The sequence below is a fragment of the Pectinophora gossypiella genome, chromosome 7, assembly GCF_024362695.1.
Source record: "Pectinophora gossypiella chromosome 7, ilPecGoss1.1, whole genome shotgun sequence".
NCBI classification, from domain to species: Eukaryota; Metazoa; Arthropoda; class Insecta; order Lepidoptera; family Gelechiidae; genus Pectinophora; species Pectinophora gossypiella.
Genome location: NC_065410.1, coordinates 1,669,780 through 1,741,868, shown reverse-complemented (window position 1 = coordinate 1,741,868; position 72,089 = coordinate 1,669,780). Strand labels below are relative to the sequence as shown.

Here is a 72,089-nt window from a genome sequence, read left to right as displayed (position 1 = left end):
ATCATTTATGATCCGTACTTGAATTCGAAAACAAATTCGACAATCATTGGTTTAGGCCATCCTCTCAGATGACGCCCTGTGCCGAGGTTCGAGTTCAACTGGGCATCCTCAGGCCTGTTACCTAAAATTTTGTATCGGGTGAGAGCTTTCAGCGCTCCCCATTTATTTAGCCAAGTAGTTAATGTCATTTGCGGTAAACCTACAATGAGTCGCGTCAAAAAAAAATGTTTAGGCCTGTGCTGGATTGGAACCTGCGACCTCAAAGTGAGAGGCAAGTGTTCTACCAATTAAGCTACCACGGCTCTTGTTGCTTGCCAAATGAAGTGCAATATCCGTTGTAAAGTGTTATTACACGTCGTCGCTAGTGACAAGATGCGCCGCGGAGACTTTTTTATAGATCGGTTGTCTATTCGTTATACGAGGTCTATGCGCCAGCCAGATATATTCTCGCGCGATACCATTGCTCGGTATTACCATTTCATTAGCTCCAAGTTGACTTATTGCTGAATTATGCAAACGGATATTGCGGATTAGTTAAAATTTTGCCATTTGCAAAATGAGTGTTCTATATTCGTGGGATTCGTAGCGCAGCCCAGAGGGATTGTTGATTTGAAACGATAAACGAAGTTAGGTAACTTTCGGGGCGGACCGTAGTTGGATGGGTGACCGAATGTATTATTTTTATGTTGAGTGCAGGTGATGTAGTTGAGTTTTTATCAGTCTTCTATCGCGTGGGTTGTGAAGTCAATAATCGACGCCATCAACCCTGGTTTCAGGGTTGCTATTGAGCCGCCAAAGGCCCCTTTAACGACTACATATTTATTAAGTAAATAGTAGCCGAGACTGACCGCTTTACGTGCCTTTTGAAGCGACCTGTTGTGTCCTAACCGAATTTGTTATCACCAAAGTGATGATTGTGATTATGTCCCCACCGGGATTCGAACCCGTGGCGGATCGTGAGTGCTACGCTCAAATACTGTATCAATTAGAATGGCTACCAGCTCAAATGTTTGCATACATATAATTATATATTCTTCTTCCTTTCCCCTCTGGATGTTGATTAAAGATTTGTTCAATACCGTTGTTTACATTTACGCAACATGGCGGAATTCCATTTTTAAAATAATAATTATTTGAAATTGAGAATAAGGTACTGCATTTTTTTATTTGTTCATTTGCGAAACGAGTGTACTTGTAATTTCGTCTATTTTCAAGGCTCCGTTGTTAAGGATCTGGGACTAACGTGGATGTGGTGTTTAGATGGGACTTTTGTTGTTGGTTTTAGTTTGTTTTTAGCTTCACTCGAGTTTGGATTTTCTAACGACTCTCGGTTTAGAATATCTTTCGTGTTCAAAACATTTGCATGGATTAAAATAGTAAACAACATAATTAAAACAAATATTGCAAATGCTTTTCTGAATAAGCGCGCTTACATACTAACGACGACGTCGACGAAACCATTGTCGCCGGTATAATATAGTACATATTTATGAATTTGAAATATTTTTTTTATTATACACAATTACATCTTCCATCATTATTATTCTGATCTTAGTAAAGAGAAGCAATATAGGTATCAACATAATTCTATACATAATGTGATCCAAATATCAAGCAGCAATTATTTTTATATAATATGCTTCTGCCATTACATTTTATTTTGGAATAACTATGTACCCTTCCCTCATTCAACGCTTATCGCTATCGACCCACTAGGGTCGATTAATTCTTTCAAATATTTTTCCTCTCAGACGACGCCCTGAGCCGAGGTTTGCGCCCAACTGGGCACCCTCAGGCCAGTTGTCTTAAACGTTGTATCGGGTGAGAGCCTTCAGCGCTCCCCATTTGTCCGGCCAAATAGTTAATACCATCTGCGGCAAATAAAAAAAAAACTATGTTCCATAGTAATGAGAAAATAGGTATCTGTACAACGCCATCTATATTGTTTCTGGTGAACCCTGGAAACTTAACGCACCCTTTGACCAAACTTCGTAATGCCACTTCTCGCCAATCTCAAAGGTCAAACTCGACTGAGTCCTAAAACCCGACACTTTCCACACTTGAACGTGTTAATCTGAGACCCTGAACATCTGCTTGCAAACATTTGGACCCGATAGCCTAACGGTTTGGACTTTAGACCCTTTCCCCGGATAAGACGGATTTCGCGTATTTTGCCCAAGGCCCATCCCGAAAAGGAGTGAGAGTCAAAAGTTCGGATTCACCCAGTGTACATTTCAAACACATAGCCTTGTTATTAATAACTTAGTTACCTACACAATGAAGTAATGTTCTACGGGATCAAAGTTGGTTATATTCCTATTGTTATCTTTTTTTACAGGGTCTGCTTACCTAACCTAACCTGAAGTTTTGACAGGTCCGTTTTTTTCCGTAGCGACCGCCTGTCTAACTTTCCAACACGCAAAGGGAAATCAGAACAATACAGATTAGGTTACATATCTTCAAAACGTATTTCTGGGGAATAAGGATTTCCTCACGATGTTTTCGTTCACCGCTGAGCAGGTGGTAATCATTTATGATGCAAACATGAATTCGAAATTCATTAATTTATTTAATATCGCACACCGAAACAATCAACATAGTAATTATTACCATATTGACTACATACTTTTAGAATGGTTGTTACGGACAGAGTCGTTGAGTCTCGACGATAGAGTTCATAATTATCCATACTATACTGAAAATTTATGACGGTACAAAGAATGAAGTACGTAACTTGTTTTTTTTTTTTTTGGCAGAATCAATTACATTCCCGTCTCCCCAATGGGTACATTAAACCACTCACTCGTCGATTGCTCTTCAGATATTAAAAATAGAAGTATCAGCGTTTTATAATCGTTCGTATCTCGAGTCAGTGGAATTTTTAATGACACTCTAGATGCAAATGGAGGGATGCTTGAGTAACCGCCAGGAACCTTTTAGAAGGAGGTTTAAGAGCTTAAATAGGTCAGCATGTAATTTAAAAGCTGTGATTGAGAATTAGACTCTTTTTTGTTAAAAGAAAATCGTTTTTGAGAGGGAAAATAGTGCTGTTTATTTGGTGTTTTCACAACGGAATTCTACTAATTATTTTTCAGAAAAAAAAAACCTATATTTAAAACACATAATAACGGGTTCTTACCACGTTTAAATCAGTGATATGAGACTCCCGATATTTTGACACTGTTGCAAGTGCCATGATCACAGGATGACTGATGAGATTGAAGTGGAGTAGGTAGATCCATAATTTAAAAGTCTCATATCCCTGTTTTAAACGCGGTAAGAATCCGTTATTATGTGTTTTAATTATGATAATAACCACGTAAACTTAAAACAATGTCAAAAAATAACCCAATGTCATTTCTTGCGTAATTCTTAAGAATCAAAGACAACTTACGTTGACAAAAAAAAAAAACTTATTTCATTATAATTCCATTTGAAATTGAAAATTCTGAAGGAAGAATTTTAGTTGTCCTCTAAGTAGACCAGACATACAGGATACAAATACCTTATCATCATAATTAAGAGCCTTGCTCTTATAGATGTATCATTTTCCATTCTTGTCTCGCTATCGTCAAAATCATCATTGTTGTCTTTGTAGGAAAGTGAGAATACTATGGAAGGATAATGAATGGGGATTTGATTGTTTATGGTATGAATGGAGGATGGTTAATGAATGGGACGTAAGGCAGTATTAAAAAACAAAGACATTAAGCGTGCCAAATACTATTAAAAACCTCAAAAGTGTCAAAATCACCAACACAAACTTTCGCCAAAAAGCCATGGATAGTTCCTGGAGTAAAAACAAACAAGTTCAATAATTTAGAGTAAGCATAGAGAATATCACCAGTATTATAGCCCAGACGCGTTTCCCCCGGGCACAATTTGTAGTCGGCGGTCCCAGATGTGTGCAAAGTGCAACCCTCAACTTTGGACTCACTTTTTGCACCAACTCGTCCGTCGTAAAGCGACCTTCAGTTTTATTGCACTTTCATAGATGAAAAACTAGTCGGTGCTTCTCGGAAATATTCAATAAGATTTTCTGTCTGACTGGGGTTTTCTTACGTTGAGGTCAGGCGTGTGATTTTGTCTTTTTCTTATTTGAAATTGCTATTATAGACCAGGGGGGTTAAAAAGGCACGTCGCAGCAATTCATTTAAAAAAGCAATATTGCTATTTGACATTTGTTTGCATTACGCACTTACTTTTAAGTATCTATGAGGAGCTGGGTGGCGCAGCAGTAAACGCGCTCGGTCTGCGATTGTTAAAGTTAAGTAACTTTCGCAAAGGCCGGTCATAGGATGGGTGACTACAAAAAAAAAGTTTTCATCTCGAGCTCCTCCGCGCTTCGGAAGGCACGTTAAGCCGTTGGTCCCGGCTGCATTAGCAGTCGTTAATAACCATCAATCCGCACTGGGCCCGCGTGATGGTTTAAGGCCCGATCTCCCTATCCATCCATAGGGAAGGCCCGTGTTCCAGCAGTGGGGACGTTAATGGGTTGATGATGAAAGTCAAATTGCAATATTGCTTTTTTATGATGAATTACTTCGATGTGGCCTTTTTAACCCCCAAACTAGTTTTACTTGTAGTTTTTTTTATTATCATTTTATTGATATTTTTATATTTAATTGATTTTGCGTCAAGAGTACTCTAAAACGTGCGTGAAATCCTGTCAGGATCGTAGTAAGTGGAATTCTGTTTTCTTTCCCTACCCTAACGGGAAATACGCTTATGGTATGTATTGTGGACTGGACGTATTTATGGACTGGACTGACCTGTTGAAGAGCCTACTGACAGCATTCATAATTATGATTACAGGAATGAAGATAACCGTAAATTATAAGCGATGCCAAACGACTACAAAAAAGAATACCTAACGAAATAATGAACCAGACTGATGCAAAAAGTGTTTGTCCAGGAGACCAGCCAATAAAGCAATAAGGATAAGCAGAAACAAGTCGATCGGGGAGAGGTGACCAGTCCCAGGGTCCAATTTAGCCGTGCGGTCCCCAGTGGCGTGTTCCGTCGTTTTCCCGGAAAGTGCATTCTGAATCGGACCAAGTGTAGGGTTGCTAATCTAGTTTTATTCTCATCTTTACCCGACTGCCAAAAGAGGAGGGTAATATTTTTCGAGTGTATGTATGTATGTCTGCATTTTTCTTTTGTTTTAAGTTTTTTTTAATCAATTGTTTATGTTGGTTTGTAACATAGCCTAACCTGAAGATTTGACAGGTCCGCTTTTTTACAGAAGCGACTGCCTGTCTGACCTACCAACCCGCAAAGGGAAAACCAGCTCAATACAGGTTAGGTCATACACCTCCGAAAATAATTTCTTCGGGAATGTGGGTTTCCTCACCATGTTTTCCTTCACCGCTGAGCACGTGATAATCATTTGTGATCCAAACATGTATTCAAAAACGAATTCGACAATCATTGATTTGGGCCTGTGCTGGATTGGAACCAGCGACCTCAAAGTGAGAGGCAAGCAAAGCAAGTGAGAGGTAATATAGGTATTTATAAATATAATTAAATAAAAAGATAAAGCGAACAGATATTTGTATAGTAATTAATTACATTGTTCCTTTTCTCCCAGACAACAAAGGAATTATTAATTACAGGGTTGAGTAAAACCAAATTGTGTTTCAAAGTTACCTAATAAGCCACTAAATAGTAAATCACTTCGCAGAAAACTACTATTCAATAATATCAAAAAATACAGTCCGTTGCAGAAACGCTCTTCAAATTCTAAAAGCGTTTTTAAATATTAATGAACCATTTTATTGTTGTTCAACAATATTGTCGACAATTTTAATGTTTATTTAAATTTATTTAATGAGATGTCAAAATAAGACAGAACCCACTTACTGCGTTGCATAAAACCTCATTTTTCTTTAGTTTTATTCTTCCATAGTTTTATTATGTTTTAGTAAGTTTTATTCCGAATCGGGTTAGCGATTTGTTAATTTATTTGTAACATTTTTTTTAAATAAAATAGTGTTTACGCTTGTTTACTTTTCTGTTTTTAGTGTAGTATTGTATAAATAATGCTGTCAGACCGGCTTATACTACGTCTATTTGTGGAAACCTATAATTGGCTCTTCTGTATATTTGCTTCTATGCTGTTCTGGGAGCAAATAAAAAACATAGAACACGTTCAGCTGCTTGTCTTCCCGGGCATGTCGTAAAAACCGACAGAGGGATTGCGTCCTCTAACATGATGGACTAATGTTATGGGCGATAGGCTGATCCCTTATCACCATAAGGTTCATCATATCCATCTTTGGACTTCGTATCAACAGTGGCTGCAAGTTGTCTTTGATTACTTGTGGCTCTGCCCACCCCATTAGGGATTACGGGCGTGAGTTTATGTATGTATGTATGCTGTATATTTGTTATTTGTACTATAATGTTTAAAGTAGCTGTTCGTTTTCCAAAAAGTAAATAAAAAAATTAGCGCCGCATTCGAATGTTACTAGTTTTAAAGCTCTTTTATTTTTTTAATTTATTGCTTACATTGTCAACCCTGACCACACCTCGTTTTTTGCTGTCCATTTAACCCTAAAACGGATAGGCGCGGTGTCGCCTCGACCGACGGATTTGAATCACGAATTACAGATTAACGATAAAGTAAAATGGTTTGGATTTTGCCCTCGTTTGTTTTGGTTGCGGATAGAATAGGTTTGTTGTTTATTTTCATTCGTTTTTACATTCAATCGCGTAGAAAAACAATTATGGTACTGGTCAATCTGTATAGTTAGATCACGATGATCGGACATTTTTTTTTACATAAACTCACGACTATATCCGAATAGGACTAGTCAGAGCTATAAATATCGCAAGGTGAACTGAGTACTCAGGGACTCTTGTCTAACTTCTTCTTCTTATATCGTGTGAGTTGTGAGGTGGATTACCAACCCCATCAACCCTGGTGTCAGGGTTATTATTGAGCCGCCAAAGGCACTCACGTAACGACTACATACTTACATCATCAGTAAGTAGTAACCGGGACCAATGGCTTAACGTGCCTTCCAAAGTACTGTTTGTCTTACTTTCGGACAATCAGGTAATCAGCCTGTAATGTCCTAACCAAACTAGGGATCACAAAGTGTTTTTTGTGTTTTTTCTCCATTAGGATTCGAACCCGAGACCTCCGGATCGTGAGCCCAACGCTCAACCACAGGACCACGGAGGCCGTTCCTTGTCTAACTAAAACTGACGTTAGTAGTTTCAGCTCACGCCGCTACGAGCGCTGGTGTCTATTTCAAATAACAGTTCCGTGATGAACGAATAAAGATGAAAATGCTTTCAGAGAATCGTTCGTTGGCTGCGATATATTATTCTGTTCTCTTATATATTCTGTTGATAATAACTCGAAATCCTTAAGCCTGGTTACCAGTTCGAGTACTAAAAACGTAATACGAATTCATTTCAAAAAGTAATGAACTGTGACATTTAGTGCTACTATAACTCTACAACGTTGCCTGAGATCTAGAACGGTGTAGATACGACGAAAAGGAGGTCTATGAGGCAGTACCTCGGAACACAAAATAAGGACGTTTCATTATCCCATTTATCACAGAATCCGCTTACCTAACCTAAAGATTTGACAGGTCCGGGCTTTTTTACAGAAGCGACCGCCTAACTGACTTCCAACCCGCGAAGAAAAAAACCAGCCCAATACATACCTCCGAAAATACATTTCTTGGCAATGTGAGCTTACAAAAGATATTTATTTCGAAAATCAAATAATGATTCTTCTTTAGTCTATTGTAATAAACACCAAAATTATATTTTATTTTACAATTGTAATGTTTATTATACGTACAGTCTCCTGGTTCATTGTAAATATTACTTACTCAAAGATGAGCAATAAGTAGGTAGGAAACTTTAAATACTTTATTCTCTAAGCACTATGCATCCCGTCAATTGATATTTTTTTTACTGAAGGCACCATAGTCTATACCGTTACTAAAATATGGAGAATTAGTAGTATGCAATTAATTCGCAAAATTCTGAAGAACTGAATCTATACGATTCTCGATCTGATGACTCACCAGAGTTATATACTGCCTCAGCAACTTCTGTTGAAAATCTAAAAATGTTCTTTAAAATTTAAAACGACCGAAAGAATTTTTGGTGCTATCAATTCTACTTGGCGAGTTCTAAGTCGAAAGTATAAATTTCAGTTATAAAATGTGTTCCGTTTATTTATTTGTTGGTTAGCGGCTCGCTCCGCGCGATTTTTCATGGGAGCCGAGTTAAAAGCCACTTCCTATTTATCTTAATACTGCGAGGCTCTAAATGCTGCTCTATATAGAGTTATTGGGTGTGAATTTTCTCTAGAATTATGAGAGTGTTAAAATACTGCAGTGTTTTACAGAAACAAGCCGGAGAGGGAATTGAAAATGGATTACTTTGCAACGTGTAACATAAACGGTCTACACATCTTTCTGCCGAGTTCCTATGGCACAGCTCAGACACTTCATACATTTTTTTTTATTTACCGTGTGCGGATTATCGCGTAAGCCCGCGCGCGCTCCCTTATTCTTTAACGGATTATGGCTATTTAAATTAAAGTGAGACCCAGAAGGGGTGAGGTAAATCTAGCTCTACAAATTGGTGCGGGGCGGTAAGTGTCCGATCTATAATAATATGTAGTAATATTCTTTATTCCATGCCTGTAACTCACCTTTCATCACATGCCAAACATTTTTTTTAGATACACGTCACAAGACAGAACCACAAGTCACTAAAAACAGCTTCGAACAGATTTTATAAAATGAAATAGATAATCTGACCTGATCTGCCGGCTTTATTGGCTAGATCGTTGCCATCGTTGGCTAGGTGGTCGTATCGTTGATCTTGCCAGATATTTTGTGTTGAATTGTATATTCAATTATTCATGTTTCAAATTCTTCACTTACTTACCTTGTCTGCTCTACCTAGTTAATATTTTTTTTATTGTTTTTACCTACAAAATATAACCACATACATAGGCCTGAAGGTGCCCAGTTGGGCGAGAAACTCGGCTCAGGGTGCCCAACTGACCACATATTATCATGTGGGTGTAACAAAAATCTCGGTGAAGTGTGGCTTCCTAATTCATCTTCAAACGTACCTTTGACTACCTCAACTGGGAATATATTCGTGTTTTTTTGTTATGTTAATTGCAGTCATGATTTTAATTCTGCCCAACACAGGGATTATGGGGTGAGTCGTGTATACAAAATAAAATCAACACAAATTAATCGATAACCTAAAATAAACCTTCAGATAAAGGTTCTAAGCCACTTCCAGATAAAGGTTCTAATAGATAGCCTCGATGGTAACTATTTCGGTTTTTAGTATTAATGGATTATCTAGAAAACCGTTAAAAAAACATTCGGCTGATTGATACGGGCTGGTTTATTACGGTAATGCTTCGGTTTCGGTTTACGACCTCAAGGCCTTTTTGCGAAAAGCGATCTCTTTAATGACCCTGTAAAAGTTCAGCAGCGGTTTTCACATGTATTCACGATGCAAGATGTTTATGTTATGTGTTTTAGAGGTTGGGTATTTGGGAAATGAAGTTTATTTGATTTTATTTTTATAGCACTTACCCGAGCTAAGGGAAAATTTAAATCGAAAAAAAAAAACTGACTCGAACGGGACTTGAACCCGCAGCTCTTGACAAGTCGGGACTACTGTGAACAACGATCATAATAACGATCGGTGTTAATGATATTATCATAGATCGAAAGAATTTCACATGGACAGGAGGAAGAGTCGGTGGTGTAATGGTTAACACGCTCGTCACGGCTTGATACGGTTCAGAGTCAGAGATTTCGACGATATAAATTTTCTTTTTTAAATTTGTTTAAAGAAAACACTTTTATTAATTAATGATGATGTTATTTTGTTAATTACCTATTGTAGAAATTTAGAACGTGTAAGAGCCCTCATCTTTTGTTTTTGGCGATATAATAGCGAACCTATTGCTATTAACCGGAAAGAAATCCTGAAAACCACGTGATATCAATTTTTTGCTGATGTCAGTCACGTGCTCTCTAAACAGGAGCATAGAATAAGAAATAATACTACGTATAGAATGGCAACTCTCCGCTCCCCACCAGCATCTGAGCGAGGTTTACCTCACCCCCTCGAACAAAGTTTAGACTTAATTCGTATGGCGTCAGATGTCACACACACAGATGCGTGTGTACGATAACGTCAATGTGTGGTGTCTATGTAAAACGAGGTTGATTGTATGAAATGTCCGGGGTGTGACAGGAGCTTTAGGTCAGTTATATTTTTATCACTGTCAATGTCGTTTCGTAATCAGACAGCAACACGACAATCTATTACAATCGACAGTGACAGTGATAAAAATGTATTGGACTATCGTTGACAATTTGTTGTTTGGAACTAGGTAATTGAAATTGTATGCAACGTGGCTGACTGCCCTCATCTATCACGGAATACACACACATATACACACACACGCATACACATACTTTCACATAGATTCGTATTAAAAACAAAGCAAACACGTGGTCGACGATTTTCCTCATTCCAGACCCACTAAGATCAATGAACTCATTCAAATATTATCCCTCAGACGACGCCCTGAGCCGAGGTTCGCAACTGGACACCTTCAGGCCTGTTGTCTTTTTTACCGGGTGTGAGCCCTTAGCTTCATAAGTCACGTCAAAAAAGAAGCAAGCGGTAACACCGATTCAAAACCATAATAGTACCGTTAAGCTGCATAGTGACATACCACACTTATGTAAATGCGCTGCCCGTGCCAAGATGCGGTCGTACAATCAATTTGCAAATTATCTATTGAGGTGGGTCGCATACTGTTCATGGATTAACTCTTGACAGGCTCATTGTATAGGTTTAGATACTGTGCGATGCAAACGCTTTATGGAGTAAGAGAATCAATAGTATCTAAATTGCTTACTCTTTTCCTTTTTTAAAATTGTTAATGGTTCTTTTTTGTAATGTAGTGTGTTGTAGTGTTATTCATATTCTGTGGCTCTTGAGTTGCTTTTTATAAGGTACTTATATAATTATATAGGTTAGGTATATTTATTTGCATGTATTTATTGGTGAGTTGTACTTATAGTTTGTTCCTGCAATCTTTAAATTTTTTTTAAATTTTCCTCTCCTTATAGTTGTCTGGAAGAAATCGCTTTAAGCGATAAGGCCACCATTTGCAATGTACTTAGTGAAGAGTCTTTTTGTAATTATTTCTTTTAATTTTGGTGCATTAAGTGTATTTATATTGTAAACTGCGTTTCGGGCGATTCCGATTATTTTTTTCAAATAGAATTATCTCAGACGGCGCACTGAGCCGAGTTTCGTGCCCAGCTGGGCACTTTCAGGCCTGATGTTTTAATTTTATACCGAGTGAGATTCCGCAGCGCTCCCCATTTGTCCGGCCAAGTAGTTAATGCCATTAACACCTTTGTCAATCACTTTGTGGATACTACAGTAGTTTTAGGCGGATGAGACGTTCGTTATGTAAAAAATGCCAAACGTCTCACAATGTACACAATGTACGAGATGTATTTTAAGGTACGCAAATTGCGAGGCGTGCAATGTTCGTATCCACATTTACATTGAACACTTTTAACAAGCTTCTTAAACATAACACTAAAATAGAACCTACTAGCGCTAATTATAGCACTTCACCTATGAAATCCTACTAAAATGTCTCGAAGAAAATCACCTTTAAATTTCAAGCCGAGCAAGCGGCCAAATCACAGTATCCACCAAAATGTTTATCTTTGAAATCTGTATGGCATAAATAAATGGTGTAATAGTTTCATTGAAACTCGCCTCGGGTGCCGTACGTTTCTTGGCAACTGTTAGGATCTGGCTTACAACATGATACAAGACTATTAATAGTATTAGCTTAGCACATGGCCGTTGAGAACAATGTTCAGCAATTTAGTTCCCATTGTATTTATTTATTTGAAGAGCATTTAAAAAGCGCCCGACTCGATTATTCGCCCGATGTAAGCAAGTTACAATATTCACATTAAGCTTATATACTAGTTGCCATCGAAAACATCGGAAAATTCTTGCTGATTGTCCCTTACATGACCTCATCTTTCAAAAGCTCATGATGGATAACCCAATGGTTTAGTCAAAGGTACATCCATCGCAAGATGAACTAACTACCTACCCACACCTCACCGAGATTTCTGTTTTTTTGACGTGACCTTTTTTTTTGACGTGACTTATTTTAGATTTGCCGCAGATGGCATTAACTACTTGACCGGACAAATGGACAGCGCTGAAGGCTCTCACCCGGTACAACGTTTAAGACAACAGGCCTGAGGGTGCCCAGTTGGGCGTGAACCTCGGCTCAGGGCGTCGTCTGAGAGGACAAATATTTGACAGAATTAATCAACCCTAGTAGGTCGATAGCGATAAGCCCTGATTGAGGGAAATCGTCGACCACGCCGGGGGTGGCTAGTGGTACCTCTATGGCTAGAGTAATCGGGTCGTCGGGATCGTATATTACTTCTGTTCGACCAAATTTATCAAAAACATATACTTTTAGTCCATACGTCTAGCTTACTGCCAAATACTATTATTTATTGCAAAATATAGGTAATATTAACAGTGAGACAGTCTGGGCGCGTGTTAGTATAGCCATCGATAAGTGTTGGCTATAAAGATAGCACGAATATTTTATGTGGATTTTATGTTATGCGGTTATGGCATTTACTTTACGTTTTATTGACGTCTTCCAGACGAGCACGTGGATTCTTGTGGGCAAGATGTTTTTACATACTTATGTATATAAAAACGTCCCCTCTGGGAAGATAAGCAGTTGAATACGTTCTGTGTTTTCTTTTTATTGTTGTGTTTTGTTTGTGTGTATGTTCGCTCTCAGTCCAGCATAAAGCAACAACACTAGCTAACGTTTTGTTTACAATATTTTAATTAATTTCAATTAGCTAGTTTCAATGCAATTTGGTATCCCACAGCGGTTTTATAATTTAATTATTTTGCGAAATATTAACCGTTATTGTAATTCAATGTAAAATTAATTAGTTCCATAAAAAGCATTTTGTTTGTCCATAGTAACGTTTGCTTTCCAATCAATTTGTACTGTGGTCATTTGTAGCGCTATTAGAAACATTTGTGGGTTAATATGGAATGTTGACACGAAAATATCTATGGTTTCTGTTCAATTGGGTAATTTGTGATATTTTGTAACGGTGTGCAAAAAAAGTCGTTTGATATAAACTTAGTGAAAATCTTGTCAAAGCGACAAAATAAATTACAAAATATAGAAAATTTTTGACGTTACTTTTGAATTACAGAAAAAAAGCTATGTATCAAAAGGCAACCCAAACTCACAAAGCAAAACAGATAAAATAACAAAACCTTCAACAGCCATAAATTTTCATTCTACCCCCTCATAAATACGCATCAACCAAACTTCCATTTCGCCACAAAAACTCCACTAAAGTTTCCATAAAAAAAAGCATTAAGTAGGAGCCACACATAAATCAATTCTGGCTAAGTTTGGAGCTCATTCCTTGAGAACCAATACCGTTGCAATATCAATAATCAATTGGTGCATTTCTGGCTCGGATTCAAGTCTATTACGCCGGCAGTCTTAGCATTGCACATTCAAATGTATTGAACATCCTTTTGTGGGGGACTCCATCTGGTTGCTTTTCTCTTGATTCCTTCCCCTCTTATCGTCGGTACTTGTGCGTTGTGCTTCAAACTTGTACAAAACTATCGGAACTTCGCCTGTAAATACTTTGTTGCCACTGTCTACTTTGATATTGAAATGAGTACCAAAAGTTGCCAACAAATGCTAGTATGGAAATATTGTAAAGCTTTCAATGTATACCGTGTATTTTATATTGTGAGATGAAATTCTTCTTTCCTTCCAGTTTTACTTAGGCTTTTAAATATACACTTCTCATCAAAAAAATCGAAACATCTTGCAAGTTTACGTTTTGTCAGGATTATCAGAAAAATGTGTACATTTAGGAATAAATGTTAAATGTCGTTTAATAGTGAGTAATATGAGCTTATCAAATCTTAATGTTAATGTTCTAAATTTAAATGAATTTTTCATAGGTTTCGTATTTTGTTAAATGAGTCATTTTTATTCCGTATGGAGTATAAAGGAAATGGATAAAACAACACACGTAAATGAAAAAAAAGCTAAAAAACGTTTATTTAATAACTTGTATTCCCTCCCCGAGCTCTAATTACTGCTTCCATACGGTTCTTCATCGATCGGATGAGAGTCACGATCACATGCTGTGGTATATTGTCCCATTCCTCTTGGATTGCATCTTGCAGCTGGCTAAGTGTTTCTGGGGCAGGATCTCTTGCTCGAATTCGTCTCTTTAATTCATCCCACAGATGTTCAATGGGATTCATGTCCGGGCTTCTTGCTGGCCATTCCATAATAGAGATATCGACTTCGTTAAGATAATCTCGTACGACGCCCGCGGTGTGAGCCCTAGCATTGTCGTGCATGAATATGAAGCCGTTGCCAATAAAATGTGCATAGGGCATCACATGAGGCTCGAGACACTCTTCGACGTACCGATGACAGTTTAGTGCAGGCAGACGTGGCCTAGACACGAAAGCAAGTTCTGTCTTACCGTCGGCGCTGATTCCTCCCCAAACCGTCCACGAACCGCCACCATAGCTGACCTTTTCTTCAATGCAGCATTGTGCATAGCGTTCTCCGTCTCTTCTGTAGACCTTATTCCTTCCGTCGTTACCATACAGCATAATTTTACACTCATCAGAACAGAGAACTTTGCTCCACTGTAGGTATGACCAATTTAGGTGCTCACGTGCAAAGTTAAGGCGCGCTCTTCGATGGTCTGCAGTTAATTTCGGCCCATTTGCTGGCTTATGCGGTACCAGTCCACGATCCTTCAACCTTCTTCTAATTGTAGAGTCACTTACAGCCACCCTTCGTACAACACGAAGCCGCTGCTGCAGTTGAAAAGCGTTAAGTCGTCGATTTCTTAAAGAAGTTGTTACAATAAATCGATCATCTCGCTCAGAAGTGACCCGATTCCTGCCAGATCCTGAACGGCGCGTGAACAAACCAGTCTCCCGATAACGTTTATAGACTCTATGAACAGATGACAGGCTTAGATGCAGTCTTGCAGCCACAACACGCTGACTAAGGCCAGAATCCAGCAATGCCACAACTTGGGCGGCTTCTGTGGGCGAAGTATCCATACGTTTTAGAAAAAAAACCTTTTTTCAGACGTCCCAAAGTCACAGTATTGAAATAAAAAACAAAAAGTTTAAGGATAGGCGCCAATTTTTAGTTTTTAAACGCCAAATGTACTCCAACCCTAAACACACATTTGTCTCAAAACAGTGATTCATTTCGTTTATAAGATAAACAAATGAAATTCTAATTTTGAATTTAGAATTTTCGCTTATTACTGTAATGGCCAAACTGCCAGCTATACATTTATGTATTTTTTTTCATCGTATGAATTCTTTTTTGTGTTAAATTCGGACAGAAACAATGAAAACGGAAGTGTTTCGATTTTTTTGATGAGAAGTGTAGTTTATTATTTATTCTTTTAAGTCTCAATAGAGGAAAAAGTACTTACAGAAATGTTCTTGAAACGTTCGATTTTGAAAATATTTATTTTTTAATCTTGTCCTTCGTACGTTCATGACTGAAAGCCCCGTCTATAGAATTGCAATAAATGGATATCGTAGAAAATGGTGTCATGACTTCAACGCTTATAGCTAAAGAGTGGAAGGATCAAGAAGACTAGATATGACAAGTTTTGCCCAACGCATAAGTTGGGGTCCCAATTTATAGGCATATTTTATTGTCATATCTTATCAAACTCTGCCGACTTTGTTACTGATGAAACCTAACCCACTAAAAAATTATGGTCATCATCGCTAATCTAAAGCCACGTTCTTGTCGGTGCAGCATTCTCCATTCCTGTCTATCAAAGGCCAATTGGTTCACTTCCTTATAAGACACGACGTTCACCTTCTTTGTAATCTGTTCCATGTAAGCTCTTTTTGATCGTCCCCGTCCTCTTTTTCCTTGTAGCTTCCCTTCTATGTTGTTTTAACAAATTCTTCGTGTTTTATTAAGTGTCCAATCATCTTGCCTCTTCTGTCCTCAATAACTCTCAATACATGCCTCTTTCCTGTTACTCTTACTGGCATTTCCTCATTAGTAACCCTTCCTGTCCAAGTTATTCTTTCCTCCTCCAACACCACATTTCAAAGGCCCCGAGGCTCATCATAAGATGCTCTAATACCTACTTAATGTTTACTTGCATGTTTACTTTCTGTTGACTTTCTCCTCGACTTGTCCATACCTGTCTCTATCAAAACCTTATATACATGTATGTATTTATTATCTTCATCAAAATCGTCTTTATTTTCCGACCCCCGTTCTTTATTGGTTCAATTTCTACTAAGCCTTCCAATATTTCCATGTTTATTAACAGACAGTTGATTACAATGAAACTAATCTGCCAAGTCACGATGACGGATACTATGTATTGTGGTATCATCGCCTTCGCAAATTGACGGGCTTTCCTCGGTTGAATAAATAACATCAACAATTTTGTGAACAAAAGTGTTCACTGATTGTGTTAGTTCACTTGAGGGGTAAGTATAAGTGAACTTGAAGATAATTTTATTTTGGTGTGTCAGGATCGTATTTAGCAGAATTCCGTGGCCTCTGCCTACCCCAACGGGAAAGAGGCGTGATCTCTTATTGTTGGTAGAGTACCAATGTTGCAAGTAGGAAAAAAATATACTAAATTGCAACAAAAGTGGCATTTAAAGTCCAAAAACTTTTTCTCGAGTAATGTTACTTAAAGTCCTTAAAAAAGCCTTAAGTAAGTCTTTAAAAACCCAACACCACATTAGCACCACATAACAAGAACAACACGTTCCTTGGAAATAAAAGGCCTTAAGTGATAATAGACTCATTTGTCGACCCCGCCCGAAACATAATCGGCGATTTAATAAGTCACGCGGCTTAATTCGGTTTAATTCTTAACGACACATTTCGGCATACTCGCACATGCGAGAAAGTTGTTATGTGGGGATATAAAATATTGAAAACACAGGTGGGAAACATGACGGCTTATTTGGGGCTGGTGATGAAAAAACTGGTTTGGGTATCAGGAATGTTGTGTTGTGGTGGGGTGTTAAAAATGCATCACGTCACTTAAGGTTGGCACATAATTTGATTGTGTTGGGCTTGCTTACATCACACACCTTACAACATCTTACTTATTCAACTTACTTACAATATCATAGAAGGAAAGAGAGGAAGGGGAAGACCAAGAACAGCTTACATGGAACAGATTAAAGAAAAGGTTAATGTCGTGTCTTATAGGAAAGTCAAGGAATTGGCCTTTGATAGACTGGAATGGAAAATGCTACACCGACAAGAGCGTGGCTCTTAAATTGATGATGATGGTTATAATTTCTTCGTCATCATTCTCCATTGATTCTTTTTGCTTTGGAAAAATTCTGGTAATATATTTGAGGGATTGTATCCTTTTTAATATGAAGGAGACAAATGATATGGACGAAAGGCTGAACTCTAGTACCCACAAGGTTCTTCATATCCATCTTAGGACTTAGAATAAAAAATATTTGGGTCTGCACACCCCATTAGATATAACGGGTGTTACTATGTACATGAATGTATGTTGAAAATATAAAGTAGCAGCTACTTCATAAATTCACAAAGTTAATTAAAACCCAATACTAGTGTAATGGGTACTTTCGAGTGTATAAATTAACTCAAAATAATTGATTAAATCCAACTATACTTATTTCAACATACTACAAGTAACGTAGTATATCCATATATCGAGATAGCAATGTCAACCTTGAACCGCGTAAAATCCATCCATAAATACAGTTCCATACGACTCCCCGGCGTAAATTATCTCCAAGCCGCGACTTTTGTTCCGTCCGCTCCTTTGTCGATGGTCCACAATAAAATTTTATCCCGGAAACCTATTCGCAGTTACCTTTTATTATAATGTTGCATCTGGTATCCGGAGTACTTTTCAGTTAGGCTATTGTTACCCTCGTATAATGGGGGCCAACCTTTTTATTCCGCCTCAGATTTTTGAATGTGAGTCGCGACGTGCTATGACGGTTATGTGGTGTTAGGGATGTGTTTTTCTTCGCTTTTCTTGAGCTTGAAATTTCTAATGTTTACCAAGTAATGTTTGTTTACTGTAAAAAATGTTCAGTACAGTTCAGTTTGTTTTTGTACGTGCAATTATTTCATTATTACTACTAGCCTCCCCATCCCACTGCAAAGGACTCCCTTTCTTCAACTCCTCCCGATCATGAGCTTTCTCTTTTTAAGAGGTGGCCATGAGAGAGGATGCATACTTGATATGCATCTAACTTTTCCGCGATTGGCCACGACGCCCCTTGAACGTGCAATCAAATTATAGTAAATAAAATTATAAATATAAATTGTTGTAATAAATATTTAAATAGACCTTCATTGATTTAAAAGGTGTGTTGCTGTTGCAGTTTCTTGTCATTTCTTCTCCTCAGCCATAACACCTTGCAAAATGACGTAAATTCAAAAATGTTACATTGACCTTCAGCAACTTTATCCATGATAATTACGTTGAGTAAATGATTCTGATTTATGATTTCAGAATTGAGAACAACCAAACGTAAAGTGTCAACTAAATTGCCTCCCATACATAACTGTTAAAATTATGTAAGATAATTTATTCACATTTCAAATTCTTCAAAATGTTAATTCTCATAATTTAGATTCGAAATAAATATGTTTAATATCTTAAAGTTGGTCGACGAGTTCATAACCCGGCTGACTTTTGATTCAGACACAATCCTTTCTTTTGTTTTAAAATTTATATAAGTAAATATTCTGCATTCCTTCTGTTTCTTATAACTTTTTGTCAAAAGCAAAGTTTTGGGAATAGCTGAAGCTTAGCTCAAAGAAACTTTTAGTTGAACAAAATGAATTCGCTCTGGCAGCGTTACTTAGTAAGGTAAATCACAGATTTTGTTCTCAAAGAAAATTTTAGCAAAGACATCATAATATTGGATTTTCTTCTAGAACAGACAAGGGAGAAAAATGCCAATTTCTGAACATCATAGCAGATTATTTTTAACGGGCTATTTTTATTGAGGCAAAATAACGTAAAATTAAATTAAATTAGAAATTATTTTGAGTTAATTAATTAAAATTAAAATATAAATGAGACTACTCAACAATTTGTTAAAAACTAATATTATAAATATTTATTTGTAAAAATAATTAGGTACGTTATTAATACTAAAATAAATTGCTTTCCATCACTTCACGTTACTCAGTGTAGCAAGCTTGGTGACGAATACGTCACACGACACGATAATATAAACTTGATTAATGAGCCGTATGTACAAAAATAATAAAATAATTATAGTAAGCATATGGCCTGTGAAAACCTTGGCCTTGCTGTGTAACAACTTTGTTAGTTCCTGCGGTTGATTGGTTATAAAATGAGGTGGTTGATGGTGCTACCGGGTGAGAGCGCTCAGCGCTCCCCATGTGTCCAGCCAAGTAGTTAATACCATCTCCGGCAAATCTACAATAAGTCACGTCAAAAAAAGGTTGATGATGATTAAAGTATAAACGCTTCTTATTAACGTCCAGTGGTTGAGCCTCGTGCTCACGATCCGGTATTCGGCTCGATTCCAAGTGGAGACTATTCCAACAAAAAAAACACTTCATGAGGCACTCCTCATTTTGGTCAGCACATTGCCGGCTGAAGTTACCTGATTGTCTGAGTAATAAGATGCCGTGTTTCGCAAGACACGTTGCTTTGAGCTTTCAACGCTGCAAGTAGGAGAGAGAGACAGAGATAGACAGAGAGAGAGAAAAAATATTAAAACAGTAGCAGTAGCTTCGTGTGATAAATACGTAGTCGTTACGTGATCCATACCAGGGGCCTATAGCGGCTGTATACCCCTGACACCAGGTTTTGTCGGTCATCGAACTTATGTACATCTCACACGAAAAGAAGTCTAACATAATGAGTAAATTAGTTTCTTCAATATGTACGTAGTCGTTACAAGAGCCATGCCAGGGGCCTTAGCGGCTTATTATCAATACAGACCTCATCATAAACTTTGTGATTAGTAAGTCAAAATAGCCAATATCTACCTTATACAACCTATAGAAAAATCGGAAAAAGCACCAAATGTTCGTAACATTGAAGCTTAGCAGCCCTACATACTTACGTCTAGATTATTTTTCGGGCCTTTTGTGTGTGACACAATGAATGAGCCTGCTTTGATAGCGGTCCGAAGTGTTGCCTTTTTGGGTCGAGACTACAGGATTATTTCAACGGGTCAATGTAGAAACTAATGTGATATCACAAGTTTTCAGGCGGCTGTATGTTTTCATGTTGGCTTTGAGATTTTATTGGCGATTTTGGATTAAGATAACGCGTTTGATAGACTTTCAGATTCAGCGATGTGAAAAGTATTTATTTTTTGTACGGTTTCAAATTAATATTATTGCGTCGAGAAACATCGTATTGTGATTATATCGGGGGTATCTGCACGTATAAAAGTAAACGCGCAATGTCAATAAATAAATGTCAAATAGCAATATTACTTTTTTAGATGACTTGCTTCAATGTAGCCTTTTCAATGCCTTGCTCTTCATGTTGCAGTTCTTTTACTAAGCGTTTTCTGTAACAGAATGTAAGTTTTATAAGCGACATTTGATATTAAAACACTATCAAATTATACCTATTTCCATAAGTAACGCGATTTTCAAAATAACTTTTTCTTTCATATTTTATTTTGACTGGCATTTTCCTATCCAATCTCCTTTTACTCTTCACCTGCCAGTCACATACGAAAACCAAACACAGAATAAAATGGAACTTCAGAATAAAATAACAACACGAAGGTTAAACGGTGGACGTATCAATCAATTACGATGGCTGACGCCTCTAGCGATATACGTTGCAGATAGGCGGCCGCGCCCGTACCTACATACCACAGGGGTGGTGCAAAATATATCAGAAAAGCGAGATTTTTTAACATCAGACTGCCCTTTTTTTCGAAGAAAACCACTACAACAAAAAGACAATGGCTATAGTGACCCAGGAATCTGCACCAATGGCTGAACCATTGGATATAATTGAAATGGAATAAGAATTAGTGAAAGAGTCAAAAGTGTAAAGCACTTGATAAGGCGTAAAGATGTATGGGAGAAAATGGTAATGCAGTGGTATCGTAGTGCATGAATAAGGTGAGCGGGCACATAACGAATCCAATGACATTGTCGCAGTAGATAATAAGATAAAATTATAAACTAGATATAGGACTGTTGTGGTGGGTATATAATTGATAATATTTATAAATATAAATAAATGATACGATGGGATAGACAGTCCTAACACACAGGCACACAGGCATGATAAAACTCTAAGCGTACCAAACTACATAAACATAAATTCTAAAACACAAAAGTCGAAAAAAGCCTCTCCCATCCGCTACAAGCTTACTCTTTCCACCAACAAAAGATCTATTGCTCAGAACCCTAATCAATATCCTCGTGTTATTTGCCAACATGACGTTTTTATTAAATAAACGCCAATGCGCTGTACTTATCGTGGATTGGTTCCTTGTGAACATATGACGGATGGTTCGGCAACACGTTTCCAATGGGAAGATGATTACTATTGTAGTACATGTCGTATCTTTCTTTTCCTTTTCTGTTTTGTATTTCATGCAAACGTTTTTTCTGAGGTTTTGTTTCTTTTTATTGCTTTTTGCCGAGGCGTTGACCAATTTAAACTGTACCAATAAACACCCGTAACATTGCTTCTGCGTGAACGTTTTTGTACATCGCCATGAGTTTGAATTCACCTTTAATAATAAGTCTATCTATATAGTATTCCGGTAAGTCCCTCCGGCAAGCGTCCAAGTCATCACGCCATCTCTTTCGAGGTCTGCCACGACACCTGTACCCGTCATGAGCCACCCAATGCGTGACGATCTGTGCCCACCGCTCAGGGTACATGCGACAAACATGTCCGGGCCAATCCCATTTGAATTTGGCGGCTTTTGGTCCCACCAGCGATTCCCGTTTTTGAACGCAGTGTTGTGTTTCGGACTCGATCAATTCGTTTGACACCTAACACACTACGCTCAATCGCTCTTGGGCCTGGCCGGAATACGCACAGGACCGCGAAAAATGGAAAGAGGAAGGGGAGGTCTTTGCCCAGCAGTCGGATCTTGTAGGCTAGATTAGATTAGATATAGTATGTATATATATAGTGTGAATATGATCCCATCATCACCTACTTCATATCGCAGTCTCATGGTACATCGTATCCATCTTTAGAACTGTCAATAAAAGTTGTCCTTGATAAGTTACTAGTTGAACTGCTCAACCAATTAGTACAAGCATCATTATTTAGTTTAGAATCTGTGTGAAATCTATTTTGTCTTTGTCTATTCTGCAATGGATTATTGGAATATGTTTATTATGCATAATCCTTAATCGTATCAAGTTACTCAATGACTCATAGTACGTGTATTTAGCATATCATAATAGTTAGCTACAGATCGTGTATATTGAAGCTATTAATAATGTTCAGGTGTTGTGTGTCATAGATAAGCATCTAGTCGATCGAAATGAAGATAGTGATAATAAAAGAGTGAATAATGTTGCTGTTGGTGACTAAATTACAGTTATTAAATATGTTGTTGGTGAAGTATCATACAATGTTGACGGTGCCAAAGTAAAAAATTATAAAGCTGCCAAAATGCTTGAGCATGAGGAAAAAGAAGTCATTTTGAAATTGGTATTTGTTCCATGGCATGTTATATACCTCTACATTATTGTTACATAATATCATTCATATGTTAACACAGCAGCTTTCGTTGTAATTTTTAATGCATTATTTTATTATCAGCTAAAATCACCGAAATCGACTTCAAACATATGTTTTTCTTTTTTCAAAAATCGAACATTCTCGTTGTTTCCTACCGAATTAACAGTTCCCAAACCCGATAAACATATTTTCAATACCCTTTTATGACAAGTTGCAACTGTTGAATTTTGCACTATTCAGAGCGTATGTTAAAAACTGCACACAGTGTTTCAATATGCAAATACAGGAGTCGATAACAGATGACCTAAAAAGATGTATGCGCCTGTATGGTATGAAGTTAGTCATATATTCAAAGTTCCAAGAGGAAGCGGTAATTTTGTAATAGAATGTAGTGATTCGTGCGAACTTCATTGTTATTTTGTTGATATTCAACAACAAGTTTTTCTTCACGCTACTTTTATCTGATTTCTGGTTTTCATAAAAAAGAGAACATTCTAAATCACAAGCCACCAATGTCGTGTGTGTCACCGGCTCGCTTCTCGAACGGGTAGTGCCGGTTTGATCCTTAGTACTGGACTTGCACCAATGAGTTGCTAATTTATCTTAAGTGAATGTTTTACTACCATAGTAGACTAGGCCAATTATGGACGGCGCTACGGCTCAACACCAATCACGTTGATGTAAAGAAAGGTCCGTGAAGTATGGGTACTTAGTTCACCTCTAACCACCTAACTAAGAATAAAGTCGTGAGTTTATGTTATCCCAATTATAATATATATTTGAACGATAATCCTTTCAAGTTAAAAACAGATATAAAAGCTCTGGAAGGGGTGTGAAAAGCCACATTTTCCATGTGGTACATAGTACTGTAACCCTCATCATGCCTATACATCTTCACGTTTTCACTCAGAACCAAACACATGACCCGTGTGTACGTGTCAAAAGGCTCTTAATTGAAAGCTTCGGCCCTGAGCCGAACCAAAACCGTCCGATCGATCGGCCAACAGTTCACCTACCTAAGCCCTAGCCTCTGTTATTTTTATTTCATAGGTCATCTGGTAGTGTCATTCTACAAATTGAACTAGTTCCAGAGAATAAAATAGTCAGTCAGATTATTTAGGCTAATAATCAATAAAACGACAAATACAACCAGAAGCCACATTCGGTATTTCAATCCTAAAACTGTAGTTATTTAATTGTTTCTATTAAATATATCCTCTACCCAAAGATTGCTACTTAGCGACAAGACCGCTCTTGTACTCTTTATCATCTCAATTTTGTTTTTGTATCTTGTATTTGTGTTTACTGTGTATTTGTGTTAGTTTATGTTCTACTCGCATGGGATCAATAGCGTGAGATAAGCTACTGCACGCGTGTATATATTTTTTTCCTAAGTTTCAAGTCCAGCGGAGGACAATATTTATTGTCTTATTTTTATTTGTCTGATGCAATGTAAGTGTCATTCCGAAAATTGGACCGGACTCTGAGAAATAGATTGTGTCTTTTGTCGCGTTGGCTTAGACCGGTCGCTCCATTTACGTCCTTACAAGGCTTTTTGTCAAAGTCCCGTCTCAGTGCTCTGGCGACTTTAGTTCGGTTCCAATTTTGTGTTCCGATTCTAAAGTCGCTGTTGTTGAAAGACTGGCCTTTGGAAAGAATAAAGGGAGCCAGGTAACAAATGCCTTCATTCTTTCCAAGAAGTACTGTGTAGTAATATGATTTTCATTTCAATAATGCTCTTATTTTTATATGCATGTATACAATATTATAGTCACTTTTAAAGATTTACGCACTTTTTACAGAATCAGGTTATTGTTTCAAATCAAATCATTTATTTGCATTACATGTGGTACATTTGTTGTTATATAATATGATTAAATTAGTTTCACACATTTAACCAAAACAATATTGGTATGCAAATACAGAGAGGTCGTGCAACATACATTTACATCATAATACAAAATAATATAAATAGATAATACAAATTATTATACAATTTAACATTGAATTGAATTTAAATAACATACAGAAAAAGAAAAGCCATACAGTTTTATATACAATTAATTATTACATTTTGTGATCAAGAAATTAACTGACACTATAAAAGGGTTTGTTACCTTTATCAACATTTAAGCATGTATCGGCCGTTAAAAATAGTTTGCTGTGTAAATATAATATACTCCGTTTTCCATATTCGTTTATAAACAGGTCAATCGGTGCTCATTCTTCTCTCGATCGATTATGTAAAAATAATCGGGGCTTTTCTTATTTCAGAATAAATAAATAAACTAACTCAAAATGTAGATACAGAAAAAATGCTTTTCACTCAAAACTAAATCACTAGCTCTTCATAGAGTCGATGCCAAATGAAGTGTCCAGAAAAACGTTCATAACATCCATCGAAACCCATCAAGTCTCTAATGAAATTCGCAGCAACCAAATATTCTCTTTTTTGGCACGAACATTGCCTTGCATCTAATATGCGAGGCACATGCAATAATTTCAATATATTCTAGCATAATATCCATAGCGGCATTGCTCGGGCATGCCTTTGCAAAGAATGGGGGCGCATTCCTATGTCACGCCATGCCTCTAGCAATATTAATAATTTCTCCGCTATATTACGGAATTGTTGACGGGAATTACTATTATACAGCCGAGGTGACGCAGATTTTGGACTAGGAGTTATGAGACAGTTATCAAATAGAATAAAGTTCTTTTAGGTTAGGTCTTTGATCTAAGACACTTTCATGTTATCAGATGATAACTTTCATAGATAAATAAATATAGACACCTAAGTTATTATTTTTAAAGTTATAAATAAGTTATTTTATGTGTAATGTAAAAAAGATGTTAACAAAAAAATTTAGATTTTAAAGCTATACGTTATAAAATTCTTATGTGTAATTTAGTTTACAACTTTTGTATTTTAGTATTTATAATTTGACATGATTAAAAATAAACTAAGTTACAACAGGAAGGAACCTACTTAAAAGCAAGACCCCATCAAGTGAAGCTAATAGACAAAATCTTGAAGACCTATAAAATGTACGAGACATTAGAGACCGCTTCCAAGATTTATCTAGAGTAAGCGAGGCATCCACCAAAATTGAAATTAGAGTCAAAGGAGAAGCACTGCGCTGTGATCTGGGGCATGTAAACGTATTAACGCGTCGTAAGACAGAGGATATGGCGATCTTTGAGTTTGAAATTATGTTCGTAATATTATTAGAAGGTGAAGACTAAGATAATTTGTGTAGATGGATATTTAGTACTCTAATAGATATTACGTAATAGTACTATTATCACATCATCATTTATGGTACAGTAAGACTGATAGGGTTTGTATTGCATTGTAAGGTGACAGATCGAACTTTCTTGTTTGAGCCGTGATAGCTCAGTTGGAAGAACGCTTGACTGGCACTGTAAGGTCGCAAGTTACAATCCAGCTCGGGGCCTAAACCTATGATTTTCGAAATATTTTTTCGAATTCCTGTTTTGATCATAAATGATTATCACTTGTTCAAAACCCACATACCGGAGGAATGTGACCTAAGTGTATTGGGCTGGTTTTCCCTTCGTGGGTTTTTAAAACCGGACCTGTTAGGTAAGCGGACTGTGGAAACGGGATAAAACTATCAATCAGTCAGTCAATTTTATAATGTCATCTTTTCATCATCTAAGATCTTCATCTAAAAGTAATTATACTTTGAATGTGACAAGTTTTAACTAATTACAAAAGTCAAGTGACTTTGCGTCGACAGGAAACATCAGCACCATTTTCTTCTTTATCACTATCAACAATGTTCAAAGCATTGACCAGTTACCATGTTCCCTACAAGATGTTTACATCATCAATCATTTCCATATCTACCTTCCCCGTTGTAACACTTTTGTTCCTGTCTTTGCTCGCTGTGCCTCCATTATGCTATTCTCCATTGTCATTCGGCAATGATTAATGTCCTGAACTTTCTTTAACAATGCCTTAAGAAGGGGTTTCGATTTGGGAAGCCTTTGAATTCAAGTCTTGGTAAATTAAAATTAGAATTTTAGTCTCGGCAAAGTTGTTGCTGCTAATTTTAGAATTAGGAGTTAATTTAAAAAAGATTATCTTAACGACGGGGTTTGAGGAATACAGTTATGTCAAAGATTGAATTAATTGCTCATTTTGTTAACCTGGTCTCCATGGTCCAGTGGTTTGAGCGTTGGGCTCACGATCCGAAGGTTTCGGGTTCAAATCCCGCTGAGGACACATCACGAAAATCACTTTGTTATCCTTAGTTTGGTAAGGATGATCACCTGATTGTTTGAAAGAAAGATGATCTTGCTTCGGAAGGCACGTTAAGCCGTTGGTCCCGGTTACTACTTACTGATGAAAGTTAATAGTCGTTACATGAGCCATATCAGGGGCCTTTGGCGGCTCAATAGTAACCCTGACACCAGAATTGACGGGGTTGGTAATCCACTTCACAACCCACACGATAGAAGAGGATTTTGTTAACGGATTTGAATTGTTGATAATATTATAATTGGATATGTGCAAAAAGAATAGAGATTCTAGCATACAATTGCGGTGACACTAATGATATTGACTTTCGGTGTATTGCCAAAGTATCGACTACATTCGTTCCATCCAAGATTCATTAAAGCCCAATCAATACCAACATCCCAAAACAAACCGTAGCTGGTGCAAAATTTAAAGAAGAAAACTTGAAGACTAAAAACTAAACTTTCAATAGTGAAGTGGAAGTAGAAAACAACTCGAAGTCAAAAAAGCTAGAAAGCTTTTGTTACATCAAAATTGAATGCTTCTAAAGTTACATGGAACCGGATAGCTGGATACTTAGAGTTTTACCTCGCACGATTCTATGAAGCGAGTTCTTGGAACTATTCTACATGTAGACGAAATTGTGGTATCTGATTTTAATGGAACTAATAAGACACATAGCTTCAAAATATAACATAACAGGTGAACAGTAAAGAGAGGTGTAATAACACCCACCCACTCCTCACCAGCAGTTTAGGTCACATGTAAAAGGGAGCGAGCCTATTGCACATCGGACACAAGTCTTGGAAGACCACATGATATTAACTATCTCCAAACATGAGATCAAACTCATAAAGTCGAATTCAGTGGTTTAGAGCCGAGCTGAGATTCAAACTCGTGATTACACGATGTAAGTTACGCGTCCGAATATGGCTAAATCCTTGATAATTAATTAACATGCGATTCAGCCTTTGGCGGCTCAGCAATAACCCTGACATCAGGTTTGATGGGGTTGGTATTCCACCTCACAACCCACACGATAATAAGAAGATAATGCGAGATGGTGAATCTTTGTTTGTAAGGCAAAGCGGTTTTAAGTTTTTCGTTTGGTAAATCCCCATACTTTATTGTAGATTTGTCTAGGACTTAATTAAAACACATAATAACGGGTTTTTACCGCGTATAAAGCAGGGATATCAGACTCCCGATATTTCGACACTGTTGCAAGTGCCATGATCACGGGATGACTGATGAGATTTGAGTGGAGTAGGTAGATCCATAATTTTCTACGGGCAGACATATCTGTCTACCCTCTTTCTTTGCCGCTTGTTTATGTATTTGATATTGGAATGTTCGGAACCTCACTGTGTCCTCACGTTTTATCACCACATTAGGCCGTTCTAAGCTTTTATTGTCTAGGACTACTAGTACTATGTCTAAAATAGCAGTCACTTGACCGGACGAGAAAGGTCGCGTCGTAAACGGCCCGTTTCTCCTAAAACCGTCGCATCTCCAAATGAAGCTACAAGTTTCCCGATTGGAGTTAATTAAAAGAAAACAAGCGCCTACGTGCACACAGCAATTGCGATGCAGTTGCAATTCAGTTGCATTTGCAGGAAATGCAATTCCAAAATGTCATAATGCAGTGTAGGTATTTGCACAGCTTGCATCTTCAACGTATATACCTATCATGTTTTGAATATTGATTATTCGATACTTTAGGCATATTGTTAGAGTTGCTCAATAGGTTTTTATCGAAATTAAATTTGTATCTAAGTAACATAATTTCAAATATATCATAAACTGCCTATATACGTCCCACTGCTGGGCACAGGCCTCCCCTCAATCAACCGGAGGGGGTATGGAGCATACTCCACCACGCTGCTCCACTGCGGGTTGGTAGAGGTGTTTTTTTACGGCTAATAGCCGGGACCAACGGCTTAAAGTGCCCTCCGAAGCACGGAATCATCTTACTTTTTCGGACAATCAGGTGATTCAAGCCTGAAAAGTCCTTACCAAACAAAGGACAGTCTCACAAAGTGATTTCGACAATGTCCCCATCGGGAATCGAACCCGGACCTCCAGATCGTGAGCCTAACGCTCTAACCACTAGACCACGGAGGCTGTTATAATTGCTTCGATGTGGCCTTTTTAACCCCCCTAACAGAACTGCAATGCAAAATTTTAGGTGCTTTGCAATCCTGCGTAAACTAAACCTAATAAGGACGATACCTAAAGTTTGAAATTATAAAAACATAAACGTTTGTCAAACCCTTAGTTGAATTCTTGTAGGTTTCTCTCGATACTTAAAATCCATTTCAACCCATCCAATAAGATAGTCTGGAAGAAAATGCTGCATAAGCAATAAGGCCGCCTGTTGCGCATTTGTGTATATGTTGTCCTTATCTCTGTATTTTGTGTCCCTTGTGCTCAATAAAGTATTTTATCTATCTATCTAATCTAAGCCATAACTTAAACAAAACTTAGCTTCACTTGTCGTGAAACCATTAATTTCATATGGTCAGCTTGCTTTAACCCTTTGTACGGCGTTCATTGAACACAAAACACGTTGCAGCTATTCCTGTACCGTACTAACAACAAGTGCCAGTTCGATTCTCGGCGAACGGATTATTTACGATGTAACTCCATACCAAAATAGAACTAGCCATGTTGAATTCTTGGGTAATGCATAGACTTACGATTGCGCGGAGGAATCATATTTGATGTTGGTTAGGTTTGTACTTGCGCAAGAAGGAAATATAAATTATATAGGGAATTACCAATACGGTACATAGCTTAGGGATACTTAGGAAGAGTAGGAGTTTGTAATAAATATAGAAACCACTGGCATTAGATTTAAACAAACTGACACTATAGGGAAATGTGTTTTCGACCTGTATAGCCGGGGAAAAGTAGCTGCAAAAGATCATCATTTTTTAATTTATTTTTTGACGTGATTTATTGTAGATTTGACGCAGGTGGCATTAACTACTTGGCCGGACAAATGGGGAGCGCTGAAGGCTCTCACCCGGTACAACGTTTAAGACAACAAGCCTGAGGGTGCCCAGTTGGGCGCGAACCTCTCGGCTCAGGGCGTCGTCTGAGAGGAAAAAATATTTGAAAGAATTAGTCGACCCTAGTGAGTGAATAGCGATAAGCGCTGATTGAAGTCGTCGACCACGCCGGCGGGGTCGGTATCGGGGTCCTGAAGTGTTTGGTGTCGCGAGCTGATTGGCTGCCTCTATGGCTAGAGACAAAACTTCATCATTAGACTGCATATCAATCATACGCGAGTGACGCTTTTGCGTGAACGCTGTCATAAACATAACATAATATAAGTTGACGACTGTATCCCAATTGTCAGAGAGATACAGTCATCGCAAGATGAACTAAGTACCCACACCTCAAGTACCCTAACCTAAAATATTATCTGGTATTTTATTGTAAAATATTTTAAATTCGTCAGAAAATAAATTTAAAGCTCATGTGAAGCTTACTTCATATAAAAAAGCTTATTATAAGATTAATGACTACCTAAATGATAAAAATTTCTGGTATTGAGTGTGTTCCTCTAGTTATTAAATAACTTATAATGTTGGTTTTTAAAAGATGTGTTGCTGTTGCAGTTTCTTGTCATTTCTTCTCCTCAGCCATAACACATTGCGAAATGACGTAAATTCGAAAATGTTACATTGACCTTCAACAAGTTTATCTATGATAATTACGTTGAATAAATGATTCTGATTTCTGATTTCAATGAGCTTTCTGTTAGACCAATGTGTAGGTGAGCGGTATGCCGTCTATAAAAGCCGAGCCAACTATGTTACTGAAAACTGCACTTAAGATAAATTAATAACACTTTCGAACCGGCGCTCCCCGTTTAAGAATCAAACCGGTGAACCACAGGACGACAGTTACTTGTCATATGTCGCAATGTGTTTGAATTCAAGCACATCGCGCCGCGCCTGTATAAACGAGGCTTTAGTCCAACATATCTATACCAACCTCATTATATCTACGTTGTTATCTTTGATTGCACCCATATCTTTGGCTATCTACCTCATCCATTAGGATCAAAGCAATCACCAGGGCACCTCTATTGTAACTGTTCTGTATGTGTTACTATTTGTTACTGAAACGCAATGAAAGAAGGCCCGACTACAGGCGACGAGCTATTTTTAAAGCAAGAGAATTTGAAAATAGAAACTACTGGGTTTAGGCTGAAATTGTCTAGGTACCAATATGACTTACCCACATTAAAGACTTGGGGGTTGGATGGTGAAAAATATATCGCAGGGCTAACTATACACAACACAACATATTAGGTATACAATACACATATCTACAGCATAAACAGACACTTTTAATGTATTATTTTATTTGTTGAAGCATTTAGTAGCCTTATTCATTTAGATTAAAAAAACATATATGATTATTTGCAAGAAATAGCGATCGGCACATTGTTAATACCAGGAATAAAGATAAACTTGCTTTACAAGTCAGTCGATTACATATGATTAGTAAATCTTTTAAGGGGATTGCCCCTTAACACGTTTACAATAAGATTCCCATTGACATTCAGAATTTGCCTTTCAACTGTTTTAAGACAGTAGTTAAACAAAAACTTTACAAAAAAGGTTATTATAAAGTTAGTGATTATTTAGAAGATATGAATGCATGGGATTAACTGTCTGAGAACTGATATTAGGCAGCTAAATTACTCAATTGTATAGCAATATTTTATGTTTTATGTTTATTTTTATTTTTTTAAAGAACGTCTAGGGCCCTGTGCCGAGGTTTTTCTTGCAGCTTCTTTTCCCCGGCTATACAGGTTGTGAGAAGCTGCAGTAGTTTTAGGCGGATGAGACGTTCGTTATGTAAAATTGACGATTCAAAGTGTAACTATGTTACCTACTGAATAAAGATATTTTTGAATTTGAATTAGCTCGATAAACTGTAACGGGACTGCGTTTAACTAAATTCGGTTTCACGTAAATTGTAAACGGCGGTTTGTTGTTCGGTTTCGCGTAATTTGTATCCCCTAAATATGAATGTATTAGTGAACTGTTGCTTAGCCGAAAACGAAAATAAAAAAATGTGTAGTAAAAAAAAACCACTGTCGCACACATACATTTACATTCACTAATACAATGTATAAAGATTGCTTGTGGTTGAAAAATTTATATTATGAGTAGAAGATATGACGCCCACGACCGACGCACAAGTCCGCACGACGCTGTTGCATCCGTCACTGAAGTGTGAAATCTTTCCGAGATTTGTATAGAAAGTGCGGAGAATGACCACGGGTAGTCTTGCAAAATTCAAAATACTCCTAAGATCCCAAATTCCTGTTATCACAGTTACCTATATGGTGTATAAAGAGGATGAGATGGGATCGCTGGATGGGTTACTGAGACAGTTTGGTTCTGCAGTTTCTACTCTCAACAAAAAGAAAATTTCAAAAGTGGATAACTATTTTGGCGTATATTGTAAAATTATAACTTAAAATATTTATGTAAAACTAGCTGTTGTTATTACGAATAAATAAAAAAAACTCGCTTCCCGCTAACCGCTGACAGTCAGTGATGAAAGTTCAAAATACTATGACATATATTTTATTATTTACTTATATATCGTTTCCATATCTCGGGCCTATAGAGTCCTGAACTATTATTATTATTTTGGTGCTGATCGCATCGTATGGTAACGCTGTCTAATAAAGTTACAGCACTTTTGTCCGTCGTCGGTTGCTGTAATGGATGAGTTATTTTAAGCACACAGAAACATCTTCAAACAAAATTGTATAAATTAAACATACGTCATCACTGGCTTGTTCCATACAATGTAATCAATTTCAATAGTTATAATTATAAAATCATAGGGTTAGCTTTTTTTTTTTTTTTTTTTTTTTTTTTTTTTTTTTTTTTTTTTTTTTTTTTTTTTTTTTTTTTTTTTGACGTGACTTATTGTAGATTTGCCCCAGATGGCATTAACTACTTGGCCGGACAAATGGGGAGCGCTGAAGGCTCTCACCCGGTACAACGTTTAAGACAACAGGCCTGAGGGTGCCCAGTTGGGCGCGAACCTCGGCTCAGGGCGTCGTCTGAGAGGAAAAATATTTGAAAGAATTAATCGACCCTGGTGGGTCGATAGCGATAAGCGCTGAATGAGGGAAATCGTCGACCACGCCGGCGGGGTCGGTATCGGGGTCCTAATTTAGCACTCTATACTTGGTGTTACTTACCATATCATCAAAAAATAATGAACGTTTTGTTTTGCACCGGTTATTTCTAAGCATTTTTTTAAGCTCGGAAAACACGTTTGTATACCAGCAAGATTAAAACACATAATAACGGGTTATTAATCAAATCAAATCAAATCAAATTTTTTTTGCGCGTTATTACCGCGTTTAAATCAGGAATATGAACCCGTAAGGGGTAAGAACCTGTTATTATGTGTTTTAATTATGATAATAACCGCGTAAACTTAAAACAATGTATCAGCTAGATGCTTATTTAATTTGTCTTATTGTTTAATTCACTTTTTCGCTTTAAAATAAGCAGCTCTCAATCTTCCGTCCCTTTCCCGTTCGATGGGTAAAAACTAAATAAAATACCTTAGAATAAATTAATGAGGTATCAACTAGAATCGGCACCACAAAATACCTAAGGATATAATATGGTTATCACAGCACAGGGGGGTCAAAGGTCAGATTGACGCAATGCTTAGAAAAAGCATTATTACTATTTGACATAATTGATGATTAAACGAACTTACCTTAAGTGAAGTTCTATCATAATTATATGAAGGCTTCGTACGAAGAGATTAGGGAGAGATAAACACTTGTAGTACCGCGGTAGCGATCGTCATTCTCACACTATTTTGAGGGTATTTTCATTGTTTACAACCTAGGTACACATATTTTTTTTTTTTTTGTGAGGTAGTTTGCAAAGCTAACGGGTCCACTATCTTGCGCTCGTCATTTAGTTTAGAGTCCTGTAATATTTCACGATGACAGGGTGGGGATGAGATTTAAGTACTTAGTTCGTTTTATCTGACCATAAAACAAAAAAGGGCGGGCCCTAATCTCTTCGTACGAAGCCTTCATATAATTATGATAGAACTTCACTTAAGGTAAGTTCGTTTAATCATCAATTATATTCGGCTTCGTACTCGAGATTAGGGAGAGATAAACACTTGTAGATCTTTAGAGAACTATCGTGAAATATTAGAAAAAAAGGAGTGTAAAAGAAACTTGTACAGTCTGAATCAAGACTCAACCGCTGTTTTATTTAAGTAACACGAATGTTATAAAATTAATCATTACAAATAATTGCTTTAGCAAACGAATCATCCTGATTCGTCAGATTTGTATTTAAAGGACGGTTACAAAATCGAAAAAAGGAATTAGAAGTACCGCTTCAGCCAGCCGTGCGGCGGATGGTATCGAGGCTGACACCAAGCCGGTGCACGCGCGACGCAGCGGCGTGCCGCGTGCTGTGCGCGCTGAAGGCCGCCGCCACGCCGCTGGCCGCCAGCATGTCGCGGATCCAGCGGCTGAGCGTCTGGCTAGAGACGGCCTTGTGTGGCCGCTTGGCGCTAGTAAACAAGCGATTCACAGCACTTCGCAGTGGCGCTGTTTTATTTAAAAAACAAAGCAACGTTTTTCCCGGGCATATTTCGGGTTTTTTCTGCAAAAAAGGGAAGTATCAACAAAGGCTGCTGAAAGCCAATCCTTGAGGTCTTTATTAGTTCAGTAATCTTTATAGTTACGCCAGTATCTGTAACTAGAATGTTATTTATATTGATTTTTAATAAGGTTTGGACCCTGTGCGCGGTGACCAATGCGAGAAGGATGGCTAACTTTTTTGACAATTGTTCCAAGGATAGGTCTTCGCAAGGAAGAAGCTCGATGTGTCCCATGTTGTATCGTATTTCGGCATGGGAGGACATAAACGAAATATGCCTTTAAAGAAACGTTTCACAGTTTGATCTTCGCCTACATGATCACCTACAATCAATGATATTGCTGAGCGACAAGTATTCAGCGTACCGTACTGAGCTCCTTCATTATATAATTTTGACAAAAAAATTACAATTTCGGATATAGGTGCAGCGTATAAATCAATACTGTTTTCTTTACAATAATAATACCACTTCCTCAAGTAAACATCATATTGTCTGAAGGAAATGTCAGACAGAGACGCAAGCATTATGTCGAGCGCAGCGAGTGCTGTATTTCTGTTTATCCATGCCGACCGGATAAGACTGCGGCCGCCAGGCTAACTGTGGTGTGCATGTTGCGATGATTGCTGCAATGAGGAGATAAAATTGCGTTTTCCTCAGGTCGAAAATATAAAATCTCAGAGATCACTAGCTTTCTAAAAATGGGGTACCATGGCTGGGAAGGCCACATGGGTACTACGAGAATACCTTTAGCTTCATCCGATATGATTTTTCTTAATACTTTAAGTACGACTGCAAATGGGGGAAACGCATAAAAAAATATTTTTGTCCACTCAATTGTAAATGCATTAATTGCGTGAGCATCCGGATCTCGGTGCCAGGATACATAGACATCGCACTTTTTGTTTACTCTCGTAGCAAACAAATTTATTTGTGGGGCACCGAAAGAATTTATATTTTTTTGGAACGTGTTAGGCGACAATTCCCACTCAATATCGGGGTGGATGCGCCGAGACTCGGTATCAGCTTCAGTGTTATCCACAGATCGAATATATGATGCGTAAATATATATGTCTCGACATTCACACCACTGCCAAAGTTTTTAAGTTACCTCCGTTAAATGGGGGTATTGTATACTGCCCATGCGGTTGATGTAAGAGATAGCGGTCGTGTTGTCTATTCGTAATAGAATTTAACAGTTGTTCAAGTTCTGTGCAAATATCTTTAAGCCGAAAAAGGCTGCAAGAATTTCTAAATAATTGATGTGCATGGCACGCTCCTGCTCGCTCCACATACCGCTAGCCCTCTCGTCACCGCAGGCGGCTCCCCATCCCGTAGTTGAGACATCCGAGAAGATTTCCACGTAATAACTATCTTGTTTGATCCTGTTTACTGAACTTGAAATTGACCGATGCCACCATGTAAGGTCAGGTAATATAGAATCAGAAATGTCCATATAACTATCATAGTTGTCGTCTTGCAATAGTTTTAAATATTTGATGCGCTCGAAAAGTTTCGTATATAACCAGGGCATGCTGAACGCGTTTTATGGAAAAATATTTTTCTATTTCAGCTTTTATACGACATATTTTGTCGGATGGCAAACTGACGTGGAGCTCTTCTGAATTGATGTTGTAACCGAGAAATAAACAAGTTTCGCTGGGTATAGAAACACTTTTTTCCTCATTGATTATAAGACCGAGAGAAGTTAAAAGTGACCTAGTCTGTTGAACATTTTCAAGACAATTTTTGTAAGTTCGGTTACTAAAAACCAATCGTCTAGGTACACCATGGATATAAAACCGGCAGAGCGAAGTAATTTGGCTACTGGCTTCATTAATTTTGTGAAAACGTACGGAGCAGTGCTCAGCCCGAAAGGTAAAACATTAAACTCATAAGGTTTTTGATCCCATTCAAATCGTAAATATTTCTTAAAATCTGGATCAATTTTTATAAAAAAATATGCATCTTTGAGATCAAGTTTAGCCATGTAATAAACTTTGAATATAAATTTTAAAGCTGTTCGGAAATCTTCAATTTTGAAGTGACTAGTTGTGATGAATTTATTGAGCTTTTATAAATTGAGAATAAATCTCATTTTACCATTCGGCTTTGGCACTAAGAAAGTGCTCGAGATAAACTGCCCATCACAAGGCTGACATATGGAAATAGCGCCAATTGATAATAGGTCCTTAATAGCCTCCGCAAAGTGAACTTTCTCCTCACTCGAGCAGGCTCTAGTGGAGGCAGGACACGTTTGATGTACAGGCCGGGAAAAGGGTATTTTATAACCCTGTATATATGATAGAATGACTGGGTTCAAGGTAATAAGACGCCATTGATGATAAAAATCAGCTAATCTACCAGCATATTTTACCGGCTGTGCTAGATCTAGCGGCGGCTGTTCGCGGCCCGCGGAGTATTCGACTGCTTGAAGAAGGTCCCGCGCTGTCCTCTCATCGCCGACGCCAGCGCGCTCCTTGTCGTAGGCTCCCTCGTTCGTGACGTCGTCGCTGCTGTCGGAGGCCGCGTCGGATTGAAAGTCTTCCAGTTTTTTGACGTGCTGGGCGCATTGTGTTTGCTGAGAGATGGTTTAGGCATAGATGTTGCCTTTAACTCTGCACCTGATCTATAAATTGCTTTTGCGGACTTTAGTGTGTCACATAAATCTTGTCCAAAAAGAAAGCTATCAACTTTGGCATTCTGGAGCGATTTTTTCATTTCTTTCTTTACTGAAAAGATAATAAAATTACGTCTAGTAATTGTATCGTTGTGTAGATAATCACACATTGTACGCCCAGAGTCGATTAATAATCGCAATAGGTCCGGATTCTTCTCTATCGAAGACAAAAGGAGCGTAATCGCTTCGCCGAGAGAATTTTTGTTTGTTCATGAGTTCTTTTCTGTCTTCTTAAGGTAAACCATTCGTCGCCGTGTGTTCAAAACGAACAGCAAAGTCTTTCTGGATATCCTTGCCATAATTAACAGATTTGGTAGGATCAACTCCGAGAATTTCTAAAATATCTGCATCTAATTCACTTGGGTCTTGCGATAACGTAGTTAGCTCGGCAAAGCCTCCTTAGTACCGGCGGGGGCCATGGGGGTTGCTGCGACGTCCTCGGGTAGCAGCGGTGTGCCGGCGCGGCGGCGGTGTACGCATCTGCGTGGTTGCGCGAGCTTGATGCTGTTGAATTCGGCGTAGGACTACAAGTTATGACTTGATCCAGACTCGACGGCGTCGGTGAAACCGAGAGTGTATGTATGCAGTCTGCAATTAGTAGGCACTAAATATTTTTTGACTTGTAGGGCGGCATTCTAACCACATGTTTTGTGAATCACTTTATGAAGAAGTAGCCCATAAGCTACCCGCAACAACAAGTGTTAATGTGAAGAGGTAGCCCCTCGAACTACCCGCAACACAGAGTATTGACTACTAGACTTACGCCAAGTATAGGTATAATGGTGAAGAGATAGTCCCAAAAGCTATCCGCAACTCCATAGACCTATCACTTATGAAGAAGTAGCCCATAAGCTACCCGCAACAATCAAGTGTTAATGTGAAGAGGTAGCCCCTCGAACTACCCGCAACACAGAGTATTGACTACTAGACTTACGCCAAGTAGGTATAATGGTGAAGAGATAGCCCCAAAAGCTATCCGCAACTCCATATAGACGGTACGAAACAGTCCCTAAAACTGTTCACAATACCTCCTCCAGTATTAAACATAGATAGTAATGTATTTACTAACCATTTCTTTCCGACTGTACAGCGAGGGGGTCATCCGACGACGACGATGAGCTAGATAAAATACGTCGGCGTCTTGAATGTTTACTACGAAGTACTGTTTCTTCTATTTTTCGCAACTTTTTGCGTAATTTATCGAAATCACTGTCCGTAAACTTTCTCTATAAGTACATTTTTACGAAGTAAAATCAACTATAAAACAAGTAAACTTTTGACCTTGAAAAGTCGTTATGAACGCGTGCGGAATGACAGAACACTTACACACGAATGACGAGCGCAAGATAGTGGACCCGTTAGCTTTGCAAACTACCTCACAAAAAAAAAAAAAATATGTGTACCTAGGTTGTAAACAATGAAAATACCCTCAAAATAGTGTGAGAATGACGATCGCTACCGCGGTACTACAAGTGTTTATCTCTCCCTAATCTCGAGTACGAAGCCGAATATAATTTCAAATTATATCATTGCATCTTTTTATAAACCACTAGGGGCGTTAACAAGACCACATCAAAGTAATTAATCTAATAAACAATAGTGCAATTTGACATTTGCTCATATAAAAAACAAGTGCGCAATGCCACCAAATGTCAAATAGTAATATTACTTTTTAGATGAAATGCTTCTATGTGGCCTTTTTACGACTTTTAAGGCCAGTACGACCGATACAATTTGAAGTCAGTGTTTTATGTTTCCGTTCGTGTTTTCCCATTTCGCGAGATGGGTGTATGACAGCTGGCAACAGGCGGGCATAAACTGAATGCAAGTGGCGAGAGACAGACTGGCGCAGAAAGTTGGCTATCGACCTTTACCTACAGACGGCGCTACAACGCACTTTCTTTTTTTTACATACATACATATATAAACCCACGAATATATCCCGATCGGGGTAGTATGAGGTACATCATCATCAGCCCATTAACGTCCCCACTGCTGGGGCACGGGCCTTCCCTATGGATGGGTAGGGAGATCGGGCCTTAAACCATCACGCGGGCCCAGTGCGGATTGATGGTTATTAACGACTGCTAATGCAGCCGGGACCAACGGCTTAACGTGCCTACCGAAGCACGGAGGAGCTCGAGATGAAAACATTTTTTTTTGTGGTCACCCATCCTATGACCGGCCTTTGCGAAAGTTGCTTTACTTCAACAATCGCAGACCGAGCGCGTTAACCGCTGCGCCACCGAGCTCCTAGTACTTCCAACCTAAAATGAACTAAGTACCCACTCGTCACCGAGCTTTCTGTTAGACGAATGCGATAGGTTGTGAGGCGTATCGCCGTCTACAATAGTCGAGCCAACTGTGTTAGTGAAAACTACACTATGAATCAAGTCCAGTACTGGGTTATTTTCTTTTTTGAAGTGACTTAATATAAGTTTGCCTCAGATGGAATTTACTACTTGGCCGGATAAATGGGTAGCGCAGAGGGCTCTAACCCGGTATAAAAAACAGGTGGTTTAGAAGTTAGGTTGGAACAGACGTGCATACATGCATACATAAACACATACACAGATACGTACATACATAGCGGTCAAAACATAACCCTCCTTTTGGCTGCGCCGCAGTCGGTTAAAAATTAATCCATTTTTGAATTTGACAGGTCGATCAGTGCAATAAACAATATTTGATGTGAAAATAATTAAAATGTTATCCAGATTACAGTGCAAATAATTTACATTGCTATGCGCAAACAAATTAAGCATATAAAGCGATATTGAAGTAAAATAATTATCGCACTAATGGAAAAAGGTTCAGTAATGAACTCATTTTAATACGTACCTATTATGGAGTGATAATTAGATTGAATTAAAGATAATTTGGGACGGTGATTGGGTTGATACATTTTGTTCAGTGCAATATTAATGGGAGCTTTATTGGTAATTATATTAGTTTTGTGGACAGACAGACGAAAATCACCCTTGTTATATCAAAAACTAAAATGCTTCTAATTTAGATATACAATTCTAATACATAACATAACAACATAAGCTAACGACTATATCCCAATTGCGGTAGTCAAAGGTACATCCATCGCAAGATGAACTAACTACTCATACCTCAAACAGCTTTCACGCGCTTCACTTCACTTATAAGTTTTTGACTTCAAAATTATTAAATGGATCATCATCAATTTCAGAGCCACGCTCTTGTCGGTGCAGCATTTCCTTGCTACTTTTTTAGGGAAAAATAGGGCTGTGATTTCCCTCTTGCCTTCCACCCCGCAGTAGTCAGTCTGAAGCAAGTGAGATGGCGCCCAGAGTAGTCTATTACAAAGCCATACTAGGACTCCTGTCCTCCGCCTCTGAATAATACTGGCAGTTACTGCTGCCCTCTGTCAGGTTCCAGGTTACAGTCCCTGTGACTTGCCCCTTCCGTCCTGCATTGCCGTACCGATGGCTCCCATCTTAGCATCTGTAACCGTTGAGGTCTTCACCCGTATCCCTGGACAAGGCTTCTACGTTATACCCCGTAGGTCTGGGTCCCTATTAAATGAATAATAATTATGAAAAATGGTCCTGTGTGTCACCGGCTTGCTTCTCAAACGGAGAGCGCCGGTTTGATCCCCGGTACCGGACATGCACCGTAAGTCATTAATTTACCTTACGTGCAATTTTCACTAAGATACAGCTTGACCGTGATAATTATTACGGCTTACCACCTATCATGACGGAGTATGACGTAAAATCCTCGCCCAGGGATGCGGGTGAAGGGGCAAGTCACACGGACTGTAACATGAAACCTGACAGAGGGCAGCAGTAACTGTCAGTACTATTCAGAGGCTGAGGACAGGAGTCCTAGTACGGCTTTGAAATATACTACTCTGGGCGCCATCACACTCGCGTCAGACATAGTACTGCAGGGCGGAAAGCAAGAGAAAAAACCATTGCCCTATTTTTCGCTAAACAGTAGCACGGAGTACGCTACACCGACAAGAGCGTGGCTCTTAAATTAATGATAATGACAACCTATCCTGTAGGTTTAACAGAAATACTTAGTGAGATGTACTTTAGTTCATCATGCGATATTGGTTTTTGTTGCGCTGTCAATTGTAAAAAATTGTATTAAGTACTGCACTTATTTTTAATAAATAAATAATAAATTTACGTCTGATTACCACACTTGGGAATATTTCTCAATTATTTATTGCATTACATGTAGTACAATGGGGTGTTACATAGGCATAGGAACTAAAACATGGACCCTGTAGGGCACAGCAGCAACGTTGAAAGGAAGAGAGGAAGTGTGTATTAAAATTAAAACTTATCATTAAAACATTCGCCTACAGTATAATAGCTCTTTTTAATTAGCATTGTTTTTAGATTTTTTATAAATAAATTAGTTTTAGTTTCATCTCTTAAGTACTTTGGGAGCTTATTATATATTTTAATGGACATAGCCAATGGGCCGTGGCGTGTAATTTTAGCCTAGAATTTAGCAACATTAATCTGCCTTGTTGTCGAAGCGAATACGGTGTAGGAAAGTAATATTTTCACGATATGTCTGAACCAAGGCATAATTGCGCCGCCTATTGTGCTTATGTTTTATTCGTTTGTTTATGTCCTTTGTATATGTTGTTGTGCAATAAAGTATTATTGATTGATTGATTGCGCAGTTGCTGGTATAGAAGAAGGTAATGAATATTACAATAAAATAATACTTAAAATGGCTTGAAGAAAACAGTAACAGGTTTTGTGATGCATGAAGTCTTTTATAAGAGCGGAGGAACCGAAAGCGTAAGGATTACAGTAAGTAGAATTCCGTTGACTCTGCCAACCCTAAAGGGAAAAAGGCGTGATCTCATGTATGTATGTGTATGTAAAACAGCTTTCACAAAATGTATTGTGCATTATTTGATTACTCAGACGCAGCTTATTCGTTATTGGGAACATTATTCATTTCCTTTATGCGTGTTAAAATTCTACCAGTAGTATACCGGGAAAGTTAGATGATCCGTGCTTCGAAAGGCATGTTAAGCCGTTGGTCCCGGTTACTATTTACTGATGTAAGTGAGTAATCGTTACATGAGCCATGTCAGGGGACTTTGGCAGCTCAATCTTAACCCTGACACCAGGGTTTATAAGGCTGGTAATGCACCTCACAACCCACACGATAAGAAGACGAGCGTAGGTATTTAATTTGTTTTCTTATGTTATATATTGTATTGTAAAGTTGTATTGTCCTTTTAATATTTATTGAAGTAGGAATAAAGGAAACAATTTTTGGATTGTTAAAAAAGTCGTACACTAATCAGAGCTCTACATTTTTTTTACGGGTCTACCACAATATAACAGTCAGTTTACATTGTAAATGCTCGTTTGCTCAACTAGCATCATAAAAAAAAAGCAAAAAGCAACCATCCTAACACCTTCACGTATACCTACCCAATTCACGCATGCATGCGCGCCGAGTGAGCAAACGCAGGTATCTAGCACATACTTACATACAAACATTATCATACACACTTACTTATACATTCCGAATCATATTCATATGCTTAACACTATCTAAATATTGTTCAATTTTTGTAGTTTTTTTTTTTTTAATTTGCCTATCACAGGCAAGAATGGAGTATGCTATACCTACAAGGGCGTGGCTCTTAAATAAACAATAATGGCAATGTGTTTTTGTTTGTTTTTGACTTGACTTTAAAATGAGGAGTGCTGAGAGCTCGTAGCCGGTACAAAATTTAAGACAAAGATATTTTTTTATGAGAGGTGTAGTTATAAGGAATATAGCATGATTGAAAGGGCTATGAACCTTTCTGGCATAGCTCAGTGGCGCCACCTGGCGGACGTTTTAAAACTGCGGCGCACGATGAAACCTGTGCAAATCGATAGGGGACACTTGTCTGAACAAAAAAGCTTTAATGGACCTATGCTCTAAAGTGTCACGTTTTCAAGATATCTTGCTTGAAAGTTACGAAAAGTGTCGTATGGATAAATCGATTTTACTCTTAGGTACCTATATACAATCGTAATATAGTGACAAAGTGATTGATTATACAAGAAATAATATTATTTAATATAAGTACAACATATTTATCTTATTGATAAAGTGAAATTAATAAATACTAAATAAATACTTGCAACAACATTATTGGTTTTTGCATTTGCTACATTATATAGAAAGTACATAGGTACTTAACTGTGCATACGTATGAGTTTATCAGTTTGTGTTATGTACGATATACTTACGCTTCATTTACTCCTTAACTTGATTTTATTTGACACAACGACGGGATCTAATGAAATACAAAATAAAATTCTACACTTTTATAAACGCAGTGCGCTTAGTGCAGCATCATTACTCGTTAAAAAGCAGAATTCTCGAAGTTTAAGAAATCTGTGTAACAGAAACAAAATGGTGTACTTATTAACTGCCATTTTGCTTTCACGTTTAATTCCAGGAACTGCGAAAATGGAGGTCCTTTGTTTAAAGTTGCACGAATTTCTATTGTTTCGACGGAATCAACAAGGATAGCGAATAGCCATACAATAAGTGTGAGTGAGACAACATCATAAAATAAATACAATAGGACGATTGGCAGCCGGGTGAACTTTCAGTCAGTTCGCCACTTTGATCTTCAACGTGCGCACGCGCTTTTCTCTGTTCATTCTGTTGTATTTGTTACCACTGTTGAGTTTGTTAATATTCCTGTTGAGTTTGTAAGTGTTTTTGTTGACTTTGTTAGTGTTATTGTTGAATTTGTTGTTGTTATCTTGGCCAGATGTCCAGTCACGTTGGTGCCAGGCAATGTTTTTTTTGTGGTGTAAGCACTGTTCGTGGCCCGCGCCGAAGACCTCGGCGTCCTATACAGTCGTACTTGACAACTGAAGATTATATTTCTAGGCACCCCAACATCCTGAATTATGCTCGCCACTTATTTGACGATCGAGAGGTAAGTAATCTTTTTTGATCATTGAAAAATAAAAAATATCAGTATGCAGTGTATCTGGTATCTATATTATAATCCCTGGTCAGTATAATACATAAAAAGACAATGTATAATTCGGCTCGTTTCTCAATCATGCTTTTCATAATCGAAATGTCATACGAATAAAATTCGTGTATGGAAATATATTACTTTATCGAAGCTCTTTCATTATGTAGACTCTTAGACGAAGTGTAATCAAAGCAAAACTTTTTTAACAGAACGCAGTGAACTTATCTCAATTATAATGGGCCAGAGATTGCTCTTACGCCAAGCGTATCACTTGTGTACTAGACTTACGCTTTCAACAGATTTTATAGCTAACTATTACCACTTATACTCGTATGTATAATAAATGATATTTGCATTTTTTTGTAACAGTAGAGAGTAATCAGTTTATATTAGTGCAAGCACAACGGTAAGGCTGTTTTTTCATCAGACATGTTAGCATTGGTTGGTGATTGGTAACCTAGCAACGGCTACGTTAATATCCACCAATCACCAACCAACGGCTACGTTGCTAGGTTTAATATCCACCAATCAGATAATTGGGTCTGATTCTGATCGGCACAATGAATCCGATTGTAGGATATGCAACGTAGCATCTAGCATGTTACTGGTGGAACGCAGTCTAAATGTGACGTACTTACTTCATTATTGATGGAACAGTATTATTATCGTTTCCAGCTAACTACGCAAGACCGAATATGCAGACCGTGCCTACAACGCGCTGATCGGTTTGCGGATGCGCAAAGAAGAGTACAGGACCAGGAAGAAATAGAATTAGCGATACAACAAGCAGCTACCGAGGATTTCTTAGATCCTTCATCTGGTCAGTCATCCAAAGAAATGCAGAGAGATCCATTAGGAGATAATGCTGAGGAAGTTTTTCAAGATATTCCTCAAGCTTCGGTAACACCTCCACGAGTAGAAGAATTACCACGGCAAGACATTGAACATGAAGCATACCAGCTTGTGTCAGTCATCACTGTGCCTGATTTTGTACGAATCCCTTATAGTTCAACGAACTGCATAGTAGCAGGCTGCAATCACAGGGACAATCTACACCGAGTGAACTTGACAATCAGGCGAGATATTTTGTCTAAACAAAATATTTATATTCCTCGTGATACTCGAATTTGTGGAGAGCATTTGGAAGAGGGCATATTATTGAATGAATTAGCTTTGTATTGTCGCCCCACACGAGACACCTTTAAAAGTGCGCAGATAAGGGACATGTTAAAGATGTTACAAAGCAAAGACACGCCGTAGGTTACGACGAATAGATCTGAAAAGTCACTTCCAAATCAAACTATTGTCATGATATTGTCGTATCAGGATAAGTCAAAACTTTTCAGGACAATCTGTTTTCTCTAGCGCAATCCACAAGCCGCGTGAAGCCTCACGCAGGACATAACAAAGGACGATGTTGTTCAAGACTTTTTGCCTGAATCTGTTTAATAACAAAACCGTACCACCATATCTCTGTCCGGACAAAATCCTCATTGGGTTTCCGGGAGTACCATTTCTGCATCACGGGATAGAATAACATTATTAACATTAAGGCTAAAATAATTCCAGCAGCTGACTATATCATCCCATATCTTCAGGATGAGTTTGTATAACCAGTTATTAATGTGTAGGCATATTACGCAGTTCAGATGGTATTTTTGATGTGTTGGTATTCGTCATCCTTCTTAGCGCGGTAAAAAGTTCTTCAAAGGTCGGGGGTGACGCTAGATCTTAAGCGGTTGGTATTTGGTAGACTCCAATGTACAACAAACAAGTCAGTGGTTGGGATTTAAAACAAGCTTAAGGTCCCGTTGCATTGAAGGCACAATGGGGTGTGTCTATACGAACTAGGTGTGTTCCATACACTGCTGTAAAGTAGTCCTAAAAGCGAATTTTCACATCCCACCTGCTTTCACTGTGTTTAGACATTTAAGCTGCTTTTCATTGAATAAACATAAAAACTCTAAAAATGTGTTATATTAAACACTAATATTCCATGCATAGTCACTATATTCCAATTGCATATAAAAGTAAAATGGATTTGTTCATACAACACTTTTCGGAACTTTCAAGCTAAATATCTTGAAAACGTGACGCTTTAGAGCATAGGTTCATTAAAGCTTTTTTGTGAAGAAAAGTACCCCCTATCGATATGCACAGGTTTCATCGTGCGCCGCAGTTTTAAAACGTCCACCAGGTGGCGCCACCAGGCTATGCCAGCCTCCATAGTAAAATGTTCGATGCCCTTTGCATCTTACTGTAATATTTGCAGTTGGCTTATACACGGCGACCCGGCTCATGTCATTTCCACACCGGGATTCAAACCCGGAACGTCCGGATCGTGAACCCAACGCTCAGCCACTGTACTACGGAAGTCGTACTAACTACATTTAAGACTACGTATATCGCAAAGCGACTACATAATAATAATACGATTTCAACTAGATCTGATATTAACCTTGTCGCAAAAATTTGATTGCATACACTTTAGAACCATACTACTATCTGTTTTCTTTGTATGTTTCATTGTGTACAAATAAATAAATAAATAAATAAATAAACCATATTATCACATAAGCTTTTTTGACAAATTGAACTGTATGTCTCACTAAACATCAAATATCTTAAGGCTAGAGAGCTCTAACGCGGACGCCGATAGATAGAGATGTAAATAACCATCATCCTAACATTATCCCATTTTTCACAGGGTCCGCTTACCTAACCTAAAATTTGACAGGTCCGGTTTTTTACAGAAGCGACTGCCTGTCTGACCTTCCAACCTGCGAAGGGAAAACCAGCCCAATACATGTTAGGTCACATTCCTCCTCCCTGGGTTTCCTCACAATGTTTTCTTTCACTTTTGGGCACGTGATAATCGAAAACAAATTCGGCTATCATTTAGGCCTGTGCTGGATTCAAACCTGTGACCTCAAAGTGAGAGGCAAGCGTTCTACCAATTGGGCTCGAAAATCGGATAGAGATGTAAATCTGTACTGTATTATGTAGTTCCCTTATTTCCCAGGTAGTTTCTCGGGCCAGAGGAGCTGCAAGCGAAGCCTGTAAGGTTAATCAAGGCTAGCCATTGTTCGTTGTAACTCTGACTCATTGTGGCCTGCCTACAACACTCTAATTGTTATTGGCCCGATAACAGGCCGTATTCTAATTACTGATACTAATTATCGAGGCCTCGAGAAAGTGCTCCGATTTTTGGTATTCGTTTTGTAACAGGTACGTTATACTAGTATCCAGATATTGGTTAAAAGAGTTTGATTTGACAGTGAAAATGATTTTATAAGTTTTACATAATTGGGTTTTCCTGGAGTCAATAAAGCCCGAGCTTGCCAATTAACTTCTAATTTGCCAGGGACATGTCCGATTTAGATGTTTTTTCTTTTGTAATCTTTTTTTAAATAATATAAAATAAACAAAAGAAAAAAAACATCGAAATCAGACCTGTCCCTGGCAAGTTAGAAGTGAAACCCTTCATCGACTCCACTAATTATGAAATTCTGATTACTAAATAAAGACAAATTTAAAGGTGACAAAAGATGTTTTCTTATTTTCTATTTAACTTATTTATGAATGTTAATAAAGAAAAATCTAATAAGTGCGACATTTTTTCTACGTTTTTCAATGACGTCACAGTGTGCTTTCTCATAACAAATCCACAGTAATTTCGTGTTTTGACGTTTCATAAAAGTAACTGATTTGACTAGTTGGAAACTAGTCTATTTGCTGTTACACATAACATAACTTATAGAGTTTTGGGCTAACGCCTACATCCCAATGGGGTGGTTAAAGTTACATTTATCGCAAATAAATTATAAATAGGTAAATGCTTTTACAATATTTTTCTTTTTAAATATAACACACACCAGTCGGCAATAATCAAATCAAATATTTTTATTGCACACAAAAAATAGAAATAGAAAAATATTTATTTCAAAAAAAGAGATTTACAAAAGTAATCTGTTACAAAAAACTGGTTTTATGAGGTAGTTTCAGAAAATCTACAATCTAAAAACATACTAACAATTAGCAACAGTACAAGTAGGCGGCCTTATTGCTCTGAAGCAATTTCTTCCAGGCAACCATTACCAGAGTACTAATAATGTGTAGAATAGATCCACAGCTCACATCCAATTTTATTTTAAGTTACACCTGTAATTTTCTCGTTCACCGAAAAGGAATGAGACAGCTATAGATAGTCGACCATGTGAGAGATGAAAAAATCCTTTTGTTGCATTATAAGCTGCTATCATATTCCAGAAGAAAAGTATACCGTGCTTTTAAATGTCACGAAAATTAAAATCTTTTCAACGGACACGCAACCGGCCAACAACAAAGTTCCCATTAATCATTCGCACACATAAACTTCATCCACCTTTTATTCCGCAGACGATAGAGAAGGTCCAATAAACGTGTCGTTTTAAAAATAGTGTGTGTCGTAAATTCCACAACTGTTTACACTGTGCATCAGCTGTGGACAAGGACACGTGTTTGTAAAGTAAACATGATTTGCAGTATGAACGTGGATTGTCTAGCGGAAGATGAATTTCCTTTACCCGTGGATTCTTGTTTTGAATTATTTTGAAATAAGAATGTCTGCTGGAGAAAATAAAATGAATGTAGTGGCAAAGCAAACCCAAGTCCCGATGTTCAGAACGATCCTATAAAGTTAGTCATATCATCGTCACCTTTTTTTGACGTTATTTATTGAAAATTTGCCGCAAATGGCATTAACTACTTGGCCGGACAATTGGGGAGCGCTGAAGGCTCTAAACTAGTACAATTTTTAAGACAACAGGCCTGAAAGTGCACAGTTCGGCGCGTACCTCGGCTCAGGGCGTCGTCTGAGAGGAAAATATTTGCAAGAATTAATCGAACCTAATGGGTCGATAGCGATAAGCGCTGAATAAGGGAAATCTTCGACCACGTCAGTGAGGTTAACATATTTTCCGTATCTATCCATATAAACATCATAACCAGCTACATTCCACTGCTGTGCACAGGCCCCCGTCTATTAACCGGAAAGGGTATGGAGCATATTCTACCACGCTGCTCCACTGCGGGTTGGTGGAGGTATTTTACGGCTAATAGCCGGTAATTCAAATAGTGTACTTACTGAAAAAATAAAAAAATATTTGGTTGCGAAGAAATACATCAAAAGAATGATGTGAAAAAAGAAAATTTTTTTTTGACGTGACTTATTATAGATTTGCCGCAGATGGCATTAACTACGTGGCCGGTAGAAAAAAAAAGAACAAAGCATAGCAAGCTACTAATCATTTTGAGTATGTTGTAGAAGTCAACTACAAAGACGAAACTTTTTTTGTGGTTAATGGGTTTGCTCTTGACTAAAGACGAGGTACTACTACTATAGAACGAGTTCGCCCAGAAGATGCACGTTAATGCTGGTCTTAAAGGTAGATAGGAGCATCCAGCGCGGGGAGCCGCGGGAGGTCAAAATAATCGAATGAGGATAAAAACTGTCTATTTCTCCCATTAGGGGGGTTACAATGGCCACATCGAAGCAATTAGTCTAAGAAAGCAATATTGCTATTTGACATTTGTTTGCATTGCGCACTTACTTTTATATGCGCAAATGTCAAATTGCAATATTGCTTTCTTAGATGAATTGCTTCGATGTGGCCATTTAACCCCCCAGGTGTCGCTATTGTTAAGTATTTTTAGATTTTGACATTTCCCCATACTATTTGAGTAAAAAAACATTGTTTTGGTTATATTTTTTTACTTAAACTCTTTGCGCAGCATTTAACTGAAAAATCAGTGTTATTATTATCATTCCCTAAAGATTGGAAAGAAGGAAACTTATAAAAACTTATTTTCAATAAAAACCGCCTTTTTCCAACTGGCTATTTTTCTTTTTCGTAACTCATTCTTCAGACGGGATACACTCTACGTTGCTCCACATTTTATAGCAATTTATCACGAATTTTAGCTGGACAGCATGGAGAACTGTCAACATTTAGGAACACTCAACAGTTAAGTGCTGCCGCCTACATTTGACACTTACATACATACATAAACTCACGCCTATTTCCCACCGGGAAGTTGATGGTAGGGCTGGCAGAGGAAGACCGAGAAGGACTTACGATGACCAAATTGGAGATGTCCTTAGAAAAGGTTTAATACGATCTACTCTGAACCGGCGTGCATGTATGAAGCGATTGATGAATGTGGAGGAAGCAAGAGAAGTGTGTCAGGATCGAATCAAATGGAATTATATAGTCTCTGCCTACATTTGAGCTTCTTGTTTTTATTCCCATTCTAATAATTGCATTGGGTGTCTAGCATAGTGATCGAGGTCACCCCACAGTTTTTCCCAAAGTCATAAATATTCAAGAAAAAACTTGTTGTAAGTAACTCGTTTCGTTAACCAAAAAGTTTTAAAAGTCTCTTCAAATAATTAGGAATTCAGATTTTGTAACTAATTAAGTATTCTTAATTTAAGTTTTCAAGTCTTGCCAACGAAGTTTGCGTGAATATTTTTTATGCAAACAAATTAATGGATTCGGATGTTTTATTTAGTACTTTGGATCAACTAGAGAGGTAAAGTAGGTCGGGATGAAACTTGATCTGGGGGTTTAAGAGCACATCGAAGCTATTCGTCTTTAAAGCAATATTGACATGAAAATATCAAATAGCAATATTGTTTTTAGATGAATTGCTTTATTGTAGCCTTTTGATAAAAGGCTGTGGTAAATATGAACATATTATCGGTGTTAAGTAAACATTACCACATTTAAACTAATATGGGAAAAGGTAATTTCTAAAGGTATTTTCCATGTTACTTAAATGTACACGCAATATTTTAATATTTATTAAATCTACTTTTTTTACTTTTTTTTCGTTTCTGGATTATTTATCTTAATAAATTATTTTTGATAAACTTAAAATTTACGCCAACACTATTGTTTCTGTTTCTTAAAGTTTATTGAAAGCTTGCTACATAAAACAGCTGCGAAATAAATAATTTATAAATGTTCACAAAACTCACCAGCTCATCGTAGTAGTTCGCAATTTGCGAATAAATCAACGAATCGTAATCCATTGCGTACACTGCACTGAACACTGAAACACTTTTTAAATTCAGAACACCAATAATAAAAGCGAAACAGCCCGCAATAATCCTCAAAACTTCGCGCGAATTCGCGTGCAAATTTCCGCGCGCGAAACTCCGTGAATCCCGCAAGTTATCAGGGAATATTGGTGGAATCACTGGTAATTTCCTAAGAGCGAACCCGACGTCGATTTAAGACGCATAGGTCGAGTAACGCCTGACGTGAACTACCGTCAGTAAAGCTAAAATAAGACCAAATTTTAAACACAAATCTTTGGTGCTCCCATGTATAAATATAGAGTGGCAATAACCACTGGTTTGCTCACGGAGTGCTCGTAAAAGTCGGCGTTAAAACCAATAACCAGAGTTCTGTATCGCCAGAAAGTCTGGGTGAATAAATTTGATGCGGATCTACTGGTTAAGTCGTTGATGAGATGGCGAAAAGACCTATTATGAGAAATAAGGACAAGAATCCATATTAACAAAACATCGGCTGTATCTATTAAGTGACACATGTCCACTATTCATTCATTCATTTGAATCACAAAAATGATATTGATATATTTATAAGTCATTCAATGCAAGTCTACCCAAAGAAGTTAAAACTATTTTATTTCAATTCAAATATCCTTTGACACACTAAATATGAACCCTATCGCACTAAACAACTCTATATCATTATCTCTGTTACGTTAGAAAAGGAAGCAAGTTATGGCGTATGCTCCAGTCATGAGTTCGTTCAAACATTTTTATGTTTGTTAGTTTGCTTTATAATTTCTTGGTAAATTTTAGCAATTTGTTGTTATAAACTATGTATAACTAACAACATGTATAACTATTACCCATAATATGAACAACGTGTGTTTAAAACTCATAACTTTGAAGGAAAATCAGGTTTTGGATTCCGATAATGAGAACATCCAATACAAACTTTAGCCTGCCTATAAGTCTCCTCTGTCTGCTCCAGTAAGAGACACACCGTGAAGATGTAGTACATGTACAAGAATTCAAGTTTACGACCGCAAGTTCGAAAATAGAAATGAATCATGGTGTCGAAAATATAATGAAGTTTTTGAATGAACGTATTGGCGCGTGGTTCGAATTATTGGTTTGTAACAAAGAATAAAGACTAGTAAAGGCCAGCGGAATATTACTTTTCTTATAAATATACAACATTAACACTCTATTATTAAAAAGAGCATCACTTTACGTGCAGTTTTCATTAACACAGTTGGCTCGACCATTACAGACGGCGATACGGTTCACCGCCTATCACGTTAGTCTAACAGAAATCTCGGTGAGGTGTAGGATCTTATTTCATCTTGCGATGGATGTATCTCTGAATACCCCAATTGGGATACAGTTGTAAGCTTATGAATGTATGTTATAATAAAAAGAAACAATTCTTTGATACATTGGGAGAGAGATAAGTTTGGTTTGACGACCATATCGCACTAGGTCACGATGGCGGCACCAGAGGGTATAAAACGGCCATAAATTGAAATAACAAAATATCTTTATTCAGTAGGTAATATAGTTACACTTTGAATTAACATTTTTTACATAACGAACGTCTCATCAGCTTTAAACTACTGCAGCTTCTCACAACCTGTATTGCCGGGGGAAAGAAGCTGCAAGGAAAACCTCGGCACAGGGCCCTAGACGTTCTTTTTTTAAAAAAAATCACAAAATACTGAATACCAATAAAAATACTAATAATAAGTTACCTAAAAAGCAATATTGATATTTGACATTTCCTGACGTTGTTCACACAAATTGCATTATTGCTTTTTAGTTGATTTGGTTCGATGTCCTTTTTAGACTCTCCTGGTGTCGTATTGGTTGTGTAAAACACCAGGACACCAGGTATGATGACTTGTCCATTAGTTCCATTAAAATCTATGTGTTGTCGCCGAATAAAGTAAAGACCCGTTAGGCCAAAACTCTATGGTCCAGTCCTTTAAAAAGAAACATAATGGCGGACATTTTTAAGAAGAAAACCAGAAAAGAAGACAGTTAACGATCGGAAGCGAAAAGGATTGGTCATGATTGAACTAGAGATATTTTATTATATTAGGTAATTGGTAGATAATCGAAACAAATGTAAGCGTAAAATGAATGTTGGATGTCAATATAATTGTGTATGAATTAATATTATGGTTTTTCTTTAATACGTGGACTTTTTTTGATGCGAACTATATTTTTATAATACATTTAGGCCTTTAAATGTGGTAGAGCACTCGCATTGACAATAAAATAACCTTGTCATTAACAAAGTCAACGATTAATACACCAACAAAATTGTTGAAAATAATATGAAGTTATTTGTTTAAGTTTCACGGAGCACGGGCCAGATGGTACATTTTGTTATTTTTGAAGTGCGCGTGCGTTATCAAAACAAAATGGTTGATTATTATGCGTAGTGGACGGTACGGGATGCTGATGGTAAATAGCTGGTGGCCGACGTGGTTACTTTATGACTTTACACGGGTTTTGTGGGGGGAATTTGAGTTGCAGGACGCTTAAAAGGAATATGGTGTTCTCGGATTAACGGGTCTCCAAAATTATGACCTATTTTTTGATAAATCTAATTACTACGAAATTTTAACGATAACAAATACCTATGTCACTTGTAATAATCTTATCAATAAACGGTTATACCAGCGCCGTGGTTTACGCCGCGACATGTGCTGAGTGAAGCCCGTTCCCTCAGGACGTCCACCACCACCTTATGATCCCTCCAATGAACATCCTCTATGCTTTTTTGTAATTGTTTAATTAAATTTTTAAGTGACGTTATTGTCTTGTTTTCCATTTATAAAAAAAAATCTATTCTATTCTATTCTATAAATATCCAGGAGAGAGGCGTCATAGGTTGTAATACAAGTATTCATATACTTAGTCAGCTATGGTACCTACCTATTTATACCTGTGTCCAAGACTAAGCTATTTTAAGGAAAGAATTGTACCTACTTTTTTGGTCATAAAAATTATTATTATTATTATTCTATTATGATTATGATCGTGGTCTAATTAATATTTTTTTGGTCGCCGATTGTACTTCTATTGTTACTTTGTAATTGGGAAGTTTCCTAGGTGAATGATAAAATTATGAAATTCAAATTACTAAATAAAGACACATCTAAAAGTGACAAAATAGATTATTTTTTATTTTTTCATTTAACTTATTTATAAATTTTAATAAAGAATAAGTGCGATATTTTTCATATTATTTTATGACGTCACAGGTTGCTTTGTCACACAAATTTCATAGTACATCCGTATTTTGACGGTTAGTAAAAAGCAGCTGATTTGCCTAGTTGGAAACTACCTTACTGTCCTTTTTTGTTTAGTTTTATTTACAAGAAAGTCTTTCGTATTATATTGGTGTAATGTTGGTGACATTTACATTAATTTAAGTACTAACTACCACGCCACAATATCCCACAAATCAACCGTAACATAAAAAAGCATTTTCCACGAACAGTGTTTTTTCTTTTACCCTAAAAAGCGACAAATTCACAAAACGTCAAGTGCCAACAAAGTTTACGATTACAGAAACAACAGTGGAAATAAAACCCTAATTCAATTTACGACGAACGAATTCTGGGTCCCAAACACATGATATATCATTTAATCGCGAGCCTAAGCTAAGTAAAGCGTCCATAAAATAAAAAAGAAACACAAGCAACAGCCACGCACAGTTGGCACGGAAGTGGTAGGGAATTGAAAAATGTAAATGATAAGTAAGAATGTTTTTATTTGAGTGTATTTCACTTGGACCGGAATGGCTCCCGTGCAGGCAACAGGTCATGCGTGGTGTACGTAGATGTGGGAATTAGGGGACGCGTACATGTCATAACAACTTAGGAGAAATGAGAGTCTTAGCCAAGTTGCAAACGATTATTAAAAGCAACAGTGACAGTGATCAAAATGTATGGGATTGACACAAGATGACATGTCAATTAGACGTCGACAGACAGAAGACGACAAAGATGAAGTGTATGGGACACTTCTATCACTGCCTCTGTCGCTTGTTCCGGCTAAGTAGTTAATGCCATTTGCGGAAAATCAACAATAAGTCACGTCAAAAAAAATCTGTCGCTTTTCATGTCGGTCTGCATCTTGCAATCCAAGGATCTTGAGTCAAATTAGAAACGATTATGAAAAGCGACCGTGACAGTGATAAAAATGTATGGGATTGACACAAGTCATGTCAATTCCATACACTAACATACACTAAGTTTTATTTTACACTAAGTATTGCTTTTTTCTTCTTTTGTACGGTTAGGACATTCAGGCTATTTACTCGAATGTCCGAAAGTAAGATGATCCGTTCTTCAGAAGGCACGTTCAGCCGTTGGTCCCGGTTACTACTTACTGATGTAAGTATGTAGTCGTTACATGAGTCATGTCAGGGGCCTTTGGCGGCTCAATAATAAGCCTGACACCAGGGTTGATGAGGTTGGTAATCCACCACACAACCCACATGATAGAAGAAGAAGATTTGCTTTTATTGTTTATTCTGATTTTGAACACATCCACCAGACATCCTACATCGTAGTTAGGGCATATGCACACGCGTTGCCAGACCACAAGGATCACGGCACAATAAATTGCGAGCTGCAGTGTTGCGGCCGCCCACAGGGACGGTTTGTCTGCCCTGTCTAGCTTGCTTAGCAATACGCTGCGAATACGACTGTCGGAATTAAGATGCTCGTTGCATGCATAGCCAGGGGTGAATAGGAAGACTTAAAATGAGGCCCATCGTGTGGGCTCTGTGACATAAACTCAAAGTCAAAACTATCTTTGTTCATTAGGTAACAAAATTGTACTTCCAATCATCAATTGTTTCATACTTACATAATTATAATATTTTTGTCGAACTTCTCATCCGCTTAAGCCTATTGCAGCTTGTCACCACCTGTCTTGTTGCAAATGTCGATAATTTATGTGAAATCAGTAACGTATAATCCGTCCGAATTAAAAAAAAACACTTCACGTCAAGGGCCCAGTCAAATTAATGAAATTATAATTATAACACTTTTATAACGTCTAGGGCCCTGTGCAAAGGTTTTTCTTGCAGTACTTTTCCTCAACTATTATAATTATAATGTTTTTATAAGCAGATGTAACGTTCGACGAAAAATTAAAATGTATGTAAAGAAATTAAAACCGACTTCAAAATGTATGAAATAAAAAGTAAAAAATAATATTCTGATGAATCCTAATTCAGAAGTCAAAAACTGACGATTCAATTCTTATGTTACCAAAAGTTAATAGAACAAATATATTTTGAGTTTCGGTTCTGGATAGTCTATCAAAAGTGCTATCAGACACTTATAAGCATTCTTTGGTAAATATAACTTCTTTACATTTTCCCCAAAACCGTGCGCTAAAACATTCGCGATAATATTTTCATAGGGAAATTTGGCCGCGATATTCCTCCACCAATCTCTAAGGGATCGCCTCACCGACGGTAACGCGCATACATACGTTACAGCACTACGTGATCTTTGAAAAATCATAACAAATACATAGATACGTGCCTTGGATACTGAGAAGCCCAGCGACTGTTTTTCCCTTTTGCCTTGTACCTGTGTTTCCTGTTATGAATTCAAGAAAGGTTACGTTGTTTTCCGCCTTAGGAATTCTTCACTGAACCATCGAATATTCTAGGTCTTTAAAGAATGGGGCTTAGTCTTTAGGTTTGATTAAATTGCCATTCTAACTGTGGATTGTGATTTTCCTTCGCAAAATACTTGTTCTTTTTCCAATTAATTTGAATTCTATACTCTTGCGATAGAAAATGCCATTTAATATTTATTATTATTATTAGCCTGAATGATTCCACTGCTGAGCAAAGGCCTCCCCCATATCTTTCCAAGTATCCCGGTTCTGTGCGAGCTCTATCCAGTCTTTTCGATAACCGTCGAGATCATCGCGCCATCGTTTCCGGGGTCTACCCCGTCTACGGTGTCCGTCATTTAATATTAACTCAGAATAATGAGCTGAATCATCCCCTTTAGTAATCGTTACGATGTCACTTGCACTTTACAAGTACGAGTGCTTACAGGTAGCCATAAGGGTACGTATGGGTGTTAGTGACATGGTAACAAGATCTTTGGGGGATGATTCAAACTATGAGTCGGAGTTAATATCAAGTGGAATTTCCTCTCCCAAAAATCATGAATTTTGTAGTGTTTTGTAAAATCTGTTCCATTCTTTTGTGACGGAAAATTCCACTTGATATCAACATGGAATTTATCAACCCTCGAAGTTTTCGTTATGATTTATTATTTATTTATTTATTTCACATATACATAGTCATTACAGATAAACCAAATCGACAATGTATGTATGTGTGTATTTCATTCATTGGCACTATTTTTATCTGAACTCCCTCGGCTTAAGATAAACGTACTAAGTTATTTTTAAGTATAAATACCATTGCGGATTTCTTCATGCTTGGCTAAGTATAAACTTTTTTTTTCTAACTTATCCAAGTAAAATAACCACTGAGGCGGACTAATGTGTCTACCGCACGCCTTATCCACGACGAAAAAAAAATCCTATCAAGTGTGTGTCGAATCGTATGTTGGATTAGGGTTCCGCATGGTTAAACAATAATTATGTTTAATAATTTATTTGAAAACAAGAATAATTAATTTTATAACGTAAATGTTTATGATTGTTATATATTTTAAGATGTTGTCGAATTGGGACCATTCCTGTAATGAACACATTGTATGAGCATGTAAGAATTTAATAAATAAATAAATATTATCTTATATTTTCAAAAAGAAAATAGTTGTTAAAAAAAAATGTTGTAAAGGTATGAATGAAATTGATACGTTAACAGAACAATTTGAAAAAGAAAAGCAGCCAATGTGCTTACTATTAAAGAGTTTTTACAATGGGAACATTCCCAGAAACAGCACATCACTTCACAAGACCACAATCAGTTACACAATGGTGCTGATTCCTGCACACATCATCTATTTTTTATTTTAAGTTATACCTGTCATTTTCTTATTCGCTGAAAAAGAAAGGGACGGGTAATCGACTAGCATAAGATTTATGGAACGCACAATTTTAGGCAGAAGTTTAAAAAGCTCGTCCAAAATTTCAAAATTGGATATTGGCCAATAACCCGACCGAATTTAGTTGACAGCATTCGTTTTAAGAGTTGCATATAAGCGAGATGCCTATTTTATTCGCCCGTGTTATTCGTTCATTTTAACATTAACAGTTGTGAATCATCTGTCCCTTTCCTTTTCGGCGGGTAAGAAAATGACAGGTATAACTTAAAATAAAATGAGGATTTGTCTGCAGGAATCGAGGCCATTAGGGGTGTAATACAATATACCTCAAAGACCAGTAAAACAAAATTAGTCGTGGTTAACATCGTTCCGTTGCCTACAGAACCCTAAACACTTAAAAAATAACTCACATTATGCATGCAAACCCTTAATCGTTTCACGTAATTAATTTCTGTTTTAACCCTGTACTTATTATAGTTAACTAGTATTTATACTATGCTATAAGCAAGTAATTGTTGATAACAGCTACCGACGAGTAGGTTCGTGTTAATATTTATTCGGTACTTAGTTCTATTGAGTCATCGTGTAACTTTTAATATAGAAAAATGATTTACTTTTTGAGAGGTACATACACAAATATCCCGGTCATGCCCGCAATCCTTACCGGGGTAGGCAGAGACACAAGTAATCAAAGGCAACTTGCAACCACTGTATCTGTAGTTTAGCCCCGTATGGGTCTTAAACTTAGCTGGTGTACTATAAACCTCTGCAAGTTTATGTTTCGTAAGGATTAACAAACTAAATGCCGGTTTATAATGGTTATTGCAGGATTTTGAATTCTTGTTCCAATTTTAAATTTAATAAATTAGGCCTGTTCCTTTTTTATACGTAAATTAGCCAAAACAAGTCCGTTCCAAACCAGTCAAAATAATAAAACAAAATAATGATCTTCTTTTGTATTTAGAACAAACTTCCTCAAACACTTCATCACATCAGACCCACAAAACCGATCTCTCACGAAAGTAAACAAAAAAAAATATTCGTCGCAAAATTTTCTCCATAAATCATTCGCTGGCAAAATTTTATCTGGGTGATTTACACCTACTTTTGTGTATAGGGAATATTTAAAGCGACAACATGATAGAAAAAGACCAGGGAAATGAGATTCTAATTCGCAGGGTTCCGTATGTACAAAATAATATAATAATATGTAAGAAGAGTCACATGTCAGTAGAAACTTGTTTATAAAAGAGTAGATTTTTTTTTAGTATTATTATCTCTCGTGTGGCTTACGAGTATGAGGTCAATTTTTTCCTCAATGGTGGTGTCAGGGTTACTGTTCGGCCGCCAAAGACCTCTGACATGGCTTATGCAACGACTAATACTTAAGTAAATAAGTAAATAGTCAGGACCTACAGCTTCACGTGCCTTCCCAAATAATCTTACTTTCGGACAATCTAGTAATGAGCCTGCAATCAATCAGCCACCGGGAATCAAACCCGGGATTTCCATATTGAAAGATCACTAGACTAAAACATAAGGTGACAGGTTACAAACCCATAGCCTTACGTCTCTCTAAAACGTATTACTTATACGTGTAAAAGGAATCGTTAATCCTGAGCCTATCCTTATAAGTTGTTTTGTCAATAAAATCGTTCGAAAACCAAACCCCACAACCCAGTACCTACTCTTTTTTTCCACGGATCACTAAAAACGGCGGAAGAACGCGCGCTCACACAGCCGATGTGTTAACCTTATTATTTATGAAAGCCATTATGGGCTCAAAATTTCTTACGCGTGAATTATTTAATCTGTATTTCCATTAGGGTTCCGCCCAAATGACACAATTTATATTCAGTGTGCGTACTGTGAAGTCACGAGTATGACTTTATAGAAAGATTAGGGTCGGATCAAAAATTAAAATTCACCAAAACCTTTTGCGTAGTCGGTTGGCGCAAAGGCGTGTTTATGCGGCACTGGTGTTCAGATAGCAGGGTACTAGGTATAAAGGATTTTCTCCATAATATTTGAAATCTCACGACTGTGTTGTCCATTGGAATGGGTACAATTACAGGACGTAGCTACTGTTGTCCTAAGATTCTTAAACCGTAACCATAGACACAGTGTACTCAGGAATTGCACGTACTGATTCCACCTACATCTTTCCACCATCGGACGACACGGCGCGGGGAGGAATTCCATCCATATGTGATGTACATTCCTCCTCTTCGAACCGCTAGATTCGCTACCTCCTTCATTATGCGAACTGCTAAAGAATGGAATTCTCTTCCTGCGTCATCTTCAAGGCAAGAGTCAATATGCACTTTTTTAGTTTGCGTGTCCCACCTTAGACCACATAGTTGCTTAAGATCAGACTGGATAGAAATATAAATACTCTTTATTTGTCTTTGAGTAGGGTACATTAATCGATGGATCGTAGACAAACGCACTCAAATCTTTAAATAAAAGAAACACACGCACACACATTATGGTTGATGGTTGATTGGAAGTGTGTCAGGATCGAAGTAAATGGAATTCTACAGTCTCTGCTTACCCCGGTGGGAAATAGGCGTGCGTTTATTTACATATTATGTTAATGATTTCAAATAACGGCGACCTACGATCACTTTACTGGACCGAAAACGGTGACAGATAACCACACAAAAGTCCCAAAATTGACTTGACCAAAACAGATAACCTCACTATAAAATTATGTATTTTCAGTATAGAAGCATTTAAAACCAAATGTCGATTGGTCAAAATTGATTACTAACCTCAACCACAAAGCTCTTCAGCTTTGATATTTATGCAACTAACCGAATTCTGACTATATCAATGCGAACATTTTGGTTATTAATTAAATTACTTTTAAGCAGAGAACAAAATTTCATCTAAAACTGAATTTACATGGGCGTTTCTGATTGCGCCGAGGCAACGCAATGATTTAAGCTTACTTTTTTTTTGATATGACTATTTGTAGAATTTCCTTTACTACTTGGCCGGACAAATAGGGAGCGCTGCTTCTCACCCGATATTAAAACTTTAAACCATTAGTCTGAGGGTGCCCTGTTGGACACGAGCTTCGGCTCAGAGCGTGTCATTTGAAAGGACTATATCTGAAAGATTTAATCGACCCTAGTGGGCCGAAAGAAAGAATGAGGCAAATCGTCAACCACGCCGACGGGGTCGGTATCGGGGCTTGAAGTGTTTGTTGTCGCGAGCTGAATGGTCGCCTCTATGGTTTAACTTACTGAGTCTGATGTCTTTATGATTTGCGACGTCCTTCCAACACCAGCAATTCTATTGATTCCTGGGAGCACCACAAGTAAAAACTAAAAGTCTAAATACTAAAACGCGATTACGGAAAAATCACGCTTCAAAAAGTATGAAACAAGTAAATAGTTATATTTCTCTGAAATTATTCCGAATATTGATGTTTAGAAGATAGTCGTGGTCGTATGTCGTGATAAGCAAATCAGACAGATTGGTCAGTCAGATCAACAGTCGAACAACAGAATCAGACAGTCGTCGCAATGGGTACACAACGCGTCGTGTGACTTCAACTTGACTATCTTAATCTTGAATATCTCTTAAATCTCTACATACCTATAAGAGGCCAAACATCCTTATCAACCTTACATAAAACGCAAGCAATAAGCAATAGCCATGAGTATGAATAAGCCATTTGAAAACGACTGTGCTTTTACGATGATACAGTCATTACATAGAATCGTTTTATATCTAAAATAAAATTACTTTTGTACGGAAATTCGGGCGCGCAAAGAATATAAAGTAGTGGTTAATTTCACGTCCGTGTTGAAACTCCATAAGGGCTAGATTACAATGCAGGTAGAATTGGGCTTTTAGTAATTAACATGATACAATAAAACACGGTATGTTCAATCCTATGAAAAACCCGCCATTGCTTGCGGTTTGTTGACTAAAGTGTTACATGAGTGTTGCCATTAAATTGATATCTCCAACATTTTTTTTTACTGAGAATCAAGCGAATTACTAACTAACGTTATTAATTACTATCGCTTGTCACATAAGTATATAAAAATCATAAAAAAGTAAGTAAATCTTTTAAGTTCAAAATGGAATCGCAAAGTAGATTAAAAGCTTAATTAGTGGGTAATTTATTTTTTACAAAATGGCAACAGAGGATGATATATGACGTCAGTGCGGCTAACCTTGAAATGTTAGCTGTCACCTTTGAACATACCTTGTTCTATTTTACCATGGTAATTAAGATTGTAGTGAGAGTGGGGATAGTAGGTCTTTCTTATCTTGGCATAAATACGTTCTATATAATTTGAATTTGATAAAAGGATAAAAATAAAAATAAAATATCGTAGGTATTATAATTATTATTATGCGTATTAAATTCCAGTCAACTTAGTATTGCTTCTACATAAATAATAGCTATTATAAATTTATTAGCCGTTATGGTTCAATTAATAATTAAATAAAATAAATGTTAGAACCAATTTTAGTGAAAATACATTCATATATACTGTTTGCGCCTAGCATAAATTTCATAGCAAAGTCTCACAAGAACGTGTTGATTAATATTAGTTTAAGTAATATTTTTATTTTGAATTGTAAGGTAGATCATTCTTTTTTCACTTTTTTCGTTTGGCTTTGTCTCGCACACACTATCTGTACGTCGTAATTTATATAATCCAAAATTATACCAAATCGAAGACATTATCGAGTTTCATTGAAGAAATTCCATTCTTGGGCTTAAACAAGAAGTTTTTGGCGACCGTGACAGGACAACTAACAAAAGAAGAACTACAAAATATTTCTACACACGAAATACAACGTGTCACATACCCATTACGCAGTTACTCGTTTCAAGAAATATCTAGAAGAAGAAGATTGGGTATACTTGGTTAAACAAGGCAGCGTGCATTCCTAGACAACGAGTCAGCTAAAGATCGTGCTGGATCATCGCGCAGTGTCGTCATTTCACCAAGTTAAGTGCCATTCCTTTGTTCTCTTCCATACCTTCTAAAACTACTTACCTATCTAAATCCATTCCTACTACCTAATTCCATTCACATTCATCTAAATTTATAATACGCCGTTTCCACTTGTGCAATTTCTATATTTTTCGTGTAAAGTATATTAGTAAAATACTTATCTACACTTTGATTTCTTTATAATTATTATATTTAAATATTATTCACGTTCAATCTCGAATAATTAACGTCACAATAGGATATTTCATATCGCAATTTCAAGTGGATTTGCCGAACAATTCCAGGAATTGCGTCGCATTCTTCTCAGCCTCCGTGCGCTTATCAGTGAAGTACCGTTACCGCCGGCGTCAGCTGTGCGGTGCGGACTACGCGGCTGCCTACCCTGTGTGCCGCCGAAAGGAGGAGCGTGAGACTATTTTGAATTTTATTCCTATTTTAACTAAACTCAAACTTTGTAGATTTTATTAAATTTTCGTCAAATAAGTGCATTGTATATCTTGTAAACGATAACTAAATTACTTTTTTTCTGATTTATAGTACATTATTACATATTTTAAAATATAAATTCATTAAAATGTCATATGACGGTGGTGAAAAATCTACCCTCTCTTTAAAAGATATATTGGCACGACGCAGCTCCATCAAGGGACAAATAACGAAGTTTAAAAACTATATAGATAAAATAAAGAAGTCACTTGCGCTGTCTAACACGGAGCTAGCTGAATTATCTTTAAAACTTAATAAATTTGAAGGGTTATCTACAAAGTTTGATGATTTGCAAACTGAGATCGAGGTGTTAAATGCTCAAAATATACAAGTGGAGCTTGATGAACGTGAACGCATTGAACATGATATTATTCAAAATATAGCTATAGCTAAAACTTTAATACAAAAATACAACCAAGCAGTTGATGATGATCACAGTAAACGACGACCATCCATGTCCAATGCGGACAACGATCATCAAAAAGTGAGTTTTAAATTGCCACAGATTCAAGTTTCGAAATTTGACGGATCTTACTTCCGTTGGTTGGAATTTCGGGATACATTTTTAAGCCTAGTACACAACAATGGTAACATTGCAGACATTCATAAATTTCATTATTTATTATCGTATCTCGAAGGTGACGCGGCACGCATCATATCAAATCTTGAGGTTTCCTCGTCTAATTACAAGGAAGCTTGGAAACTGCTTCGCGAGCGGTACGATAATAAAAGAATACTTATTAGTCATCATTTAGATTCATTATTTAATATTCAAACGTTAACCCGTGAGTCTGATAGGTCTTTACGTTTCTTAGTCGACCATGTCACTAAAAATCTACGTGCGCTGTCTAGTCTCGGTCAACCTACAGGCCAGTGGGATTTATTAATCATCTATATGTTGTCAGCTAAATTGGATAATCGTACCATCGTGAAGTGGGAAGAATATCGTAACACCTTAAACGATGTTCCAAGCTTGGAACAATTTAAGAAATTTTTGATTGATCGTGCTGATGTTTTAGAATCACTTAATCGTAACAAATTTGTTAACAACAATAACAATGCCCCCAAACAACAGTTTAATCCGCGTCCCTTGCAACCAACAAGCAAATTCCAATCGAATCAAAATAATATTTATAATAAACCAAGTCAATTTCAAAATACTAAAACTTTTGCTACTACAACCCAACCACAACAATATCAATCAAAGTCGTTTCTATGTGTAGTATGTAACGGAAATCATAGAATATATGATTGTCCCACATTCAAATTAAAATCCATACCAGACAAGATGTCATGCGTATCACAGTATAAACTATGTGTGAACTGTCTTCGGCAAGGACATCCTGTTAGTGAGTGTCGCATGGGCCCTTGCCGTCAATGTAATCAGAGACACAACACTCTCTTGCATAATCCAAAGGTTTCAGTAAATTGCAATATTGATGAAAATCAAAATGAAGCCGTCGTAGCGTTTTCACAACAAAGATCAAATCATGTGGTTTTGTCTACCGCCATGATAAATGTTTGCAACCCGCTAAATAATAAGGCAGAAAGGGTTCGAGCACTCTTGGATAGCGGTAGCCAATCTTCCTTCATAACAAAATCTCTGCAACAAAAATTGATGTTAAAATGCAATCCAATAGATACATTAAATGTAATTGGAATTGGTAACAACTGTTGTACTAAAGTCATGGAAAGTTGTGTTACTCAATTTCAATCCCTGCAAAATACTTACAATGTCACATTATCTTGCTATGTTCTTGAGGATCTGACAGGAGATCTACCAAAGGCTCCAATAGATACGCAGAACTTGAATATACCCGAAAGTATAATATTAGCCGATCCTAAATTCAATGAACCTGCTCCGATTGAAGTGTTAATTGGAGCAGATATATTTTGGGATATCCTGGGTAGTGAAAAACGCTCCCTAGGGCCCAACAACCCTAAATTGCAAAATTCAAAGCTTGGCTGGATAATTGCCGGTCCTATAATTTCTAAATATACAAATAATCATAACATTCATTGTAATCATACCACTATTTCAAAACCCGGTATTGACCAAATGCTTACTAAATTCTGGGAGCTTGAAGATCTTCCACAAAAGAAGATATTGAGTTCCAACGACATGTTATGCGAAAAACACTTTCTAAATAATACCATTCGTCTAAGCGATGGCAGGTTTTGTGTGAAGTTGCCCCTAAAGGACTCGCCTGACTGCCTTGGTAATTCTTACATACAAGCTAAAAAACGTCTGCTAAATATGGAAAAACGATTTCGCAAAAATCCACAATTAAAATCACAATATTCAGAATTTATTCGTGAATATGCAGACTTGGGACATCTGTCTGAGTCTCCTGTTCCTATTCCAAATACATCATATTTTTTATGCCATCATGCCGTTTTTAAAGATGATAGCGAGTCTACTAAAATCAGAGTAGTATTTGATGGGTCGGCTCCCACTACGTCTGGCTACTCTGTCAATGACATCTTAATGAAAGGCCCTAATATGCAAGACTCTCTCTTTTCCATTCTGCTCAGGGCACGTCAATACAAATACATATTGACCGGTGACATAGCTAAAATGTACCGTCAAGTTGCAGTCGACGAAAGTAACCGTGACCTGCAGTTGATTTTATGGAGAGACGATGAGTCGCAGCCTATCAAGACTCTGCGACTGAGTACTGTCACTTACGGTACCGCAAGTGCCAGTTACCTGAGCACGAGATGTCTTTGGCAGGTGGGGGAGGAGTGTGATGACGAACTGATCAAAACCATAATCCAGAAGGATTTTTACGTTGACGATCTAATAACCGGTTCTGATGATGCAAATGAACTCCAGTACATTCAAAATTCAATTTCTAATGCTCTAAATTCCGCTTGTTTCCCTCTGCGAAAATACAAAACTAATTTACCTACACTTTTTCAAAACTCAGACATTAATACAAAGGAAAAACTCACTCTCAGTGAGTCATCAAATACTCTAGGACTAGGGTGGGATCCATCGAATGATAAATTTCATTTTCCTGTCAAAATAGCTGTCCTTCAAAATGACGAAATCACTAAAAGGTCTATAATGTCACATTCATTTCGTATATTCGATCCTCTCGGTTTATTGAGCCCCTGCATAATTCAGTCAAAAATATTGCTACAAAAGATATGGATGAAAGGTATTGATTGGGACCAGGCTGTACCTGAAGATATAAAGGCAAAATGGCATGAAATTGCTAGTAATTTTCCCTTGCTTTCAGAACTTCAAATTCCTCGTAGAGTTGTATGCGATTCATCAAAATCAATAGAGCTTCATTCTTTCAGTGATGCCTCACAGTTGGCCTACGGAGCCTGTATTTATATGCGATCATTGAATGAGAATGACGAGGTAACAGTAAGATTACTTTGCGCGAAATCAAAGGTCGCGCCTCTAAAACCCAATACCATACCTCGTCTAGAGCTTTGCGCAGCTCTACTAGCAGCAAAACTATGCAAAACTGTTATCGACTCTATCAGGTACACTCCTACACGCATCGTACATTGGTGTGATTCTAACATCGTACTATGTTGGATTAAAGGTGATCCTAGTAAACTAAAAACATTTGTAGCTAACCGAATAGGTGAAATAATAGAAATGACTGATAGGGCATCCTGGCGTTATGTCCCAACTGATGCAAATCCTGCTGATTTGATTTCGAGAGGTGCTAATGCTTCTCAGCTTTGTAATAATGCATTATGGTGGACAGGTCCTGCCTACCTCCGTTGTAGCGAAGATAGGTGGCCTTTACTAAATAAAACAGAAAATATCTATTTACCTGAAATAAAGGCTAATACCGTCATAACCACACCTGAAGCTAAATTTGACTTTACTAAATATTCCAAATTTTCTAAACTACAAAGAATATTTGCTTATATTTTACGATTTTTACATAATTCTAAATCAGTAAATTATAACAACAAGCTTACTGGAATCTTAACTGTGGACGAATTGAACAATTCATTTCACTTTATTTGTCGTGTATCACAAAAACAATCTTTTATTTCAGACTACAGAAAAATGCAGGAAAACAAGCAATTAGAATCAAAATGTAAACTATTATGCTTGTCGCCATTCATGGATACTAATACCAATCTAATTAGAGTCGGTGGAAGGATAGGTACTTCTAATTATCCATTCAATAAGCGACATCCTATTCTACTGGATTCTTCTCACCACATATCTAAGCTCTACTTTGAACGCGAACACATACGGAATCTTCATGCCGGCCCACAATTATTATTATCCATTATTCGAGAATCAGTATGGCCTATCAACGGTAGAAAGTTAGCACGACGTATTGTCAAAAATTGTGTCACCTGTACACGTGTTCGCGGCCAAACTTTATATCCTAAAATGGGAAATTTACCTGCCTATCGTGTTTCCGTTGACTACCCTTTTAAATCGGTAGGTGTTGACTACGCGGGCCCCTTCTTTATTCTAAATCGTAAGGGGCGCGGAGCAAAATTATTGAAATGCTATTTATGTTTGTTTGTTTGTCTGCGTTTCAAATGCGTTCATTTAGAGGCTGTCAGCGACCTTACCAAGGAAGCCTATATTATGACGCTACGTAGATTCGTTGCCCGTCGAGGAAAACCAACGGAGATATATTCCGACAACGGCCGAAACTTCGTTGCCGCTGCTAAAGACATTACTAAATTCCTAAATGATAATCAACAATCTTTATCTGAGTTTGCATCGGAGGAAGGAATAAAATTTAATTTTATACCAGCTTATGCCCCTCATTTCGGTGGCATATGGGAAGCCGGAGTAAAATCGGCTAAATACCACATTAAACGTGTCATGGGAAATACCCATTTAACCTTTGAAGAACTATGTACATTATTCGCACAAGTGGAGGCAATACTAAACAGCCGTCCATTGTGTCCTATGTCATCATCCCCTAACGACTTCCTTTCCCTCTCCCCAGGGCACTTCATCATAGGAAGACCGCTGAATGCGTTACCAGCTCCCAGCCTAGAGGAAAGCAAGGAAAACAATTTGCAAAGATACGCTCGCCTTGAACAAATAAGGCAAGTTTTCTGGCGGAGATGGCAGAGGGAGTATATATCTGAATTACAGTCACGCACGAAATGGAGGGCTGATACTACAAGACTAAATGTTGGAGACCTGGTGCTGCTGCATGAAGACAATGTGCCACCACTAAATTGGCGCCTTGGACGTGTATCTAGACTCTTCCCCGGACCAGACGGCATCTCTAGAGTGGCAGACATAAACACTATAAGAGGAAGCGTGCGTCGCCCACTGGTCCGCCTGTGTCCCCTGCCCACTGCTGGTGAAACCCAAGCTTGAAAGTCTACGCCTTTCAACGGGGGGAAGATATGTTTGCGCCTAGCATAAATTTCATAGCAAAGTCTCACAAGAACGTGTTGATTAATATTAGTTTAAGTAATATTTTTATTTTGAATTGTAAGGTAGATCATTCTTTTTTCACTTTTTTCGTTTGGCTTTGTCTCGCACACACTATCTGTACGTCGTAATTTATATAATCCAAAATTATACCAAATCGAAGACATTATCGAGTTTCATTGAAGAAATTCCATTCTTGGGCTTAAACATATACTTATCTTTTTCTTTTAGTTACAAATTGAGAATTAATTTATATACTAACTTTTTCCGTCCTCTCGTTCGATTATTTTTTGTTTTTTAATTTTGTATTTTATATGCGTGCACTAAAGTATTTGTTATGTTATCTGTTTACCCTCACAATATTTACCGACCAAGTCGCCGAAGTCCGTTCCAGCTCTCGGCTTACGCTACAATTACCTTACACAGTGCACGCACCCTTATCAAGCGGTTCGGCCAAATTGGAGGGTACCTGTGCACGGCCTTCAAATAATTTAGCACCCGTAAATTGTTAGAGTAGGTCCCGAATAAAAGATATACATATAGGTTTAGGATTCAGGTGTTACGAATCCTAGTTTTTTTTTAAAATGAGCAAGAACAAGGAGTCTTGGCCAAGTTACTTTATAAGGTCTAAAGGTCGAATTTAGCAGTAGACAAACCATTTCAATTTTCATATTTCTTTATTTGGTAGCCTCATGAAATGATCCCCAAATTAGGATAATTCGTCCTGCACTACAGTAAAATAGTCTTTGCAAGGCAGATTAACCGGCTGAGACCGTTCACCGCTCCCCACTAGTCCGACAAAGTAGTTAATGTCATCAGCGGCAAATCTACAATATTCACGTAAAAAAAAAGGAAGGCACATTAATCCGTTGATCTTGGTTACTACTTCCTGATGTAAGTACGTAGTTGTTACATGAGTCAGAAGTGTCTGGCTACACAATAGTAACCCTGTCACTAGGGTTGATAAGATTGGTAATCACAACCCTCACGATAGATCACGAAGAAGAAATAAGGATCACTAAAAACAGTAAAATGTCAGTTAGGAGGTCATTACACTTCAATATACATTGACTAAAGACTGTTGTATGTTTTAAAGATGGTAAACTCACCCCAGGCAGTGTCCGTTTTTCATGAAGCGCCGACTGAGCACTCGAAGCACTGTCCGGACTGAAGTAGGTGAGGAAGGCGCACCCTGAAACAAGAAAAGAAATTGTAACATAACATATAAGCTCACGACTGTATCCCAATTGGCGAAGTCAGAGGTACATCCATAGGAAGATGAACTAATTACCTCAAACCTCTCTGAGCTTTCCGTTACACCAACGTCAACGTGATTTGGTGAGCCACATCGACGTCTATAATGCTCGAGCCAACTATCTTAATGAAAATTGCACTTAAGTCCGGTACCGGGGTGTGAACTGGCGCTCTCCTATTGAGACCCAAGACACCACAGGACCACACAGTGACTATACATAAAATAACATAATATAAATTTCCTATCACGAGATTATAAGCCCAACGTCGTTCCCACTGGAAAAAGCAGGCTGTTTAAATTTGCTATATTAAGTGAAGGATGTATTACATCGTAAGTGTAGAATAATGAATAATAATTAAAAAATAGAAACAACAATAAAAACAACAACACACACATAGAAACATACATACAATACATAGAATGGCAACTCTGCGCTCCGCACCAGCGGGTGAGCTAAGTTTACCTCACTCTCCTCATCCTTACTTTAGTCTTCAATCGTATGGGTGTCAGACGTGATACACACAGATGCGCGTGTACGATGACGTCACTATGTAGTGTCTGTGTAAAACGAGGCGTTTTGTATGTGTCGTAAGTGAGCAGTTATACTCGCTCATCGCTAAATCGTCTGTGGGACCAGTACCTAAAGGTCGTGCCCATTGCAAACACCTGTTACAAGTTACCAGTACTCTACGGGTTAATGAAGATACAAGAGGCAATTCTATCCACTCCCACGATACGAAGACAATAATCGACATATGCTGCTAAGAGTTCGCCATTTTAATAATTGGAGCCCCTTAATGGGCACTTAGGATTTTAATCAAAAGGCGGTTTAAAAATTATACACTAGAGTTTTAGTAGCCTTAAAGTTTGGTAGTAAAATGATACGACGTTGGGGAAAAGAAAAACTTAGACCAAGTCTCACTAGGACACATTGGTAGCGCCATCACGGTCGCGTCACCAATAAAAATGTATGATAGTAAATATTTCTATAGATAACGCCACAGTAACAATACAAAAACATCAGAAATTAAAATGAAATATAATTTTGGTCCTAATAGTCAGTTGACACCTATCCTGTTGGATGCGTAACCAACAAGACACCAGGTTGCAACAGCATACCTACATTTTATTGGTGGATTCTCACGCCATGCGCCACAACGGCCTCCTAGTGAGACAGGGCCCTTATAATGTTGAAATCTACATAATATTCCGAACATCATATCTCAACTACCTAATCAGAGGACACGTCTGTTGTGTGTGACGTGTGACGCCCATACGATTGAAGACTAAACTATGACCAAAGGGTGACGTAAATG

At 37.5% G+C, this 72,089-nt stretch overlaps 2 protein-coding genes across 2 annotated transcripts; both read left to right on the top strand.

The window, feature by feature from the left end:
• Nucleotides 1-43,328: 43,328 nt before the first annotated feature.
• On the top strand, nt 43,329-46,770 carry LOC126368226 (uncharacterized). The gene is made up of 2 exons (XM_050012129.1): nt 43,329-44,480; nt 45,201-46,770. The coding sequence occupies exons 1-2, from the start codon at nt 44,310-44,312 to the stop codon at nt 45,783-45,785; spliced, it is 756 nt and encodes a 251-aa protein (XP_049868086.1). The 5' UTR covers nt 43,329-44,309; the 3' UTR covers nt 45,786-46,770.
• A 21,214-nt stretch (nt 46,771-67,984) lies between these two features.
• LOC126368193 (uncharacterized) lies at nt 67,985-69,711 on the top strand. Its single transcript, XM_050012085.1, has one exon. The coding sequence runs from the start codon at nt 68,169-68,171 to the stop codon at nt 69,459-69,461; it is 1,293 nt and encodes a 430-aa protein (XP_049868042.1). The 5' UTR covers nt 67,985-68,168; the 3' UTR covers nt 69,462-69,711.
• Nucleotides 69,712-72,089: the final 2,378 nt, after the last annotated feature.

Excerpts from the sequence above, each read along its gene's own strand:
- LOC126368226 (XM_050012129.1), top strand. The coding sequence starts at position 44,310 with ATGTCCAGTCACGTTGGTGCCAGGCAATGTTTTTTTTGTGGTGTAAGC. Across the intron at positions 44,481-45,200 it reads ACTTATTTGACGATCGAGAG|CTAACTACGCAAGACCGAAT; the intron begins GTAAGTAATCTT and ends TATCGTTTCCAG.
- LOC126368193 (XM_050012085.1), top strand. The coding sequence starts at position 68,169 with ATGCAGGAAAACAAGCAATTAGAATCAAAATGTAAACTATTATGCTTG.